Source organism: Micromys minutus (genome assembly GCF_963924665.1).
Source record: "Micromys minutus genome assembly, chromosome: 4".
NCBI lineage: Eukaryota > Metazoa > Chordata > Mammalia > Rodentia > Muridae > Micromys > Micromys minutus.
Window position 1 is genome coordinate 60,556,083 of NC_137973.1, and position 72,089 is coordinate 60,628,171.

The 72,089-nt window shown below is 40.7% G+C and overlaps 1 protein-coding gene across 1 annotated transcript; it reads right to left on the minus strand.

Moving 5' to 3' along the window:
• Positions 1-9,582: 9,582 nt before the first annotated feature.
• Positions 9,583-38,732, minus strand: FAM241A (family with sequence similarity 241 member A). Its single transcript, XM_080916413.1, has 2 exons — positions 38,485-38,732; positions 9,583-11,425 (listed from the first exon to the last, which is right to left on the minus strand). Exons 1-2 carry the CDS (start codon positions 38,626-38,628, stop codon positions 11,180-11,182), a joined length of 390 nt encoding a protein of 129 aa, XP_080772539.1. The 5' UTR covers positions 38,629-38,732; the 3' UTR covers positions 9,583-11,179.
• Between the last annotated feature and the right edge of the window lie 33,357 nt (positions 38,733-72,089).

Below are 72,089 nucleotides of genomic sequence, written 5' to 3' on the forward strand. Positions count from 1 at the left end.
ATGGGATTGGGGGAATGGTTTTAAAGAGAATGGACTTCAGAGGCTCATATATTTGAGTGCATAGTCATCAGTTAGTGGAACTGTTTGGGAAGGATTAGGAGGTGTGACCTTGTTAAAATAGGTGTGGTTTTGTTAAAAGAGAGTGAGCTTTAAGGTTTCAAAGGCCCATGCCAGGCCCAGTCTCCTGTGTCTGTTGCTAGAGATTCAGATGTAAATCTCTTGCTCAGCTATGCCTGTCTGCTTCCTACCATGATAATCATGGACTAACCTAAAACTGTAGGCAAGCCCTTCTCCCCCTGCCCAATTAAATGCTTTAGTCATAAGAATGTCCTTGGTCATGATGTTTCTTCACAGCAATAGAACAAGAGCTAAGACAGAATTCAATGGGAAACTACAACAGTGCAATCCTGGCAGGATGACAAACAGCACGGATCCTTCAAGAATGAAGGTATGGGTCCCTCCTCCAGGAAAAAAACCAAGATATGTCAAAGTGCTTGCTGAGGGTGGAAGAAATACAGTAACAGTAGTAGAGGAAGACAGTTATAAGTACCAGCTTGTCATGTAACCAGTTGCAAAAACAAGGATTATAATTGACATGAGTTTTTTGGTTATATTTTTGTTAAGATGCATTTGTGCAGATGTTTCTGTTTTATTTTCTCGATTTATCATGCAATATAGCATCAGTGAGAGAATACCAATAATTGTTATATTTATGGTTGAGATTCTAAAAGAATTTTCCTTCAGGGACAGTGCCACTCTTCTAAAATACATCATGTGTTTGCTGTAGTACACCAGATAGTTATATCAATTTAGGCATAATTATGACTTGGTAATTGTTTTCATTTGGAAACTAAGCATGATTTAAGGAGATACAATTATGTATCAAGTAGACAAGGGGTGGGGTTGTGATACACTTGGTTGTCAATTTGACTACACATGGAATTAACTAAAAATCCAAGTATTTGGGTACACCTGTGAGGGGTTTTTCTTAATTAAACTATTGACGTGAGAAGAGCCATCATTAACCCAGATAATTTGAGGTAGGTACATCTACCTTAAATATGGGTGACACCTATGGCAGCCTTTGAAAGGGCATTAAAGAAGGAGGCTTTGGTTCTTTGCCTGCTTGTCCTCCCTCTCACTGGCAAGTCTAGTGTTTCCCTGGCAGTAGACCCCACTTCTTCAGGATTCCTGCATGTACTGAAGAGCAGCTGAGACATCAGCCTCACAGACTGAACAACTGCTAGATTCTTGGACTTTCTGTTAGAATATAGGCAATGTTGGACTAGCCTAACCACAGCCTGTAAGCACTCTACTAAATCCACATACATATATGAACCCGGACTTATATATGGTGCTTCACATTTAAACTAAATACCTTCAGGATATGTACTTCTGAGCTTATTTCTATATGCATTTTTCTGTATCTACATTAAACTATAGGACAGTTGATGTCCTTTGCTTGATTCAAAGGCAACAATGGCAGCAGATGGTGTCTCATAGTAAATTCTATTTCAGTTTTGCTATGATTGTATGTTCAAATTACTCAAAAAACAACTTCTTAAATCTTTTCTTTAGGCCATCTCTAAAAATTAGACTGTAGTAAAATCATAGTTCTGGGATCAGGGCCCTGCACAGATATTACAAGACAAGACAAGCTGGTCACAGAATATATTAATGCTGCTCTCTGACTAGCGAAGGTGACAGGCCTTATGAAGTGTGGTTATACTCTGAGGACTCAGCAGTCCTTTGTTTCTGGTTTGAGTATTCTCGCAGTCACAGACAGAGACATGACTCATTTGTGAAGGATAGTGGTTTCAGGAGTTGATTTACTCGATTTCCAGAGATCAGAGAGCACTGCCAGTACCAGGAAATGGTGCCAGGAAAGCCCTAGAATTGTAAACAAGACTTAAAGTCTAGCGCGTCTCTCTCTCTCTCTCTCTCTCTCTCTCTCTCTCTCTCTCTCTCCTCCCCTTCCACTCCCCTCCCCCTCTTTCCTCCCATCCCCCCCTTTTCTTCCTCCTCCTCCCCTCTCCCTCCTCTGCTGCCCCCTCCCCACCCCAGGTATTTCTGTCATTTTTAAAGACTGTCTTTTGTAACCCTAAGGCATTTGCAGGGCAGGTTGATGGAAGATGAAAGCCCCGAGGGTCAGCAATATGGTATGGGAGAAAAAATGCAGTGTTTCCATTGCAGAAACAATTATGAGCAAATGGCCAGGCACAAAGCTCCCAAGAAATGTCTCCTACAGCTTAAAAATTAAACGCCTGAGGAGCACTTTACTTGGCCAAGCCCAGCTCTATCTGAACATCTCATAAATGTCCATACAAGCATAACCTGACATGGAAGAAAATGTAGGAGAACCAGTTCTGAAATGCAGTGACATGGAATCAAGCAACACTCAGGCTCAGCTGTTCACGGAAGCTCACGTGCATGAGCATCGCTGGTAGAAACTACTGTTCAGGCTCAGAGAAGTGTGTGTTCAGAAGAAAATGGAAGAGGTGGGCCAGACTGAAAATACTGATGGGCAGGGTCCAGATAGAACACTTTTAATGGCAGAGTAGGCTTGATAAAAAAAAAATCTCATTACATATGCAACATGCTTTCATAGACTAAAAAAAAGAAAAAAAGAAAAAAAGATTTACAAAAATAATACCATTTATCACATTGCTTGGCTTCTACTTGTCTACAGACTGTATCCATGGACATTGGTATGGGAGGGATTTTTTTTTTTTATTGTGAGAATACCATTTTGAGTGGGGAGTACACCCAGTGTAATCACACTTAACTGGTGAAACATCTCAGTTGCTAGTGAACTAGGTTTGTAACTTTACTTTGATGACAAAGTGTTACAGGTTCTCTTCTCTTTGTGATCCTGTAAACATACCATTATATTTTTGGCATATGCCACAGTAGAAGGTAGAAGTGTTTTCTGGATCGCTTTTGTTTTGTAAATGTTCAAATTCACAGCAGAATTGTGGGTACACTGCTGAGTGTGGTTTTCCATCTGGCTGTTAAGAAAAGGGGGCAACAGAAACTGTGTGGGACTGTGGTTACACGTTTCAAGCAAACAAAGCTAAAGAAGATGTGGCCACACAGGACACTGCATCCGTCTCATCAGCTCTGTGGGGTCCTCATTTTACTTCATGAAGGAATTAAATTATGAAGACTTGAAAACACTGTTTTTTGTAGAATTATATTTACTTTTCTCCCAGCAATAGAATAAGCTTTAATGGTTCTCAATGCACAAGCTTTAAAGTAAATGCCATCTCTCCAATACTAACAGTTATGTTTAATAATGGTAATACTGAAAGTTTGCTATATGTAAATCACTTAGTTTATATTAATTTTGCCACCTCAAGGTAGGGATTTGAAGTTAAAAGAGATAAAGATAGATTTTTTTCCCCACAAATCCTGCAGTTAGTAAGTTGCAGAGCCTACTCTTAAATTCAAATCTGCCATGAAGAAATCTTCTGATATGAAAGTTTGTTTGAACATAGTTCTAATACTTTCCTGTAAGCAAAGGGGAAAATTATGGCTAAACACTGTTATAGTTTTGGTATATAACTGGCTTTGGGCTATTGTCTTACTTGATCTTGGGATATGACTAAGATTCCTGGGATAAAAATAAGCTAAAAGTACTTGTAAATGCCCCACAATATTCTGGACTAAGCTTGGAGAAAGCTTTTTTGTGTGTGCCTGCTGAACTACCAAATCTGGATGCAAAGATCCCTTGTGCTAAAAATAAGTAGGAAAATCATGATTAAAGCCAAGTCACAAATCAGTTTCTATTGCAAGCTAGGGTGGTGGTGGTGCACAGGGCAGGGTTTCTTCATAGAAGAGTTTTTCTCTGCCATTGAACATCTTACTTCAAATATGCTCGGAAAATCTTTTTTTTTTATCCAGACTTCTTTGAGGATTGGAACAGAGCCAGAAAGCTCAAACCAGTGTTAGAAACATCTATAACTACTCTGAAAACTCCCAGCTAGAAGACAAGCTTGGAAGACAATTCGGCCCACCTGGAGGACTGGGTGGCTGAGATACTGATCTAAGCAGTTTATGTGCACAAAATGGATTTCCTAGTACCTACCTGTTCCCAATACTATTGAACATACTGTTTATAGTCCATGATAGCTTGATTGCAGTTCAATATCTGACTTCTTAGAGAAACTAGGTAACACAACCAAATCTCCCTCCAGCTACGTGACAAATGAGTGTACACTGGGAAGAACAGGTGGCCTCAAGCTCAGAGGTCTGCCTTCTTCTGCCTCCCGAGTGTGGAGTTTAAAGAGGAGCATGGCTACACCTAGCTGAGACCAGAGCTAGGGAGGACTCGGGTATGAAGGGTGAAGTAAGAAAAGAATGGGATCTAGGAAAGATGCTGTGTTGTGTGGCTCTGATCTTCCGCTTGAGACTGAAGACTTCACATGGATATATGCTTGCTAACAACCTGTAGTCCTTAGATATGTCTGAAGATGAATTTTGGCTAAAAAGCACTGCCTTCTACAGTGTGTAACAGTGCTGAAGAGCCCTGGTAGTTCTGGAGCACTCCAAACCTAGGCCTGTTCTGACTGCAAGCTTGACTCTGCTTGTTTCTTTTATAGCTTTCAGGTGCTCATCCCAGGGGCCTCCCTAGTGCTAATTTGTTCTGAGCCAACTTCCCAGGGAACTTGACCTACAGTAAATACCATAGCAGCCTTACTCTTATTGTTTATTTGCACACATTATCCCTGACAAATATGATTTACTAGTTTTTATTTTTATAATGGTGTGAAAATACTACCATTTAATATAAGACTATACTTCGAATTTTGATTTCGACCAGTTCCCAGGCTAGTGATATGCAGGAAGGCAGTCTCATAAAATGTGCCAATAATTCATAGGATCATAAGCATAAGTAATTAATACTCTCCTGTGCCATTTTGCTGTAATATTCCTACAGATTAAGGGTATGAAATGTATTTCTGACCCGTGGAAGATATTTTCAGTACATATTGGAATTATCAGAACATAACCACAGTTTTGAAGCCTCTGTATATGGAATGCACATGCAGGATTTTATTGAAAGCAAATCAAGCTGGCTTCACACCTAATGCTTTACTCTCGGCATGGAAAATTATCATTATGATTTTTTATGCAAGACTAATTTATGGTTCAACTTTCGTACTAAGATCAAGGGAGTATTGTACCATTTTCTTCTTAGCCTTTGTTTTTAAGTTGCATTTATAAACATATTCTTATGCGTTAGAGCAGAAAATATATTAGCTAATAGACTGTGTCATCATTATTTTTAACTACATACCTAAAACCAAGAATGCTCATGAATAAAAGTGACTAACCAGAGAAGGGCTTTCAGTAGATGATATATATTCTCAAGTAAGGGTAGCATTTTTACATATTACTCTATAGAAGAATACTTTAAATTTTCTTAAGTCAACTTATGGTATTAGTAAATTTGTGTATATAGACTTTTCATTTCTTCATCAAAAAATCATGTTAAAATGCATGCTCATAACGTGTGTGTGTGGGGGGGAGGATTCACACTCATTTGTTAAGTCACTCTGCTCTCTAAGGTTCTGGGAAATTTGAAAGAAAATTTACATCTAGTAAAGATTAAACTAAGAAATGAACAAAGATAGCTCAGATTTACTAAGCACACAAATGCCTGTTCTGGATCTGAGATCATTCCAGAATCTTCATTTACACAATGGCCAAAGCAACAGAAAGAATACACCAACTTGGAGGTAAAGGGTGAGCTTGACCTTGGTGTTCCTACTTCTCAACATAAAGGACGCTGCACACATAGATGGTGGGTTTGGTTTTCTGCTGCAGCTACAAGGATGAGTAGACAAATTCTACTCTGCCTGAGGTGTGCTGTTGCTGCGGCAATCCCCAAACTCGATCAGTTACCTATGGAGAAGCACATGGTGCAGGGAGGCAGAAGAGATGCTGAGAATGAAGGGCTGGAGAACAAAGCTTGTTATTGAACATTTGGGCTACTGGGCTAAATGGAGCAATGAACTTGTTCTGCAGTTTAAACTATCAAGATCAGATATTTGAAAATTCTCGCTTTAAAGTTGTTTTTGAAAAAAAATTAAAATTTAGCAGGTAAGACTTGATTGAAAAATATTAGTAGAATGGCAGTTTAGTACCATCAGTAAAGACAACTATTATAAAATATTCTTCCTGAAGAAATAGTCACTAAACCAAACATGGTATCAAAAATACATTTTCCCTAAAGATGTGAATGCATGGTAGCAATGCTATATGTGTACACACACAGCCACAGCAGTCAAGTGAGTAAATACTGTTTGCACACATGCCACCATTTTCTTTATGCACAATTAGAAGCTTTGGAACCAAAGAGTTCTGATGTGTGTTAGTATTCCTTCTAGCCTCCTCCCAACAGTTAACCTGGCAATAAGCCAGGTAGGCCTGGCTTCCTATAAAAGGGCTGTTTGCCCCCTCCTCTCTTTCTTACTCTCTCTTTTCTCTCCTAGACCCCTTTCTCCCTCTCTTTCCTACCCCTCCATCTCTCCATGTGTTCTGGGCTGGCTCTCCTCTTCTCCTTCACCCCTTCCCCCTCCTCCTCCCCCTCTTCCTCCTCCTCCCCTTCCTCCTCCTCCTCCTCCTCCTCTTCCTCCTACTCCTCCTCTTCCTCCTCCTCCTCCTCCTCCTCCTCCTCCTCCTCCTCCTCCTCCTCCTCCTCCTCCTCCTCCTCCTCCTCCTCCTCCTCCTCCTCCTCCTCCTCTTCTTCTTCTTCTTCTTCTTCTTCTTCTTCTTCTTCTTCTTCTTCTTCTTCTCCTTCTTCTCTCCCTCTCTCTCTCCTCCCTTCTCAACTCCCCTTCCCATATTCTAAATAAACTCCATACTACACTATACCCATAGTTTGACTTGAACCTCAGGGGGAAGGGATGCCTCAGCATGGGGCCCCTGAAGCACCCCCATACCTGGCTCTACAAAACAGTCTGATTGCTTTTGTATAAAACACAACAATGTTCAACCAACTGTAGGTCTTTATCCTTTGTTTTCCTTCTCAGTGCCCAGGAAGGAACCCAGGGCTTTGACCATGCACAGCAAACATATTGCCACAGAGAAACAAGCCACTATCCCTGAGCTTCTTTGTTAATGGAGGATGTGAATAAGTGAGGTTGATTTACTCACTTGACAATTCTTTAGAGGACCTATTATAAGCCAGCTCTTCTGGTGGGCACTGGTAATGGAACTACAGACACATTTGACATGGTCTCTGTTCACGTGAAGCCTACTATCTAATGGAAGAAACCAACATAGGCTGTATTCAATGAGCACTGTTGATGGATTTACTTTAAAAAGGGAACCAAGCACACTGCACACCCCAAGCTGTATTGAAAGGGGAAGTTTGATGTTTAAGTTGAGTATTCCATGTAGTTGTTGGCTGGTATGGTTGGGGTAGGCGTTGGGGCTAAAGAAGGTAAGGCACATAACCAAGTGCTAGAAGAAAGTGTGTCTCTTTCAGAAAAGGGACAAAAGCATTCAGTGTAGCTGAGTCTGGAGAGGGTAGTGGTATAGAAAGGTGAGGCGGAAGACTGGGGCACGAGAGGAGACATAACTATATGGAGTATCGGCTTTGCCATAACAGCGACAAGAAGCCATTCTAAAGATCAAAGTCATATTTTAGAAATTTTACCTAACTACAGAATGGGCAATGAAGGTGGGGAGACCAATTAGGATTCTCACAGGGGAGAATTTTAGCAGGTGAAGATGGCTTCGTAGACTGTGAGTGAGGCTGGGGAAGAAAAGACAGAGAAAGATTAAAGATATCATTAGAAACAAAACAGGTTGGACTCAGTGATTAGTTATCCATGGGCAGCACGGGAAAGACAGGAGCTAAAAATTGTCTTTACAATTCTTACTCAGGAGTTAGGGAGAGGGTTGTGCCAGTGCTGAAGGGAGGGGAATGCAAAGAGAAGACTTCAGAGAAAGGTGAGATCTACTTTGGATGTGCTATATTTGAGGAATTTTGTAGGCAAGCAAGCAGTTAAACTGAGGGATCTTTTAGCCTGCCCAGTGCTCTCAACTGGAGACAGATGGAGCTGTTAGTATGCAAATATCAACAAGTAGATGTGTGGACTGATACAAAACCAGGCTGCTGGTCTGACCCCTGGTGAACTTCCAAACTTTTATTTACAGTACACTAAATCCACCAATACTGCCAAAGCCTGTGTATTCTTCTTGAATTTGTGTGTTGTGCCTGGCCAAGCATTTATTAGAATTTTAACAGGTTTAAAAGTATAAATTGATTTTTTTCTTTTGCTTTCTTTTTAAGGCCAAAAACTAATAATTAAAGTAGTTTCAATGATCTGTAATGAACAAACATTTGTGAAACAACCTAAATAGAAGCTATAAGCCAAAGAAAATCTGTATTTCTCAATGCCTAGATTTGACTATTTTTAAGATTATAAATTTCAACTGGTCTTAGGCCAAAGACTGTGGTTCTCTCTTCCTGATCTCTTGGCTTGTCCTTTGTGAATTTGCAGCTCACTGGCAACCCAGAAAGATTTTCTCTCATAAAAATGTTCAGTCAGACACATACTTCAAAGACAACCGTGGTCCAGCCTCCACATGGAAAAGATGCAGAAGTGGTTCTGGGTGGGTATGTGAAGGCATGCAGCAGGTGCCTCTCTGGTTTCATAACACGTGTTGTCTTCTTTTCTTTGAAGATTGTGGTAGCCATGGAAATGTGGCCTCCAGGGTGGCTGATTGGGAATATGCTGATTTAAAAAAAAAAAAAAAAGCAAAAAACTGGCTCTTTAGGAAAAAAATAGTCCTTTTTTGTAGTTGGTGCCAATTTTTATGATGTAAATATTCTCACCACAGCCAACTTAATCTATCAATTTGATGTTACTGAAGGCAGAAAAACAGAGTATAGGCTCTTGTGAGCCAGTTCATGTGGCTCCTGTGGACAAATGCAGTCTGTTCTCATAAGAATGGCAGCTTAACACAAGAAAAGGAGCCGTACAGAATACTGTTCAGTTCAAAGAGAATGGATCTACTTATGTGTGGTCAACTGGGTTTTAGTTCCTGACTTTCTCTGAACACAAGGCTGGCAATACCAGTGCTGTGCCCACCGGCAGTCTGATGACCTAAGCACTGTAACATTTTTTTTTTTTTTTTTTTTTGCTTATAAGGAATCTTTTTACTTACATTTAAAACTGAAATAATTCTGAATCATTTCAAATCTATTTTTATACCATAAACCAAAAAAGTATGTTGCACTTCAAGATTAACAGTATAAAATGCATTCTAATGTATTAAGAGAAAATATTTTATATCAAGTATTTTTTTCTACTTTAAGCAAAAACTTTGATGGCATATTATATTAATACATAATGTATGTGGAGGTAAAAATATCAAATACACCCTTTTTTCCCTATAATATATACCCATTGACACCAGTGTGCACATGCATAGTGTTGTGGGTGTATTATATAATACACACTAGACTTCTTTTAAAGCACTTATGACAAGAAGCACGGTAGAACTGCTATTATGTTCACTGCATCTTTTATTTAGCATTCCAGAAGGAAGCTGGCTTTCCCGGCAGCGGTAGGGAAGAACGTAGTCATTCGCAGTTTGTGCACATATGCAAAACTTCATGGATTCTGTTGGAACCTTACAATCCTACTGTATTCAAAGTGGGCCTTTTCCAAACACCTGACACCGATACTCAGCTTGAAAAGGTGATGTGAAAAGTATCATAAATACAATTTTAAAAATGATATAGTACAAATTTTGGTTTTTGAAAAGCCCAAATTTAAAAGCCTATGTTTACATACAATATATAGATGCACAATAAAGTCTGTGCTCCTGACTTCTTATTCTTTTTGCAGGATTAGTGATTTCAGAATGCCAAGTTCAGTGTTCTCACAATTTTTTTGCTTCAGAATTTCTTGCAGAATAACGGTTAAAATTCCATGAGTAAGAACTTTACAAAGTGGCCTAGTAAACACACTTTAAATTAACTAAGCAGGACTTTTAGTTACTACCCAGTCAAACAAAAGTGCCTCGCCACCTTACTTTTATATTTCAATTTCCTTGTTCAAATAGGTAACTCTTAGACAGAAGCATAAGATTTCAGGTTCCTTAACAAAACCAAAAATATCAAAGTCATTTTTCATTTTCAAAATGTATTTAAAGAAATGCTTGTTTCCGTATAATAAAACCCCACACTAGACATTAGAAACACGGCTAGCCAACTGGCTTTAATCCTACAATATTACAAGTGGCTATTGAGTTCTAAATTTAAACATGTTATTTTATTTTGTCCTTTTGTACTCTTCAATACAGAGATCAAAAAAAATTATTTGATTTTTTTTTTAAAGATAGAAATCGCTCTTTTGGGAAGAAAACTCCATGCCATGACAGAAAAGCACTGTTTTACAACTCAGAGTAATTGTTAGAAAAGAACTATAAAATTAGGAACTTTTACGAAAAAAATGCACTGAAAATGTCTCTAGAAAAACCATGCAAGCGGCGAGGGACCAGATGCCAGGCTCCCAGCCGTAGAAAGTCCCAAAAAGAAGTTAGCACCAGAATCATCTCTAACTTCACAATCTCATGAAGACCTGAGTATAACATATAAAAACTTACATCTAGCCCCACAGCGTTACCAACAATAATAAATATATTATTTTCAGTGTTAAGAACCAGCGTCATCACTCCCACAGCAGTGTTCTGGACTACACAGAGACAACTATATCCCCAAATGGGATTTTTCTACGGAGTTGCAGGTAGAACAGTTTTCCAGTTCAAACTTATTCTTAGCTACATTCCTCACTTTCCTTTCACCGTGTTTCCATTGGAACTTCACAAGGACTACACTATCTCCGTGCAACTCCATGCCAGGCTATCTACCCTGTCACTGTTTTGTGATGTTCAGATTTGGTGTGGGAAGCAGTGTCTAAAAGTAGGTACAGATCACAGGAGTGAAAAAAGTTTGAATAGGCTACTATATAGTCAAAAATATATATTCATCCTTGTTATAACAAAGAGTTGAGTTTGAAAGAACACCCATTTATAATTTAAATTACAAAATAGCCAGGACACAACATGAAATATGTCAAACTATTTTGGCTTTCAAACAGCCAAAGTATATATATAGCTCTATCAGTTACATACGTGGCTCCAAATGTCCAATGTTTTACTGCTGTACATAAATAATGACAAGGCAAAGAACAGCTACTAGTCCAAGGGCTTGCAGGCCCAGGAACCATAGCATAAGCCAAAAGAAAAGGACTACTACTGGTTCCACAATTCGTTCTCCAAAATACATCCGTGTGAAGCCCATGTTGAGGAGGTTTTTGTTCAGTTCACCAAAAAGTGTTCCCATCTTTTTGTAGTCATCTCCAATGGGTTCGCCAGAGTGGTTTTGTGGTTCTTCAACATCCTTAAAAAAAAAAGACAAACCAAGATATGGACATAAGAAACATGTAAATACTTGTAACAACAATGATCTCACAACATCTTCTCCAAATAACTGGGCACACACTCTGGTAATCATTTAGTAAACACTAATGACAATGTCCACAGCTCATGAGTACATAATCTACATGGAAGAGGTAGTCTGCAGGAGCAAGTGAGGCCTTGATTCTGAGAAGGCTACCCTGACATACCCCATGGACTGATCTAACAGAACCTATAACGGAGAGTTGGTGAGATCCTGTGTTCCTGATTGGAAGATGGAGGGAGGAACCATGAGCAGTGAATAGAGGCAGCCTGTGACACAGGAGAAAAGGGACAGAACTAGAATCTCTGAAAGGATCGTATCTTTGTGCACTAGAGTCCTGATCTCCAAGAATATAAGATAATAAATTTGTGTCACAGAACAAATTCCCATTGTTCAGACAATGGGAATGTTCCTTTGGATTGACATATTGTTTATTCCTTTCAAGAATAGAGAAAGCACTTACTGGTTTCTTGTAGGCTTAGCTCTGACTAAATCCCCAATTAGATCATTGATTTGTAAGATGTAGGTACAGATCATTCACCTCCATTCACTCTCCAGATTCCTCGAATTGCACCAAGGTACCTATGTAAAAGCCACATGATGTTTTCCTTTCTCTCCTCTGAGAGCCTGGTTGCAGAGCCCCCTTTCTGCTGCTCTCCTGCTTCATGAAGCAGGCTTCCTGGTCACTCGGTGAACATGGTCTATGAATTTAAAGTTTTAACAGTTCAAGCTCAGCTGGCTGGAGGATGAGTAGTTACTGTTCTCAGCCACTGCTGTTCTGATCTCTGTTTTAAGCCTCTGTTAGCTATGCAGACTTATGTGGGGGCTCTTGCATAGCTTCCTGTCAAAACAGTACTGAGACTGTAAATGTTTCCTGTTACTCTCATCAGGAAAACAAAGTTTTGAAATAGGATTACTTTTTTTGAAGAGCAAAAGTCTATTGAGAAGTCAGAGCTCCAGAAAATCCCCATGTATACCCAACCGTATATTCCAAGAGCATTGTTATTGCCCAATCTTTCTACAATTCAGAACATTATGCTAGTTCTTAGTGTTTCCAATCCACTTCTGTGGTTGTAATATTTATTTCTTCAAAGGTTTATTTGTTGAGGGCATGGTCTTTAGTATGGTACCAGGAGGTAAAGCTTTAATAGGTAGAACTTAATGGGAATTTGTTTTAAAAATCAATTATTAATTCTGTCAAAAGAACTGTTAGGAAAAGCTTGGTCCTTGTTTCAACCAAGCTTTGCTTGGATCCCTTCTATCCTGTAGCTGTTGCTCCTGAAACTGCCTTCTTCTACCTTCAGGTAAGCCAGCCACGGTGGAACATTAATTAACCTACCTCTATCAGTTCATTTGGATTTTTAGGATCTAAAATCATTAGCTAAGTAAAAGATGTTTTCTTTTCATCCTGTCACTGGTATTTCATGATGGCAATGAAAACCTGAATAATAGAATAATCCTTTGAAATTTTGCAAACATTTCTGGCTCTTATTAGGTTCTAACAATATAAAGACCAGAGAGATACCACACGGATTTAAAGAGAAGGCAATTTGCTTGGATTAATCTTACGTTTATCAGCTCTTCATTCTTTTCTATGTTCCATGATACCCAATACTACATTAGAACGTGTGAGATGTCCTTGTCTGATATGGAGCCATTTCCCTCCACAGCAGCGTCTGAGGATTTGATTTAGTTGCAGTTGTCTTGTGTCCTCATCTTGACTTCTTTACTGTTCGAGAATGTTGATAGTGGTTTTGGTTTATTTTTAAAGTTTTTTTTTTTTAACTTTAGAATCAATTGTTATCTACATACTTGTTGTACTTTGGGTTTTGAGTAGTGCTTGAAAGTTTCTAAAGTTTGGTTGTTTTCCTTTTACCTATATTTTGTGGGTTTAATTTGAACAAAGCACCCAGATCAGATAAAAGAGGTATTTATCTTAATATCCTTGTAAAATGAATTAAGTTTATGAATGTGCCTGGAGTCTTCAGAAGAGGTAGGTGTTGGAGCACTTAACTCCAGCCAGGAGTTAGTTAACCGTGAGTCTAGGTGCAGCGACAGCCAGGATCCTGTGGGAGCCACCTTGAGTTGCCACTGAGATAGCAAGGTAGAACAAATAAATTTGGACAAGCTGTAGTTATTGCAGCCTGATTCTATTAATATGTTATATTACATTATATTGTATATTAGATATAAATATTACATATGTAAATACATATAAGTAGAATATATTACAAATTCAATATTTTCAAACCAATATAAATATATATATATTTTCAAATTAGAGAAAATAAGTCCAATGAACAAATGCGAACATATAAGCCAGATTTAAAGATTACTAAATTTTGCCACCTCACTATGGTACTGTTCAGTGTGGCCAACTAAGAAAGGGTTACTAGGAAAATGCCCTCCAAAAATGTGTATTCGAAAGTACAGTTCTATGAAAACATCAGATTCCTACAACGCGCCGAATAGGGTTCAAACAATTCAGGGATGACACGTGCAAGCATGGGGAGGAAATGGGCTGTGCTAAACTAGCAAGGTCTAGTGGCCCCAGGGCTGAGCTCTCTCTATCTGCAGAGTTTTGTGGTCCTTCTGTTTCTGATGTTGTTACCGCCAGGGTCACTATGACGTCAATAGCACTAATGGAGCACCTGCTATGTACAGGGCACAGCACTACCTTGATTAACTTCCATCACAACCTCTAGTCAGGAAGCTGCCAGTGCTGGTTACACTCAGCTGCGGCAGCTCTGTGGGGCCACACCCTCATCCCCTTGCACAGCTAGCTTCTAGTCAATGATGAATACCTCAGTTTTCAGATACATTTTATATATTTCATCTCTGAAAATCAAAGGGTATGGTAATATTTTGTTTTACAGAAGAACATTTAACTCATTAACTGAGAAAACTGAACATCAGTATGATTCTTACTTTTTACTTATCTTTCCTCTCAGTTTATCAATCATCTTTTCTCATCAATCAGGAACATTGTACAAACTTATTTTCATCGTGTGCAAAAATGTAAATGAGGTAAAGCTAACTGTAGACTTGTATAGTTCCATAGCGTATAGTGACTGGAATCCACGTTAAAATGTCAAAAAAGTAGAGGAGAAAGAAAGAAAAGAGACCCTAAGCCTTCCATCAAGTATGAAGAAAATCTACCTGGCAGGACTGGAATAAGAAAATCTACTTCACACACTAACAGTAAACTGAAGCAGAAATGCAGATGGAGCTTTCCCTGATCTCACATTAATCATCTGTGTTTCTGTCAGACTTTCTTTGTGTGTAAGACTCCACTGCCCATTTGTCAAATAGACAGCTCCTTTTAGGGTTACACAGGACTACTAGAGAATGTTCTCAGCAAGGCACCGACAGCCCTTGTTTGTTCATGATTGAAGACATACACAGAAGAAATATAAGAGCAACCCAAATGATTCAAAACCCTTTAAAACTTTCTCTATTGATATGTGTGAATGTGTGTGATTGTGTGTGTGTGTGTGTGTGTGTGTGTGTGTGTGTGTCCGTGATATTTGTATGGTCATACATGGTACACGATTGGTCATCAGAGAGTGGTGGTCCTTTCACCTTTTTCAGTTCTGGGGACTAAACTTATGTCACCAGGCTTGCGTAACAGGCAGAGAGCTTTACTGTTTGAGCCATCTTGCTGTCCTCAAAATCTTTAATGATAACAAGTTAAAGGTTAGTCTTTAAATAAGATTTTTGAGAAAAATCCTTGAAATAATGGCATCACTTTCATACTTTAGAAAGCACGAATAAAAGGGTCAGGTTCCACAAACCTAATAAAAAGAAGGCACTTTTTAAAATACTACATACAAATATGCAGACAAACCATTGTGTAAATATCAGAGGATACAAATGGCTACAGCAGTAAACACTAAGACTGGATTTATCTTTGGTAAGACAAACCCCTAGAGGTCATAATGGGGAAGTCGAATTTACTGCAGTACCCATGCCAGGATGCTGTACATGAAATAAAAGAGAAATACATTTGAACAGTGCAGTAGCTTGTGAATTGAGCTTTACTAGTTTCAAGGTGAAGTTTTCCAGCTTCACTTGCATGCCAGTCCACTGGCCTCTGATCTCTCTCAGCCAGTCTCTTTACTTACCTGGTAATGTCTAATCAATCAGTTGTTAGTTTCACTGAGCTCTTTTGTATGTGGTGAGTTGTTTTTCTCTAATTGCTTTCAGGGATTTCTAACTTTCAGCACTTTATCCAACACATTTATCTCCTCATGCTTATCATAAGTAGATTTGCCTAATAATGTATATATCTTACATTTTTTTTCATCAAGTTGTAGAAATTTTATTTCAAATATTATATCTTCTGAAGAGGAAAATTTTGGTCTCTAATTCTTTGGACACTCAGTTGTGTCATGTGATGTTCTGTTCTGGAAGCTGTCTCATGAGAGGATGTTTTGCTGAAGCAGACACATGGGAGGATGTTTTGCTGAGAACACACACACGTGGTGTTTTTCTGGAAGCTGCCTGGAAAAAGCCTGTGATGTTTGTTGAATGGATGCTTGAGAGAACACGTATAAATATAACCCAACAGACAGTGGCACTGGTTCACCTTATCACTCTTTGCTGGTCGTCATTGGGCTTTGCAGATGCTGGTCTTCGCTGATGACACTAGCCATACCTTTCTTTGCTGGTAATTGCTTGTTGTGACTTCATGAAGAAATGCACCAAAAAACTTCTGGTGGTGTTCTAGCGGCTACTTGCTGCTTCCGCAGACTCAGGCCAATTAGCAGAGCCTCATGGTTTTTTCTGGATTGACCTGCCATTGCTGATTCATGAATAGTGTTTGCCAGTAGATTGAGCTGCTGCTACTGATTCTTATGAACTGAACTGGTGATATCCTGATTACACAGATTGGATTTTCTCCAAAGAACTATTTCTAAACAGGTCAACATCCCTCTTTGCTCTATTAACCTTTCCTGTCTACTACGCGTGGGCTTCATTTTATTTTATTTCACACTACAGCTTCCTGACTGATCTTGAGATTTTATAGTTGTAGTTTATTTATGTCCAGATACTGTATTTTCAACGCTAGAATTTGCATAAGAAAAGCTTATTAAGTTCTTTGGTTCCTCTTCCTTCTTGCTTTCTTTTTCTTCCTCCTCTTCTTTTTGTATGTTACATTCTAACCTCAGTTTATCCTCCCTCCTCTTCTCCTAGTCCCTCCCTGAACTTCCCCTTTTCCCCAGATCCACTCCTCCATTTCCATTCATAAAAGAACAGACCTCCCCCCAGATATCAATCAAACATGGCATAACAAAGTTAACAACAAAACTAGAAACATCCTCTCATATTAAAGCTGGACAAGGCAACCCATTAGATAGAAAAAGGTGCCCAAAGCAGACAAAGAGTCAGAGACAGGCTCTGCTCCCACTGCTAGTGTCCCACAAGATCACCAAGATACATGACCATAACGTATGTGTAGAGGATCTAACTTAGATCCATACAGGCTCCCCAATAATCACTTCTCCATTCTCTAAGTATGATTTTCTTCAATGACTTTTTTTTTTTTTTTTTTGAGACAGGGACTTACTTTGTAGACCAGGATGACCCCAAGCGCATAAGAGATTTGCCTGCTTTTGCCTCCTGAATGCTGGGGTTAAAGGTGTGTGTGTGTCCAGCTTGTTGTAGTTTTAAAAAAGTACCATAAAACTACATTGATTCCTTTATGTGCCCCTTTTATGAATTATACTCCCTTTGCCAGTGGAGACTGGCTGAAGAGATACAGGCCTGGTCCCACTGGCCACACCTATACAGAAAAGAGCTCTGCAAAGGTTCTGGGAGTAAAGGGGAAGAGAGACATTGGAGAACACCTTTCCAGGTGGAATTCTAGTTCTATATCAGACACTGGAGATTCTAATGAAGCACCATGATGGGGAACAATGATGGAGTGTGTATTGGCTGGTTTTGTGTCAACTTGACACAAGCTGGAGTTATCACAGAGAAATGAGACTCAGTTGAAAAATGTCTCCATGAGATCCAGCTGTAAGGCATTTTCTCAACTAGTGATCAAGGGGGAAGGGCCCAGCCCATTGTGGGTGGTGCCATCTCTGGGCTAGGAGACCTGGGTTCTATAAGAAAGCAGGCTGAGATAGCCAGGGGAAGCAAGCCAGTAAGTCACATCCCTCCATGGCCTCTGCATCAGCTCCTGCTTCCTGACCTGCTTGAGTTCCAGTGCTGTCTTTCTTTGGTGATGAACCCCAATGTGGATATGTAAGCTGAATAAACCCTTTCCTCTCCAACTTGCTTCTTGGTTGATGATGTTTTGTGCAGGAATAAAAAACCTGACTAAGACAGAGTGTGGTGTCACTCAAATGCTAAAACACTGTTTTTATGAAGGTACAGTAGATTTTCTTGAATAAATGTTTCTGCATTTGCTATCTCCCTTCAAAATGACTCCAGACACTTTAAGCTATTGTTGTATTTAGTGTTTTACCAGTCGGCAATTGCCTGGCAGAGGAGATTTGGTAAATTCCTTATTCCAGAAGACTGACACTGACTATCTTTGGGTAGCAGTTATGTCTGTGGGCAAACTGAAGGGCAAGTTTTTTAAGGCTGAGCCAGAGGATTTTAGATGGCTGAAAATTAAGTGCTCTGAAATCAGTCTGGAATTTTAAGCAATCTGAGACTGTTTATTGTTTTTAATATCCTAGGATGATCAAATTTTGGGGATAAATATTTGACTTTTGAGAATCCATGTAGTCAGATAACTTAGTTCTTCTACTTAAAAAATGGTCTTCAAAGGTTCCTCTTTTCTCCTTATTATTTCTCACATATGCTATTCTTCTTATTACTTAAATTATTTTATGCATATGAGTACTCAGTCTTCATGCATGCCAGGAGAGGGCACTGGATCCCATTATAGATGGTTGTAAGTCACCAAGTGGTTGCTTGAGTTGAACTCAGAACCTCTGGAAGAGCAGTCATCGCTCCAGCCCCCTCTCACATACACTATTAAATTGCCAACTTGACCATTTCTGCTCTGCAGATTCTATGTTCATTAGTCAGTAATTAATTCAGCTTTCATTACATCCAAGGAAAGTTAGTAGTTATCAGATCTCCAGACAGTTCTATTTTTCCCTTAGTTGTGTCTAATAGGTTAAATTTTACACAAAATTTGTTTCTTAAAACATTTTAGCATAATTAAAATATCTTATATCAAATATATGCATACATACATATATTTTTACACATATAGATGTAGATACAATGTACAGATTTGTAAGAGCTCCAGAGAAGCTCTCAAAAATTCAGAGGTGTCAGAATTAAACTAAGAATGTTCTGTGTCAAAATGATCGCTTCTGTTCCTACCAGACAAAAATAAACATATAAATAGACAAGTAAGAACAAGGCTACTTTCAGCTGCCACTTACATTCTTACTGCTTTCAAAAATGCGTTTGCCCAATAAAATCAATTCAACAAAATTTTCCTGGTGTCAATAATGTATTAAATAAATGACTATACTTTTAACTCCAAGAAGCTAGCAATCCTGTATAGAAGTTAGTATTAAGTAATAATATTTTTTGACCAAAATTTGATATTTTAAAAATTACAAAATGCTTTTGTAGTTTGGCTTAACTTTAATATAAATCAATTTTGAAAGGAGCTGGCAAAATCTTAATATTAAAATATTTAGTTTTATATCTTCAACGATGAGGTGTTTAACTGTCTTTGTATTATAACATAAGCTATTCTGTGGTTGAAAAAATAAAAACAACACAAAGAAACAGAAACCCCTAACTGAAGGTCTTTACAACAACTTGCAATTTCACCGTGTCAGACAGTATGGGACCACAAGCTTCTTTTGAAAAACCTATGGTATCATACCTATCCCTTCTGCAGGGCTGATCAATTTATTTGTGGAATAGAAAACAACTTAATCTTGTTTATGAAAAATCAAATTCTCCATGGCCTTGTTCCTTTATTGAGTTGGACAACATATCTTTCTTTTGGAGGAGAAAAAAAACCCTTGATAAACAAACAAACAAACAAAACACCTTTACTTCAATATGAAATAACTTGTAAGGATTAATTTCTTCCATTTTATTTTTCTTTATCTCAAAAATGAAATACAGTGCTAACCCTGAAAACCAACAAATAAATGAAGCTTTAACTAATTTTATAATGGTCATTTATAAAAGTAAAATTTATTAACTAGCTCATGCTAACAGGTCAAAGTTTTAATTATACTGATATTCAAAGTATAAAGAAACTGAAGAGAAGAGACTACATAACTTAGTCACAATCACCTTATAGCTGGTGGAGGGAAGATGCATTTGGCAGTGTGGCTCTTATAACCACATTCCTAAGGCTCTGTGCTAATTGGCATAAGCTTAATTACTATAAAACCAACTGTGTGATGTTCATATTCTATTGGCCTCAATATATTAGTTTTTTACAGCAGTTTAAATAGTTGCAAGTATACATTCATACATTTTATTTAGTAAAAATAGTAATTTAAATTTGTCTTTGTATGAGGCTGGCTATCATATTGTATCTACATTCAACTGTGATACTTATGACTTGTCAGGATTTAAATTTTTCTTAAAAACCAAGCAAACAAAAAAAAAAAAAAAAAAAAAAAAAAAAAAAAAAAAAAAAAAAAACAAAATCCAAACCATTCTCTAACCTTAATCCTATCCTTATCTGTCAGAAGAAAAAAATAGCAAGAGAAGCTGACAAAGAGTCCAAGCATGAAAACAGAAGTGTTGGCACAGGTCTGCAGTCCCAGCTACTCAGGACGCTGAGACAGGAGGATCTCATGTTCTAAGGTCTTTGGGGGCAAGTTAATGAGACATGTCTCAAAATAATAAAGCAAGAAGCAGTGGTAGGGTTCCCCTAAGTACCCTAAGCTCAACCCTAACTGCCACAAAAATAATCAACAAAAAAGACTAGAAACATAAGAGACATCAGAAGCTGGTAATATTCCAGTTTCCTAACTATATATAGTAAAAAGAGAAATGTATTTCAGTCAAGCAGAACTAACTAGTATTTCTCCCCCACCAAACATTTCTTGACTTTGTAGTAATATACTTAATGGCTCAGAGCAAAGAACTTCTGTAGAGTGAGCTCCAGGGATCATGGTGAGGCTGCCTACAGACATCATAGTTTTTTTTTTTTTTTTGTTGTTGTTTTGTTTTTGTTTTTTAATCCATTGAAGTTACACAGAGATTAAAAGAGAGAGACAGAGAGACACAGAGAGACACAGAGAGAGAGACACACACACACACACAGAGAGAGAGAGAGAGAGAGAGAGAGAGAGAGAGAGAGAGAGAGAGAGAGAGAGAGAAAAATGAGAAAAAGAAATTGGGAGTTACTTGTTAAGGTCTTTGTTGCTAAGGTCTTCTCTTTTTCCACTCAATCCACTCCATTATTCCACTCAACCTCTCAAAAGAAAGGTTGCTTTGAAAAATTTCTTGTCACCTTCTTGGTTTTATACATAAGAGGACACATAACTATCTTTATTTACTAAGGAGTTATGAATTTTGAAAGTCTCTGAATTACTTGTACATTTGGTTCTCTGGGCTTATAGTTTGCAACCTAGAACCTACCATTCATAATTTACCATTACAGTTATGAATTTAGACTCCTGTCCTTCCTCATTCTTCTCCAAGGGCTTCCAATCTCCCTGTTCTGTGTTGTTGGTAAACACTGTGCCAGATGCCTCATTATAAGATCATGTCTCATGGTTCCTAGTACTTTTCCCACATTCCTGAATCCTTCCAGTCACCTCTCATTAACTGTATCCAATTCCTCATAGGAACTGACCCAAACCTTTTTCACTCGTATATTCTTCATCCTAAACATATTTTTGTTAAGATTCAATTCAGTGTCCTGTCTTCCTCTGCACATACTTATGCTTTGTTTTAGTCTATGTGTCTGTATGCGGAAGTGAGCATGAGTGTACAGCATGAGTATGGGGTCAGAAGATAGCTTCAAGTTCCCCTCACTGCCCTGTTTAAGACAGGGTCTCTGGTGTTAGTCACTGCTGCATACACCAGGCTAACTGACCCCCAAGCTGGACATTCTCCTGTCTCAGCTGCCCATCTCCCAGGAGGGTCATGCTAAGACAACAGCTGCACCTGCTACTGTAGCTTTTTAGAATGTGGGTTGTGAGGTATATAACCAAATACAGGTTATCAGATTTGCACACCAAGTTCTTTGGCCACCGAGACATATATTTTATATCATAACATTTTTTATTCCTGTAGTAAAAGGGAAAAATAAAAGATTTTGATTTAAACTAATTCTGATGACTCTTAGGTAAGTTATACCTTCCTTTAGAGTATGGACAGAGCATTTTACCTAGATGAAGGCTAACTCCTAAAAGCACTATTGCTGCTGTTGGGCTGTCTGAACATAATATACTGAAACATGTTTTAAAATTTATGATTTGCAAATACTCTTCTGTTGAGGTTTAGAATAGAGTTTTCCAGTTTGTACCTAGGCCAAGAAAATACAGTTTACAGATGTTTATAAGCTCTGTTGCTCACATTTTAGATTATGCTGGGTAATTTATAAGAAATATTCAAATATAAATGGCCATTGCTAGAATTAAGTTCCTTTAAAATTCATTTCTTTTCTAAGGCCTATAATACAATTTGTTTAGTCAAAGTTAATAGTACTTATAAATCTGACAATTTTTCAAAACTTACACAAATACTATTCATACAGTGATGTTTGGAGCTGCTCATTACATCCTATATAATAAAGGCTTCTTGGTATGAAATGATCTTTCTGTCAAGTCCAGTGACTTGTTTGATTTCCTTGCTTTGCTGTTCAATAACCACTGTGCAATTCTTAGGTAAAATGTCTCAGTTATCAATCATTCGACTAAGTGGGAGAAAAGGTTTTAATAGTTTCCTATTATTTATAGCACTAAAGGATCTGCAGGGATCTACCCTTGTAGATAAAGAAATATACAATGTGTGAATGAAGGGTTTGTGCATGAATGAGATGGAAGGTTAGAGTTGCCTCTGTGGGAGCCGATGAAGCAGAGTCAAAATATAAAAAAAAATACACTATACCCAAAGACAGAAATAAAGAAAGAGCATGGGAAGCCCACAAAGGGAACGAAAACATCAGAAATGTTGGCTTTACTTTTCGCTCCCTTTTACATTTATCTAATTTTCATTTTTGGCACTTACACCATTGAGATGCCTTGGTTTCTCTTCCCGTCAATGTCACCCTACTCTTTTCTTCCTTTCAGTTATTTAGCCTTGTTTCTCTGCCTCTTCCTTTTCCATGTCACCTTCCTTTCTCTCATTTATTCACTTCCAAGAGTCATATAGTCACTGGTGATAAATTTTAAGTGTTTCTTCTTTTTGCATGGGCAGATGTTGCTGACACTGCTGTTTACTATATCCTTGTGGGCAGTCCTGGGGACTGAGACTGCTCAGTTATCTGCTCAGCAAGATCCCATGCCAAAACACCAGAAGGGATAACCAAACAAGGAAAAGTTCAAATTGAAACACAGGAATTCAAGAAATATGATAAAAAAGACTCCTAGAAAACCTCAGGTACTGAACTCAAAGATACTGAAATAAGCAAACTGCTTAATGAAAATTTCAGTAGTTTTCTGGTAAAAATGCTCAGTGATCTGAAGGAGGGCACAAAGAAGCAAACATATTTTGCTCAACACCCGGAGAGGAAAGCAAGCAACACAGAAGAAGAATGCAACAAAGGAAAAAATAAGCAATATGGATGAAAAAGTTACCAAAACAAAAGAAGAATTCAGCATAGAAATTGAGATCATAGAAAGAAAACAACAAACCTATTCTCCCAGAAACTAAACAAAACCCACCAAATAGAAATGTTGAAAAAGAAGCAAGTGAATCAAATAAAAGCACATGGAATGGCATTAGCAACACACTTGGCCAAGCAAAGGAAAGAACAGATAGAGGAAAGACTCAGAAATAGAGGACAGTAGGGGGAAAATAAGTCTAAATGAAGTAGTTAAAAATTCTGGGCAAATGGATGGAACTAGAAAATATCATCTTGAGTGTACTGGCTGGTTTTGTGTCAACTTGACACAAGCTGGAGTTACCACACAGAAAGGAGCCTCAGTTGAGAAAATGCCTCCCTGAGATCCAGCTGTAAGGCATTTTCTCAACTAGTAATCAACAGGGGGGGGGGGGCCCAGCCCACTGTTGCTAATTCCATCCCTAGGCTGGTAGATCTGGGTTATATAATAAAGCAAGCTGAGCAAGTCAGGGGGAGCAAGCCAGTAAGCAACATCCCTCTATGGCCTCTGCATCAGCTCCTGCTTCCTGATCTGCTTGAGTTCCAGTCCTGACTTCCTTTGATGATAAACAGCAATGTGGAAGTGTAAGCTAAATAGTTCCTCCCTAACTTGCTTCTTGGGTCATGATGTTTTGTGCAGGAATAGAAACCCTGACTAAGACACTGAGTGAGGTAACCCAATCACACAAAAAACCAAAAAACAAACAAACAAAAAAAACCCCCAAAAAACCCCCCAAAAACCAAACAAACAAAAACCAAACAAACACACACACACACACACACACACACACACGGTATGGACTCACTGACAAGTGGATATTAGCCCAAAAGCTCTGATTACCCAAGATTCAATTCACATACCACATGCAGCTCAAGAAGAAAGAAAACCAAAGTGTAGATGCTTTAGTCCTTAAGAGGGGGAACAAAAATATCCACAGGAGGAAATAAGGAAATAAAGTTTGAAGCAGAGACTGAAGGAAAGGCCATCCAGAGACTGCCCCACCTGGAGGTCCAGCCCATATACAGCCACCAAAACCAGATTATATTGCTAATCCCAGGAAGTACATGCTGACAGGAGCCTGATATATCTGTCTCCTGAGAGACTCTGTAAGATTATAACAAATAGAGGCAGATGCTCACAGCCAACCATTGAACTGAGAACAGGGTCCCCAGTGGAAGAGTTAGAGAAAGGTTTGAAGGAGCTGAAGGAGTTTATAACCCCATAAGAATAACAACACCAACCAACCAGAGCTCCCAGGGACTAAACCACTATCCAAAGAGTACAAATGGACGAACCCATGGCTCCAGTTGCATATATAGCAGAGGATAACCTTGTTGAAGGAAGAGAAGTCCTTCATCCTGCCAAGGCTCAATGCCCCAGTGTAGGGAAATGTCAGGGCAGAGAGGTGGGAGGGGATGGGTGGAACCTTCAAAGAAACAGGGGGAGAAGAGATGGGAAAGGGCATTTATGGAGGGGAAACAAGGAAAGGGGATAACATTTAAAATGTAAATAAAATATATCCAATAAAGAATTTTTAAAAAGGGAAAAAATTCTGGGACATGATCAAATGTAAGCATACATAAGAAGGAAGGAAGATAAACACTGAAGATACAGTGAATCTACTTAGCAGAAAATTCCCCAGATATAAAGAAAAACACAGCATTCAAATATAAGAAACATGTAGAACCCCAAAGAGTTATGACAAATTTAGAATTTCTCCATCCCATGATACAGTTTAAGGTATCAAAAATAAAAGTCTAGGTCTGGAGAGATGGCTCTGTGGTAAAAAGTACTTGCTGTTTTTCCAGGGGACCCCTGTTCAGTTCCGAGAGTCCACATGAAGGTGGTTCCCAATTGCTTTTTACCCAGTGTTGGGACAAGCAAAGGAAACTTATTTTAAGTATTACTATTTCATTTCAACTTCATTTAATCATAGTGAGAAATTAAATTTAAGGTCTTAGGCCCTAGGAAGGCTGGGGACTTCCCAATACCTGAACAGCTTCTATTACAAAGAAACAGTTGTCTGAGTCCAGACATCTCAAGGACAACTTCTCTATCTTGCTGGCAAGGTCAAACTACATTCATCTCCCAAGGCCTAGGACCAACCTACCCTAACCTGATTGGTGAAAACCCCCTTGCTCAACCCTTATGGCAAAATAAGGTTGGACAATGCTATGACCCCTCCCCCACTTTGTGGTCTCAGCCTTTAAATCTATTGCAATTTCTCTTTAGGGTCACAGTTCAACTCCCAAGTCTGTTCTGCAGCCCTGATAAATCAGTATCTGCTTAACTGCAATAAAATTTTGTCATCTGCATTGACCCAGTGCTGTGTTATGTTGGATTTAAGTTTAAATGGCTCCCCAACACCAGCTCAAAGTATCCGATGCCCTTTTCTTGCCTCCACAGGACAACCTCCCACTCCCAGACACTCACAAATACACACACACACACACACACACACACACACACACACACACACAAACACTGGGGATATGGGTGGCACATGCTTTAAATCCTAGCACTCCTGAGGCAGGAGCAGGTAGCTCTCTGAGTTCTAGGCCAGCCTGGTCTATAGAGTTAGTTCCAGCACAGCCAAGGCTACATAGTGAAACCTTGTCTCAAACAACAATAACAACAACAACAACAACAAAATGAATCTTTAAAAAATCCAAGACACATTTTAAAACCTGTATGGCAAAACAAGTCACACACAAAGGCAGAAACACCCGAATAGTATCAGATGTCTTGGCAATTCTAAAAGCCAGAAAAACCTGGAATTGTTATATTTTAAGCCCAGAAAGTAAATTACTACTAACCAAGATTGCTATTTCCAGCAAGGCTATCCTTGAAAATGGAAGACAAAAACATATTAAGGTAAACAAAGGGAAGACAACTTTTGATTAGAAGCCAGCACTGAAAAAAAAAAAATACTTAAAGGAGCAGCACACAAGAAAAGGAAGGCACTCTCTTGTAAGAATGTTAAAGAATGAGAAGCAAGCCATGAAGTGAATGGAAAGCCCACACATGCTGGTATTGATAGCTCTTGGTAATTGTTATGGTAGATTATCAACCCAAAAGTCCTAAGAAAAGCTAAAGGAGGCTACCACATATTAGTAAGGTGAACAATTCTGAACAATCCTCAAGAATATATGACATTTATAAATAAACATATACTCCTAATGTTGGGGTTTCCAATTTCATAAAACAAACAAGGAAGGAATAAAATAGGTATAAAGCCAAATGGAGCTAGATATAAAAGCAAGGGTGAGTCCCACATGCCATTCTCACCTCCAGTTAGGTCACTAAAACTAAAAAACAACAAGGAAATATCAGCTGGATTACAACAAATCAAATGGAACTAACAGATATTTTCAGAATATTTCAACCAACAGATGTCGAATATACATTTTTCTCAGTGGCTACAGATGACCCTTCAAAACAGAACAAAGTCTAGGTCAAAAGCCAAGCTCTAACAAATGTGAGATAAGTAAAATAATTTCTTGTACCTTATCAGGTCACAGAGGAACAAAGGTAGAAATCGAGAGCACTGACAGGCTGGAAAGCTGCCCCAGGAAAAGGCTTGCAGGACAAGCATGAGGACTGAAGTGTGGCCTCTGGCACCCACCCAGAAAGCCAGGTGTGCTTGACAGACTTGTGACTGACACACACACACACACACACACACACACACACACACACACAGAGAGAGAGAGAGAGAGAGAGAGAGAGAGAGAGAGAGATAACAGATTCGGGGATTCGGGGGTGGGGGTGAGGGTGAGGACACAAACTGTACAAATCCTTAGACACAAAACACTCTTGGATCAAAGGGTCATCAAAGAAATGAAGAAGGCAATTTAAAATTTCATAGAATCAATTGAAAATAAAAGAACCACTTACCAGAAGTTTTATTGTGAAATAAAGGCAATTCTAAGTGGTAAGTTTAGAGCCAGTACCAGGCTGTTTCTGCTATGATAGCACTAAATAAAATTTGATAAGGGGGAAAAGTCTTTGCTGATTACACATGAGATGAGACTAACAACAAGAACATATAAAGAACTGCAGAAGTTAAATACCTAACCCAACTATCCGTCAACAGATGGGGCAATAAATTAAAAAAAAAAAAAAAAACTTGAAAAAGTGGTTAGCATCCTTACCAATTAGGAAAATGAAAAGTAAAACTGACATTTATAGGAAATAGCTAAACTGGATTTAAAAAAACCCACTATGTTAAGAGAAATATGTCAGACTCAAAAAAGACACTGTTCTCTTTTATATAAGGAATTTAGATTTAAAACTTTGTGTGTTCATATGTGTATATATGTAGAACTCAAGAATAGAAAATAGGGCTCTCTGCTCCTCCCTCCCTGTTCTACAGACAGCCACATCTTCTCATGCAGTCCCAGCCTCGTCCCTTAGATGAGATGGTGAAGGTTGGTGTGAACAGATTTGGCCATATTGGGTGCCTGGTTATCAGGGCTGCCTTCTGCTCTGCATCTAGCAAAGTGGAGACTGTTACCATCAATCTTCTTCACTGACCTCAACTACATGGTCTACATGCTCCAGCATGACTCTACCCATGGCAAATTCAATGGCACAGTCAAGGCTGAGAATGGGAAGCTTATCATCAATGGGAAGCCCATCACCATCTTCCAGGAGCGAGATCCTGCTAACATCAAATGGGGTGATGCTGGTGCTGAGTATGTTGTGGAGTCTACTGGCGTCTTCACCACCCTGGAGAAGGTCAGGGCCCACTTGAAGTGTGTGGCCAAAAGGGTTATTATCTCTGCCCCTTCGGCCGATGCCCCTATGTTTGTGATGGGTGTGAACCATGAGAAATATGACAACTCTCTCAAGATTGTCAGCAATGCATCCTGCACCACCAACTGCTTATACCCCCGGCTAAGGTCACTCTTTGGCACTGTGGAAGGGCTTATGACTACAGTTCATGCCATCACTGCCACTCAGAAGACTGTGGATGGCCCCTCTGGAAAGCTGTGGCATGATGGCCGTGAGGCAGCCCAGAACATCATCCCTGCACCCACTGGTGCTGCCAAGGCTGTGGACACGATCATCCCAGAGCTGAATGGGAAGCTCACTGGCATGGCCTTCCATGCTCCTACCCCCAATGTATCTGTTGTGGATCTGACATGCTACCTGGAGAAGTATGCCAAGTATGATGCCATCAAGAAGGTGGTGAAGCAGGCAGCCAAGGGCCCACTAAAAGGTATCCTGGGCTACACTGAGGACCAGGCTGTCTCCTGCGACTTCAACAGCAACTCCCACTCTTCCACCTTTGATGCCGGAGCTGGCATTGCTGTCAATGAAAACTTTATGAAGCTCATTTCCTGGCATGACAATGAATATGGCTACAGCAACAGTGTGGTGGACCTCATGGCCTACATGGCCGCTAAGGAGTAAGAAACCCTGGACCACCCACCTCCCAGCAAGGACACTGAGAGCAATAGAGAGGCCCTCAGTTGCTGAGGAGTCCCTGTCCCAACTCGGCCTCCAACACTGAGCATCTCCCTCACAATTTCCATCCCAGACCCCCATAATAATAGGAGGAGCCTAAGGAGCCCTCCCTACTCTCTTGAATACCATCAATAAAGTTCCGCTGCACCCTCCCAAAACAAGAATAGAAAATAGATCACGGTGGGAGAAAGAAGAAATCTTAAAGGGATAGGAAGAAACTAGCTGCAGGGGTAGAGGACAGTGGGAGTCAATGGACGAGAGAACAAAAAATCAAGTGCAATGATATGTATGTGTGAGTAGGCCATATGAAACTCTACTTTGTATGTTAATCTTAGTAATTAATAGAATAATCAAAAAGAAAAGAGTATATGTTTATCACATTTCTTATGGAAAAACATTTTGAAAAATAGCACATATACATAAAGTCAACTGGACTTATCAGAATCTAATAATTGTTCTAGGTGAATGATGGTGTTGTAAAAAAGAAGTTTTCTGCTCAGAATCACAGTTTGCAGTTATATTCCAAACTAAAACATTTTTCCATGGCAAGTTTTGCACCTGCATTTCTATACAGGTTGTGTTATGCCCTGCTTGTGATATGGAAGGGTAGGGAGAGACCCCCATATTTAAACAGTCTACTCTCTCTCCTAATCATAAGAATTGCAGTGCTGGGCACCACTTCTGAGCTCATGCACCTCTTCAGGTTTCTAGACTGGTTTGCTCAGCTTCAGTCCACTTCCTTGCAGATACCCCAAAACCCCCAAATTGAACATGTTCAGTGCCAAGCTCAACCATTTGTTTCCTTCTACAGCATACCCTGCCTTAGTGGCGGCACTATCTGAAAACTCTGCTGGTCTTTCCAGACATCTTCCCCTTTCATCCTTTCCCACATTTGCCAAGTCACTTCCTTCTGAGATCATACGTTAGAACTCACGGAATTTACCAGCTGCCAATCTTACTTTAAACTTTCTCTTGGTAGAGATTTCATTTTGAGAAAGGCTCTTCTTTAGCCCAGGTGGTGTCAGGTTTGCTATATGGCTGAGGATGATCTTGAACCCCTCGAATCCTTCTGCCTCTACCACCTCCCAAGTACTGGGATTACAGCTATGCACCACGACACTAAGTTAAAATGCTTAGTTTTTAACTCATATTATGGCCAAGAGAAAATTATTATTTAAATTTTAATCTCTTCAGAAAAAAAGTTTTTATAATTTAAATTTGATTCATGTCACTTGATTTTTACTGTCCTTCTTTGCTTATTAGTTATTTGTTCAATAAACTTGTTCACTATTCTTATCTCAGACACTTGTTTATCACTAAGTGCTATAATTAAGTGGTGTGCTATTGGTCTCTTGAATTTAACACACACACTGTAGGATTTCCCAAGAATCAGTCAGCCAGGACTAAAGGCAGAGACATTCTGACAAAAAATCCAAACTCATTCCAACAAAAAGTACCACAGTCTTTTTTTTTTAAATGTTGTGTGTGTGTGTTAATGTGCTTTAGTCAAAATAGCATATCTTCTTTCTCATCTGCATCCCTTCTCAACAAGGAATCATTCCTCTAAATCTTCTACTGCCAGAGTTATAACCAGACATTAAAAACAGAACAAATTTTTAACAAATGCACATGAGGAACATATAACTCAAGAAATGTACTTAGAGTAGATTCATTATTTTATGTCTACTTATTTACACTTAATGTGTACACCACATGGTTGCAGGTGCTCACTGAGGCCACAGGTAGTTGTGAGCCACCCATGTAGTGACTGAACCAAAGGTAGGAAGAAGGGGAAGGGAGAGAAACTGACTAACACAAGTCCAGGGACCAGGGAGATGACTCAAAATGCAAGTAAAGGTGCTCATCACACAAACCAGTAATGTGTGCACAGTCTCAAAACCTACACAAATCTGGACGGATAAAACTGACTCCACATAGTTGTCGAATCTTCACTATTGTGTGTACCCCTGCAAATACATATCGATGATCATATAGTTAAAAAACACTCGTGATTTACTTACCCTTTGTTCTTTCCAGAAGGATTTAAACTTGCTACAGTAGAAATAAGTGACTAAAACAGTGATGTAATAGAGAGAAGCAAGCGGCTGGGTTACAACCTGGACTGAGGAGCGCTAGCACAGTTACTAAGAGACAACCTCGTATTTGGCTCTACCCTTCCACCAACTCAAAGCAAAGCAGAGCTGAGCAGGATCAACCACCACCTCAGTGGACTTCTGTGTGTGCTCAGAAGTCCTAGACAGCAATACCCCCCACACCCACCCCTAGCCACCTGCACTTTTATTTTCTCATAGCACCCATAATCCACTGAGTGACTAGTTCCTTGATGCATGATCTCCTCTCACCCCATGCATAGTACCAGATTAATCAGAGGAGAAATTTGAACATATTTTTATTTGTATGCCAGCCTAAACCAGGGCCTGGAAAATAGGTGACTCTACTCCAAGTCTTTGACTGAACAGATAGAAAGCTATCAAGGAAACAAAGGCAAGCAAACACAAAAACAAACAAAGCAGAAAACTTCCTATAATACGATCATTATAATATTTTCTAAACATTGTTCAGTATGATATAAGTGGATAGGACAAGCCTACTTTAAGGATATGGCCTGGTTGTTAGAGCAGCCAAAGTTTCAACAACAGTAGTCAAATATAGAGTGCCTAAAGACTGACTCTCCAAGATTTCAGAAACATCCAGAAATATCAGTTACTATGCCACATTCGTTACATTGTAAAATGCACTGTAATATAACTAATCAATACAATAAGTAAAGGGGATGGAACTAAATGTAAAGTGTATTCATTTTATAATATACCTGACTGTAGACTTGAGTTTTGGAGGACTTGAGGTGTTTAGCTGAGAGACACACAGCCTGGCAGGCACATCATCGTCTCCTGCAACCTTCCTGTGATGCACTAGTGTATCTTAAAGTCTGGGCAGTAACAGCATCTACTCATATGGAATCAGATCAGCTTCTCACCAAAAGACTTGGTAGGAATGAACTGGTGATGGAAGAAACTAGCCAAAGTCAGTTTTCCTACAGTGTGACTTTCCTTCTCAAGTCTCACTTCATAGCAGTGTGAGAGTACTTTATGGTATATAAACAATTACCTCCAGAAAGTATAGAATGAGAAATGCTGAATCAGATTGAGGGAACTGGCAACATGCAAGACCTCAGATTTAAATTCTCTACCTCTGCAGACAGTCTGCACATACTTAGGTAGAAATATGAAGGGATTAAAAATAACTTTTACTAATTAGAAGAATAAAAATATTCCATATTTTTCCCTACAGGGGATTCCTGCAATTCCTTCTGATATTACAGAGAAATATATCAAAGAAAATATAACAGAAATTTAATTTCCTTAAGAATGTTTCAATAGTAGATATTAATGATTTTGTTCTTCTTTCTTCCTAAGTTCTAAATACTTCTGCTATTTTCCTTTTGATCAGAATTCTGATAAGCTGCAATTGTTGCTGTAGGAAAACAGGCACAAACAAGGCAGGTCATTTCCTCTTCCTGTGCCAAGATTAAGCACAGATGCCAATCATGTTAAATGAAAAAAAAAAAAAAAAAAAAAAGCAAAGCCCTTTAGATACAAGAGAAAATTAGATTATAGAATCAAAAAATATATTTTCTATCAAGTTCATTGAAAATCCCATTAATGTGTTCAAATTAGGCTAATTTTCAAATGTCTTATCAATTCCCTTACGCACATACCCATAACTAATGGGGTTTTGTAGATAAATGAAGATAAATGCTATTGAAGAGAGAAGACTGTGAGCCCAGAGTGGTCTAAACCTAAAGACAGGAGTCTAAGGTGCAAGGAAGGCACACAGATAAGGTTTCTACTTAAGCTCCCGGAACCAGCTTGACAGTCACAGTGTCTAGTTGGCCCTTTAACCTTGCTCTATCATCCTCCTAAGCAGGAAATTGAGAAAATGTCACATGGGATTATTTTTGCTACTGTCAAAAATTAGTGACACACAAAAGAGGAAAAATCAACTTAGGATCTTATTAAAAAAAAAAAAAAGAACAACAAAACAAAACAAAGCGAGACACGAACAAAAACACCCATAAGCGGGGCGGTGGTGGTGCAGGCCTTCAGTCTCAGCACTCAGGAAGCAGAGGCAGGTGGATCTGAGTTTGAGGCCAGCCTGGGCTACAAAGTGAGTTCCAGGACAGTCAAGATTCTACCGAGAAACAAACAAACAAAACAAATTTAAGTTGGTGAGGTGTTTTTTTCTTAGAGAATTATAAAACAATTTTAGCTTAGAGAATAATATTTACTAAAATGAAATCCTATGATGTGACTAGTCAAGGCGAATAAAATTGCACCAGAGGGAAGGGTGAAGAAGAGAGCATGAAGTAGAAATAGGGAGCTAATACTTATTGAAGGCCAACTGTGTGCTAGGCATTTTATGTAAAGTCTATCTCACTTAAGAGGTGAACAACACTCCATCTATTACAAATGAGGAAACTGGTCATCAGGTTCAAGTTGATCAAGCAATAACTCCAGGCTTCAAACTTAGGATGATTACACTCTAAATCCTGTGCTGTTTCCTAATGATGTCAACAAAGAACATGGGGAAAAGAGTGTGAACAGAAAGGTGGGGTGAATGGGAGGGAAGAGAAGTGCCGTGGGAGAATGAGCCCAACAGGAAACTGCAGAAAAGAAAGTGGAGGAGAGAAAAAGCAAGTTAGTCACATTGGAAGAGACACCGATATATGGGCTTAATTGGGATTATCTGATGGAATATACTCTTCAAGACAAGAAATAAACTATTTTTACCTCCTTTTTTGGGGGGACACAGACTAGCAGGGTAATCACCCACAGTACTGAATCTCCTTCCCTGTGAGTTTTTGGGTAGAGTTTGGCATGGCTGACATCTTAAGGCAGATAATACTTTGCTGTGGTATTGGTTCTTTTCCATCACCTTGACCAAAGTCTTTAAGGTAAACACCTTAAAGGAGCAAGGGTTCATTTCAGCTCACTGATTCAGACTTAGGGTGCAGAGGGCATGGGAAGAGAACAGTTTACATCAGGTAGCCAGACATGAAAAAGAGGCATCCAGGAAGAAATTCTCCTCACCTCCCAACATTGTCACATTATGAGTCCATCTAGGTGAGAGCTTTATGATGTGCCTCTAACCTTTTGTGACCTTGAAGACTCCCCCTAGGTGCATTTTATTAGTCTTCTAGGCATTCTTCTGTAAACAGTCTCACTCACTACAGTCTAAACTGACCTTGAACTCACTGGGTAACCCAGGCTATCATGACAAGTGTGTGCCACAGAACCTAGTTTATTCACTTTCTTAATCCAGTAATGCTGCCAATCATAATTAATCATCTCAAGGGGAGTGTTTTCTACATTATAGACTGCTTAGTAGTATTCCTAGAGATGTGCGCTTTATACCTGGCAGCACCAACTAACTACCCCACATAGCAACAACCAGAGGTGTTAACACTGTCACACTGATCCTAACGCAAGACTGTCTTCAGTTGAGAACTACTTTCTGATCACCTAAACTCAGTAATGACACAGTATTTTTGCCAGCTTCTTTTAAAAGATGAGAAGCAATGTGGGTATAGACAAAGACCTAATTTTGAGCTATGGAATCTAAGGGAACACGGCAGAGCGATCAGAGACTGGTCACCATGATGGTGACTCTGTATATAAGTCAAGAGGACTAGCTTTGGTGTTTTGGTTCTCCTCTACTCTAGTATTCCTTACCTTTTCAGCTTATGTTGCCTTTCAAGAGTTCAAATATACACTTCAGGGAAAAACTGTTAAATGACTTCCTTACATGCATCTATTACTGATGCTATCCTGAAGGCAATTGCAGTGAATGCTATGGGTTGGTGCGCTTGCTTGTATTTCCTCTATTTCCTTTCCAAACTGTTCTGTGGTCATGGCACAGCACCACCTGATTCTGCTAAGAGATGCCAAGTGTCAGAACCCTACTGAAAATTAGCTGCATCAAAATTTTTTGTTAGCTGAGAGTGCCATAGGTCACCCTCTCCCTGGTCTCTCGGTTATTCGTGGGTGTGAAAAACCTTAAAGTCTACTTGTCACATTTCTTTTCAGTTCTGGTTTGACAATTGGCTCCCACAGTTAACACTTGCATGCTAGCTAATGCACTAGGGACCTCTCTAAGAATACTTTTCATACATTATTAACTCCTGTGATCCACCCTCCTAGGAAACTGATATAATTATAATTCTCATTATACAAATGAAGAAACTAAAGCCCACAGAGGAGGGTTAATTAACTCACCTAAAGCTTTAGTTCTAAGTACAGACCCATGGGTTCTGCATCCAGAATCCATACAGCAAATCCTATTTACCCCATTATTTTCTGAAGCACCTTTGAAAAACTTTGATACACACTGTCATAGAAGTCCAGCTTCTTATTTAATTACATTTCTAAGCAACTATCATTCTTTGTAAAATTCTAGGTATTGCAACAGGTGAGAATCAGAAAGGAAGCATGGTTATTTTAAAGGGAGCAGGGGCAGCTCTGTGAGTTCCAGGATAGCCTATTTGACATACTGAGTTCCATGCCAGCCAGAGCTGCACAGTGACACTGTCTCAAAAAGCAAAACAACAAAAAGTGGGACACTTTATGAATGCACTCTTTGGGATGCTTCAAGTCACTTCCAGGAGCTTGACTCTCTGACCTACTTTTTCCACTTCTAGGAATCTATTTCATCATAGAAGTGTGATGGTTACTAGCACATATTTTTATACAGTATTATTTACGAAAGAAAGTTTGAAGTTACTCAAGTGTGCACTGTTAAGAGAATAGACTATTAAAAAAAAAGAGAAGAGACTATTAGGAAGCTCTAAAACTCATTCTTTCATGGGGTTTTTCTAATATGGGGAAATAATGCTAACTTTCTGGTTCTTTTTTATTTATTCCCCTCACATGCATTACATCCCAGTTTCCTCTCCCTCCTCTCTTCCCAGTTCCTCCCCCCCCACTTTGTGCTCCCCCAGATCCACTCCACTCCTCTTTTCCCTTCAGAAGAGAGTAGGCCTCCCAGGGATAAATCAGACAGAAAACTTTGCTGAAGCACGTGATATATTTGTATACTTACGCCAAAATGCGAGGATACAGTAACCCCAAAGTGCTTGACTTCAAGGTATTACTTGGAATAATTCCTTACAAGTATTCATTTTCTTCACATGTACTTTTAAATGTCTGAAGTACATAGTACTTATATAATCATAAAAACCTTAAAAATAATAGAAATAGTTCTAAAGTCAGTTTGGGGGTCATGGGATTGCCCCATGCTTTCTGTAAATACATCTCAGGTTATCATGAATTATAATCTTTGTTGTATATAAGCAAATGCCTCTGACATTGCAGACATGGAAGAAAACCCAGAGAGGCTTAGCCTTCCAGCTGTCCAGCAGGACACTAGTCTTCCATAAAACCACCAGGCAGTCACGGTCACCTGAACACTTGAACCAAACAAAACTACCAATATCTGTGGAACAGCTATCTAAGTCCAGACTCTGGTTCCCTGGACAGCAGCATACACTACTCCCTCTTGCTGAGCTCTCTTAGAGGCTTGCCTTGTACTTCTAATCGGACAGTTTCTTTTTCTCAAGGCTTCCTTTGTAAGGATTCTTGATTTTAACAAGACCTCTTTTGTCAATCATCCTGCCTGGAAAAAGATTCAGGCTGAAATGCTAACTTAGCATTTCCTCCAATGGAGTATCAGCTAAGAACAAGCTGTACAGTGTGATGCTGACAATATATTAGTTATTAATAAAGCATCCATATCTACAGCAGTGTTTCAGTGTCAAAGGGGGAAGTGAAACGAAGGTGCCTTCTGATCAGGTGTTTTAGCAACAAGGCAAAGAGAAGTTTTGTACCAATGCTTACACAAGTCTTCCAGGCTGAAGGAATGGGCCTTCCAGACAAAAGAAAGGCAGATTATGTGGAGACTGTAGGCTGGGAAGTAACTCAACCTGCTTCTCATCAGAAAAAGGAAACAGAAACAGAACAGGATTGGACACGTAAGATTAGGAACTGACAAAAAGCTGATTCTGGAACACACCACATGGGCCCCACCCAAGAGAAAGCATTTCAGAAGCCTGTGGCCTTCAGTTCCTTTTCAGTGTCCAGAAGGCTGAGGCGCTGGAAAAAACAACTGAACACACTAAGTAGAAAGACACAGGAAAACGACCACTGCCTCGTTTCAACCTCACCAGTTTTGGTTCCATTCCGTGTAAATTTTAAATAACAGCAGTTTTCCAGAATTATTCCATTTCTAATTTGGAGTTATGGTATCCTTAAAACCAACCCAAAAAGATGGACAAGAAAATATCTCCATGATGAAAAATTAAAATGACTCCATGGAATATTTTACAGTTGTTAATTCTAACTCTCTTTAAAATGTTATATGTACAAAAATAGCTCCATCTATGTGACACTGCGTAATTCTAAAATTTCATTTGCAGGTTCCTGATAAGAAGTTCCCATGTGCTGATACAGTACATCTCAGGTTGTTTTTCCATGGTTATGAGAACTTAAGAGTATACAGGTAAGTTATGTAGCAAAAATACAACACAAACAACATATCTAAGGAGTACAGGAAAATAAAGGTTCATAGCACAATGAAGGAAGCGGTACGTGATAGGGTATCTAGTCTCAAGAATATATATTTAATTTTTGTTTCATCCCTTTTCTTAGTTCTATTAACAATTTCAATAAGACTGAAGTTCTCGGTGCTGTCCACATCATTGTACATTGGTAAGGTCCAGAGATGCTTAAGGGAAGGATTTCACATATGCCATTCCAGCCATTTATACATCTACTTTTTGGAAAGGGAGTTTTAGTTGCTGGCTGTGTTTCCCAGTTGAGCAAGTGTAAGAGGAAATGAAGCCCTTATGTACTGAGTCAAGCATGGTACAGTTAAGTAAGAACACCACCCGGAAAGGAACCAGCAAGACCTCCTAACTACCAATTATTCGATGATGCTTCAGTCACTAGCTCCTATATTGTCACATAGATGAACAACTACTGTCCACATGGTGATCAAACCCAAGGCCACATTAGCGTTGTTTTATTTCTTAAGCAATGTGTTGAGATGTTTTATTAGTGTAGTTATTAATGTACTTAGTGATATTAGAGGACAAGTTACAGGTATTATTAAGTGATTATTCCAGAAGTCTAAGCTTACTTATGTAATTTCCAAAGGGGATTTTGAGTAGCTAATTACTGTACTGCCTGTAAAAAAAAGAAATCGTCCTACGTAAAATTCAGTTTTTACATTCAACTGCTAGTATAATCTTGCAGGTATCTGATGTTATAATTTCCCTTGATATTTATTCTCATTGGTATCAAATTCAGGGAACTTTTTAAAAAAGTACCTAGTTTCTCTATTATGTCTGTTACTAAAGCTTCCTTCGCTTTGGTGCCCACAGAAAGCAATTTCTTTTTCTTTTTCCACTTCTAAAATGAAGTTTAGTTCTGCTCGGTGGTGCTGTGAAACTTGCTCTGGGGGAGTCCCGGTGTCACCCAGGCACCCGACCCTCTGTGCCGGCCGGCCGCCCACACCGTCCAGGTCGCGTGCAGTCAGAATCCGAGCGCGCCCACGAAGCACAAGTTGCCGGGTGTTTTGAGGTGAGGCTCCGGAGGGCATTTCCACGGAGCCCGGCCCCGCCCGTCAACCGCTCGCCGCGTGCCCAGCCGCCACCCCGCGGCCGGCGCTTACCTGCTCGCCCTGGTCCTGCGGCCGCCAGCGCCGCGGGCTCGCCCCGGGCTCCCGCTCCTCAGCCCGCCCTGCCGGCGCCGCCCGGTCCTCGTCGCACTCCCCGCCGCCGGCGCCGCCCCGCAGCAGCTTCCTGGCCGAGCACATCCCACCGCCGACTCCGGCCGCCCGCACGGCTGCCTCTTGCCACACCGGGACTCCCGACGCAGACGGGAACCCTAGAAGCGCGCCCGCCGGCCTGGGCGCCAGAAGTGCTGGAGCCGCCCGCCCCTCCTGTCAGCCGCTCGCCCCACCCCCAGCTCGGGGGGCGGAACTCCAGGGGCGGGGTCGATGGGAAGGGGCGGGGCCACGGCGGACCGCGGCCCAATGGAGGAGGGACCTGGTGGAGTGGGCAGGGTTCTGGGAGGGGCGGGGTCACGGAAAGGCGGAACCAAGGGGTGGTGTAGCATTTTCCCAGTAAGTGCATGAGACTATGAATGAGGCCACAGATTGCTGAGGGAGGTCATATGTGTCTGACAGCTATTAAAGTATATGACACTTTATGTGAAATCGTGTAACTATCTGCACACAACAGACAGATATCCTGAGGTGTGTGTGTACTTAAAAGAGAGAGAGAAAGAGGAGAGTCAGAGGTGAGGAACACTGTAACAGACTACATGTGGGAAATTATATATCAAAGTGTCCATAAGTGCATGAGGGAGATTGTATCTGACAGGTTATTAGTGTATGTGAGAACCTGTTTGTGATTGTGTCTGTGAATAACTATAAACAACACACTTAGATTTTGTGCTTAGTGTGTGTGTGTGAGAGAGAGACAGAGAGAGAGAGAGAGAGAGAGAGAGAGAGAGAGAGAGAGAGAGGAGAGAGAGAGAGAGAGAAGAAGAAGAAGAAGAAGAAGAAGAAGAAGAAGAAGAAGAAGAAGAAGAAGAAGAAGAAGAAGAAGAAGAAGAAGAAGAAGAAGAAGAAGAAGGAAGAAGGAGGAGGAGGAGGTATGTGTTGTGAGAAAGTGTGAGTAAGAAATATTGTAACAGACTGTAACCAAGTACATGCAGGAAATTATATGAAGGAGACCATTAGACACACGAGACTGTGTCTGACAGAGTATTATAAAAGCCTGTGTTTAATTGTGTGCCTGTGAGAGACTCTCAGCTGAGCTGCACACAACAGATTGTGGAAGACTGGGTATACCAGAGTTTATCGTGGCAGGATAGTATGGGAGACCATAGGTACTGAAAGTCTGTGTGAGGATATGGGTATAAAGAGGGCAACTGAGAACGAGAGGCTCCACGCGAGAGAGAGCTGTGTGCAAGAAGGTGTGAGCACGTATGTGAGGTTTTGTGAGTGTGAAAGACAACTGAAACACACAGTAAACCTCCATACAGACTGCGGGCACTGCTGTCCTGGGCATGATCTTGGCTGTTTGTGCTGAAACAGGAATGCAGGATCCCTGTCACTTGCTTCTCTTTACCTCCTCTCCCTAAGCATCTCTGAGTGACTGCCTATTTCTCTCTGCTTTCTAGTATGCGTTGCTTGTAGGAGCACTGGGGTCATTTGGGGGTCTATCTGCCATAGCGTGTGTTTCTAGAAATGTTTTTTTTTAAACTCTCGGTGACTGATAACAGAGACAAATCCATTTTATTTTTATTTTTTTCTTGCTAGCCCATCCATATAAGAGTAAACTGAGGGGTATGAAAGTAAAATACCAAATTTTTGTGTTTCCTTTTATCTGTGCATTGAGAAAAAGATTATGGGGTAGACTGTCAATGGAAATTATTTTATATTTATGACATAGATCTAGAGACAAGTAAGTCGTTTGGAAAATCATTTTTTTAAATTATTTTTTATTGGATATTCTCTGTATTTACAATTCACGTGTTATCCCCTTACCACCAATCCCATCTCCCCTTTCCCTCCCCATTGCCTCCATGAAGGTGCTCCCTCTCCCAACCTCCCTCTCCTACCTCAGCATTCCCCTACACTGAGACCCTTTGCAGGACCGAAGTCCACTCTTCTCACTGATGCCAGACAATGCTGTCCTCTGCTTCACATGCACCTGGAGCCATGGGTCTCTCCATTCAAATTCATTAGGTGGTGTCTTAGTCCCTGGGAGCTGTAGAGGGTTTGGCTAGTTAAAAATTTTGTTCTTCCCATGAAGGATTGCAGACCCTTTCAGCTCCTTCAGTCCTTTCTCTAGCTCCTTTAATGGTGTCCCCATGTTCAGTCTGATGGCTCAGCGGTTAAGAACACTACTCTTCCAGAGGTCCAGAGTTCAATCCTCAGCAACCACATGGTGGCTCACAACCCTCTGTAATGGGATCTGGTTATCCAGGTGAACATACAGAGTAGAGTACTCAGTTACATAAAGTAAATAAACAAATCTTTTAAAAAAGAAAAGACTAGAACCTAAAATGTCTTCAGGCCTAGCTAAGGACTTAAATAGGCAGGAATCCACAGGCTTATTTTAAATAGCGGTTTTGTTTGGATTAGTCAGGATCTTGACTATATCTTCTTGCTCACACCTAACACACACTCTTGTGTACTCGGGATCTCACACAGACATCATTTCTTACGCACAGTCTGTCTGTTACAGTGTGTGATGTAACCCAGTTTCTGTCTTACACAGCGTCTCACAAGTTCTCTTTAGTGGTTTCTGCCAAACGTGCACTCTCCCTAGGGACTAGAAAATATGCCTTTTCACAAACTAAAAAATAAAAAAATAAAAAAATCTGGCTTAATGTCTGTCTTAAAGGACTTTAAAATCTTAGATGACAGTAATAAGTGTTGTACGGACATAATGTGAAAGAGGAACACATCTAGTGGGAAAGGCTGTGAGGACCAGAGAGTGTAATGATATGTGGGTGTGGTAGTGGTGGTGGTGGTGGGTGTGTGAATGTGACCAAATACTCTCTCTTGTCCTCTCAGCTTTTCTCACTAGACACTTTCCTCTTTCCAAGCAGGGTGACATTGGCTTCTGATTATATACAGTCCCACTCTTTTTGTCTAATGGCAGCATTTCATTTTAGTTCTGAAATTTCCTTTTGACTATCGTTCCCTATAAATAATTTTTAAGAAAAACCAACTCTAGGATGAGAGAACAGTAAACTTCCCTGCCCACCCTGCAGACTTAAGACATATGTGCCTTTCCTTTGCATGCTTGCATTAACTCAGAGTCCAACAGCTACGCACTGGTCCCCTAGGCAGAAGGAAGGGAAGCTACTTGTATCTGCAAGAGCTCAAACAGCCTGAGATGCACACAGACAGGTTAGTGAAAATGTCCAGAGCTTAGCTTGTTCAGCACACGAGTTCTTTAGAACTTGCCGTTTGGTTTTCTCTTAACAGTCATTTCTTCTTCCCTGTCCTTCTGAAACACCAGCTGGTCTGCACTCAAGTCTCCCCTGCATCTACCTCCAAAGACCCAAGACTGCCAGTGTATGCTGCTGAGGCTGACAGAGGCTCCTTAATTCTTGTTGTATTTAGTGTTTCAGTAGGTCATTACTGAAGGCTAGGGGGCATTGGGCTAGGACAGATAGCCCTACTCTCAGGAAACTTCCCCATTAATAACCAACCACATTCTTGCATGTTTCTCTTGGGCAAAGTAAAACAAAATAAAAACTTTTAATAAGGCATGGGCAGAGTCCTATGCCAGTAGTGTTTTCTACCATACACATTTGGTTTGTTTTGTTTGATTTTGTGTGTGTGTGTGTGTGTGTGTGTGTGTGTGTGTGTATTTTCAAATGGTATGCTTTTGTTCCCAAGAACTTGTTTTTGTAGAATTGCTACAAATCTAATAATAGTATCTACACAAGACATTATTCAGATTTAATCTAAGATCATACACTTTCAAGTGCATTTTATGGGAAGAACAGGCTATTTTTACTCTCTGAGCCACTTGAGTAACATCTAAAGAAAGCTATCATCCGTTTGCCTGTGGGAAATATAAGATTGTTATTACCTAGGCAACTACAACATGTCAGGCAGACTGTATTTTTTTCTAGTATATTTGCCTGTTTCCCCAGGAATTAAGCGGCACAGTGTGCTTGTCTACAGTGTCTTATGTAGCACAGCATGACCTATGCCGTTCCTCTGACAACGTTACATCACACTGTTATCCCTTCTACCTTTCTCTGAATAGTCCTTCACCCGATTCATTCTCCCATTTTTCCAGCTCTTGTCTGCTTGACACAAACTACATACTCTTGAGAAGAGAAAATTACCATTGAATTTCTTGCATCAGATTGGCCCGTGTGTATGGCAACTCTATATGGCATTTCTCAATTTATGCTTGATGGATGACCTGGTCCACAGTGTGTGGTGTTATCTCTGGGCAGGTGGGCCTGAGATGTGTAAGAAAAGTAGCTGCAAGCCCTCATAAGCAAGCCAGAAAGCAGCAATCCTCAGGTCTCTGCTTTAGTTCCTGCCTTGAGTTCCTGCCTCGATTTCCCTCAGTGGTCAACTGTGACCTGAAGGTCAAATAAATACTGTCCTCTACAATTGCCCTTAGTCATTCTGTTTACCATAGCAACCGCAAGCAAATCAGAGGAGTGGTACAGGGTTGCAGATGAACAGTCTCAGACAGTCAGTCGCTTGAGATGACAGTTGGCCCTGCTCTTGGAATTCATTTACACATTCTCTTCTCTTTCTTTCCCCAGAAACCTTTCCTTCTTACCTTTGCTCAGTAACCTGCTGATTTCTTTCCAGGCAGTAGCAATGTTGTCATTGGGGGTGGGGCAAGCATGGGAAAGCTATCAAACTCATGAAGGGGAAGGGGGGAGAAGGAAAGAGGGAGATGAAGAGGGAGGGGAAAAGGAAAGAGGGAGAGGGAAGGAGGGAGGGAGAGAGAAAGGGAGAGAGAGGGAGAGAGAGGGAGAGAGAGAGAGAGAGAGAGAGAGAGAGAGAGAGAGAGAGAGAGAGAGAGAGAGAAGGAAGAAGAATAAAGAAAGAAAGAAAGAAAGAAAGAAAAAGAAAAAGGGGAAAGAAAAGGAAGCAGTTACAAACTACATCTGTCTGTATCCTTAAACTATAGATAATGCTTTACAGAAATAGCTGCACAAATAAACAGTATCCTAAGGACAGGACACCCTCAACTGTGAAGGCATCTATCACTAAGCCCAGATAGGAACCAATTCAAAAGGGTGTACCCTGGACAAAGGGAAGTTATTCAAAGGGAACAAAGTTGCCATTAGATAGGAGAAATACACTTTATGTTTGTAGTTAATAACACTCCATTTTGTACTCTAAATTACTGAATGCAGACTCTCAGGGACTAAATCGCCAACCAAAGAGTAAATGCAGACTCTCAGGGACTAAATCTCCAGCACATAGGGGACCCCATGTCTCCAGCTGCATATGTAGCAGAGGATGGCATTGTCTGCCTTCAGTAGGAAGAGAAGCCCTTGGTCCTGTGAAGGCTCATTTCCCCAGTGTAGGGGAATGCCAAGGTGGTGAGATGGGAGAGGGTGGGAAGAGGACCATCCTCACAGAAGCAGTCGGAGAGGAGATGGGAAAGAGGAGAACCAGAAAAGGGGATAACATTTGAAATGTAAATACATAAACTACTCAATTAAAAAAAAAAGAAAAGAAAAAGAGAGAAAATGTTCTAGCTATAAAAAGTGGTAAGCAATTGAGGCTCTGGATATATTGATTAATTTTGACATAATATTCTGTGATACCACATTTATGATATATATTTTCCTCGTGCGTGCACATAAGTATTGTTTGTCAGAAATGAAAGTTGAGTAATATTTTAAATGTTGTTTGTCTAAAGATGTCTAAGAAGAACTACAGTCTAAGATGAAGTTTTATGGGAACATTTTAAAATATAACGTAAGGTAGTCAGATGGAGGGCTCAAGACCAGCTGAGCCTGTACAGTGAGATTTGACCCTTCTCAGCTACCATAGATATTGAGAACATTTTCAGAAACAACAATGGAAAACCAAAGCAAATGAAGAAGAAAAGTCACTTCCGACTGAGAGTAGCAGAGCGAGTCTGTCATCCTGTACCCCAGGATCGAGGCAGAAGTCAGCAGTCAAGGACTTTAAGCTTTGCACAGATTAGGTATTAAAAATTTCAGATGTGGAAATTCCGAGGATAAATAGATCAAGTTCCAAACAAAATTTTAAGATGTGTTCTGTTTTTCCCCTTCAGAGAATGTGACTGTGGATGGTGCTTTCTTACAAAATTAATTTTAATGTTTTGATTTGAGAATCTAGTATTGTCAAAGATCTGTATCTGTTTTTCTTGTAAAGCAGGATTGCTATCACCCAAAGTCGAGTAGACTCAACGTCGCTGCTGAACGCTCTAAGACTGTTTGCTGAATAATTTAGTTCATGAATGTGCTTGGATCTTTTATTCATGCTAGTCTCAATAATTTAGAATCAGAGCTGGAAAGGAATTTAAGAGGCAGCTTTGAACACATCTCCAGGAAATGTTGAAGTCCTTCTGCGACACTCCTGACAGACAGGTGGTCACCCTTACTCTACTTGAAGACTTATGTGCTGGCTAGTTTTTGTCACTGTAACATAGACTAGAATCAACTGGGAAGAGGGAACCTTAATTTAAAAACTGCCATTATCACATTGGTCTGTGTGCATTTTTGTGGGGATTTTTTTTTTCACTTAGGGATTGATGTGGGCTGGGTAGGTCACGCCTACTGTGAGTGCCATCCCTGGACCTGGTCCTATATAAGAAAATCAGTTGAAGAAGCCATAAAGAGCAAGGTAGTAAGCTGTGTTCCTCCAGGGACTCTGCTTTGGTTCCTGCCTCCAGGTTCCTGCCTTAAATTCCTGCCCTGAATTCCCTCGTGATGGGATGCGATCTAGGAGCTATAAGACAAAATAAATTCTTTCTTCCCCTATGTTGGTTTTGGTCAGTGTCTTATTCCAGCAAGGTAGGCGAGCTGCCTGCTATAGCAAACCCATTATTACTTCACACCATCTGTTTAATTACTAGATAACTCAAAATGATAACAAGTTGTTTCACCCATTGACTTTAAAACTTTAATTTATGTTTATTTATTTGCTTGTTTATTGGGGTAGGTTCCTAAATACAGTCACAGAGGTCAGAGGACAGTTTTCAGGAGTTGCTTTTCTCCTTTCACCATCTGGGTTCTTGGTAATAAACTCAGGTCTTAAGGTTTGATGACAAGCTCCTTTACTTGCTGAGGCACCTGCCTGCAGCATCCACCTTCCAACTCTAATTTGTATCCAGATCTCCTCTGCCCACTGAGCCAAGTTAATTCCTGATGTAGAAGAGATCAAGTAAATTTTTCTCCCCTCAAGATAGTAGTTTGAAATTTTAAAAATACTTAGTTATTAATTTGTGTGTGTGTGTGTGTGTGTGTGTGAACATGCATTTTGTAGCATGTGTGTACAAGTCTAAGGGTAATTTGTGGAGTTGATTTTTTCTTTTCTTAATATAGCTTCCAAGGATTGAACTCCGGCTGTCAGGCATGCTGAGCCATCTTGCTGCCCCCTTTTGGGTTTCTTTAAAAAGTAGTTTTGTTGAGGTACACTGTGTGAAATTGTGTCTGTCCCCCCCCACCTAAGGCATTCTCTGATTATCTCTAATAAAGATCTAATGGGGAATTAACTGGGCATGAAGTGAAAGGCAGGACTTCTTGGGAGGGAGATAGGGATCCTGGGAGGAGAAGGAGGAGGAGGAGGAGGAGGAGGAGGAGGAGGAGGAAGAAGAAGAGAAGGAGGAAAAGCAGACATGAGAGGAGATGGATATGACTACAGTCCTGGAAGGTATGGCTAGCCATGTGGCTGGACGGGGTAGGTGGTCAGGTTAACTTAGATGAGCTGGTTGAGAGTCTGCCTAGCTAAGACCTAAGGCTTTAAAATATTAAAAGTTCTCTATATAGTTATTTGGGAAAAAGCTGGCTAAGGAATAATTTCCACTGCATTCATTACCAGCATTAATTAAATATACACAAAAATAATCATTTTGTTTTACATAGTTTTTATTTTCTCTGAATCTTTATTCTCTCGGTTGTTGCTCATAGGTAGATACTGGATTTGCCATTGCTATCTTCATCTTATTTTGCTTTCTTTTAGAGCAAAACATATTTATCACTACCAGGAAGCACGATGCACATGCTTTATTAAGAATGCTCCAACTGTTGAACTTTTATTTGACAATACTTGGTCTGTGATTTCAGTTTCAGAGAACCTGCTCCTGAGCCCAGCATGGAAAAATATGATATTGACTAAAAATTCAAATATATTTCACTCTTTATTTGAACGGCCGCTGTGGCTGGTTTGAAGAGTGGCATAAATCCCAACCCAGACCAGTTAGGACCAGTGAGATTCAACTCTAGACCCTTGGTTTATATAACAGGAAGAACATCTTATGCATGTGACTGATGTGTAATGATATGCTTAAGGCAGCAGGAAAACCATTACATAGCATCCAAGACTGGAGTCAACCCAAGAGAACGTACAGCTGACTAGTGAACTTTGTAAAGCAGCTGTTCCATAAGTTAGAGCTATCTCTGCATGCTTTTTCTTTTGAATCAGTTATCTTAGTCAGCAAATCTATCAGCATAGTGTCACCTCCTCTAAGTATCCCTCATGAGCCATGTAGGGTTGGCTTTTCGTCAAGTACTGAAAGAGCCATATTGATAAACTTCTGGATAAAGGAGGAAGAATAGTTCTTTGATAATCAGCCTATGGGAAGTTCGGACAGTTCGTTAAGAATATATACAGGCTGGAGAGATGGCTCAGTGGTTAAGAGCACTGACTGCTCTTTCAGAGGTCCTGAGTTCAAATCCCAGCAACCACATGGTGGCTCACAACCATCTGTAATGAGATTTGATGCCCTTTTCTGGTGTGTCTGAAGACAGCTACAGTGTACTTATATATAATAAATACATCTTAAAAAAAAAGAATATATGCTTCTGGCTTTCATTATCAGAAAAAGAACAGCAATAGATATTTCAAAAAGCGTCTTCTTGCTTTTATACTTTCTTGACTTCTGAATAGCCATGCTTCCAGATTCAGCCTGAGTGTTTTAGCTACTTTTCACCACATTTATTGCAATTAGTATTAAATTGTTCTCATTAGAGAGGTTAATTCTGAAAAGTGAGAGAATAGAAGCAATTTCCTCATGATACTTTTTCCTTTGTCACTAGTAGTTAAATCATCTAAAGTTGCATTTTTCCATCTGCCTCTGCTGCAAAAAATAGCCTTTAAAATATCTCATTGCGTATATAATTTGTCCTATTGTAATTATAAGTCAGTTAGAATTTTAAGACTGTCGTTTTTGTTCAGTCAATAGTACATCTCATGCCCGTTTACTCCTATATTAAAAGAAACCAACTATGCCTTCAAGGAAGTTGTAAGAATAACACAATGAATAACGATAGAGCTAAATCACATGGTCTAGTTAATGTTTTTATGTGTTTGCTTTCCTGGGTATGAGCTTCCTGGGCAACTCTGTCACTCTTAAGTGTGCACATGAGAAAATCATAGACTTCTAAGAAGAGTTCCTTTTCTGTTTTCAGCGAACATTGTAGAAGGATCTAGAAGAGTGGAGATACTATGGTATAAAGAGCTATAAATTGTAAGTCTTGATGTGTCTGAATTTCTGGCCCTCTAGGCTTCTACTTTCTTATTTACAGAGCTTAGAGCGTTCTTGACATCAGTCAGCATTAATAACAGTGGAACTAATAGCATGAGGGAAGACTTTTGTTTTGTTTTTAATCACAGAAATGAAATCTTAATTTATATAAAATGGGGTTGGACTTATGTTGAGTTATAAAGAACCCTGAAACACTGAAAAGGGGTTTATGAATTTTGTATTCTAACTGGGCAAGAAAGCAGACTGTAAATAGCACATGCCAATGTGGTTTCGTGGATGTAAGCCTAGATCCAGGAAGACAAGTGCATTTCATCTCATGTGCTGATTGTTGATATACGTGCATACTGTATAAGAAGGCTGTGCTGATTGATTGTTGATATACATGACATGCTATATAAGAAGACTGTGAGAACTAGGGAACGAAGACATGATGGCAGGAGACATATGAGTGGAGGTTTGTTGTTGCTATGGTCTCAGGTGCTCCCTGCAACTGACCTGTTGAAACTTGACAGGCAATACAATGACATCACAAGATAAGGCCTGTAAGAGATGAGGGCAACGCCCCCATGGATGGGCTTGAAATGTGCGGACAAGCTACTTCCCTCAAAAATTTACAGCTAAGACAGGTTAGACTCATAAAGGATGTCCCAGACAGCACAATCAGATATCTACAATATACTATTTAGCTTTAACTTGTTTCTTTGTGTGATGTAATTACCAGGGAAGACAATATAATTGAAGAGCAGACATATATCTCAACATTTATTCCTATAACCAGAGAAATGGCTGTATGATTAAGAGTACTTACTGCTCTTGCATAGGACCTGGGTTAAGATCCCAGCCCCTACAAGGTGGCTCCTAAACATAAGGAACCCCAGCTCCAGAGGATCTAACATTTCTTTCTGATCTCCATGGGCATGAAGCACAGCACACATGTGATACACAGACATACATGCAGGCAAAACACTCATACACATAGAATAAAACAAAAAAAAATCTAAAAAAGAATAAAAACATTTCTACAGGATTATCTACAGAATTTTTACAGGTTTTAAGCCCTCTGATAAGAGGTGCATTTGACATATGTTTTATTTTATAACTGCCTCTTTTGTCACACTATACTTGATGTATCTTCTGTTCTTCTGTCTTGTCTTGCTTTTCCATATCTCCAACTTTTAATAAGCTAGACCATAGTGAAGAACAAGGAACTAAGGCTTTCTAAGTGGCTCTAGAACCTCCTGAGTATTAATTAGTTCAACCACTTAGAAATGAGTGCTTCCTGGGTTCTCAGAGGGAGTCTGCTTATTCGTAAACTGCAAGTGCAACTGCTCAGGGATGCACAGAGATGCCAGGTGATGTTTGGCCTCTACATGCTGGGAACCATAGGAGGTGATTTATGTGAAGGAGCACAAAGACTATCAAGGAGCCTTTGTTTTTATTTTTAAAACTCTAATGGAGTTCATAAAGTATTTGGGCCTCGAAGGGTAAATCCCAACATGAGTCTCATTGGGACTTGCAAATGGACTGCTATGTGGTTCTAAAGCAGGGGTAGTACTCACACCTACAGCACAGGGCTGAAATGGCAAAGCTGGAAGGCTCTAGGGGAGGGGTTGCTTCAGGTAGGATATCATCCTGTGAGCAGCTGCGCTTGTGTTTCTCAAGCTAGCACTAAGTGGAGATTTTAAGGTACTTTAGGATAGTATCTCAACTGCAGTCCAGGAGCCACTTACTGTAGGGATGCACTTTGAAAGACTTTCAGTCCATCACTGAATAATACAACAACAGCAACCAGTGCTCTAATGTCCCATAGATTTTACAATTGGAAGTTCCCTTGGAGGTCACCTGGGCTTTAAATTGCATAGAGGACACTTAGAGAGGATAAGTGACTTAGTCCAGATGAGAGGGAGTAGGCCATCCCTGACAGACCTCTTCTCCTTACCTTCTTGCCTCTCACAGTGACTACTCTCCCTGGCCTGCCTTTCTAACAGATCTACTTGCCTAGAGTCCTTCCACGAGTTCTTAACTCAAACTTCTCCATCTGTTTCTTAAATCTCCATTCCAGGATGGGTGTGCTCTTGTATGCCTGTAATTCCAGCACTTGGGAGAGCAGGGTATGTATTTCAAATTCAGGCAAGCTTGGGAATCTGTAGTGAGAGCCTGTCTTCTAGAAGAAACAAACAAAACCACCACCAGCAGCAACAACAACACTGATGCCATCGCCATCTCCGCCACTGCCACTGTCACCGTCACCGCCATCGCTGTCTCCACCAAGCCACATGCCACTTACCAGAGAATCGTTTTGCAAATATGACAGTGATAATCGTGTTATGCCCATACTGTTTTACTGGCTGTAAGATAAACCTTGAAATACTGTTATCTTTTCCTCACCTCTACCATCAGGTCCAAATTCCCTGCCCATCATTCTCATTCCAACTTCGTTTGACCAGTAGGCCAGCATTTAGGAGTGTCTCAGATATTATCATCTCAAGAGTCCCAGGCCAAGTAAGAAGCTCTTACCCTGTTCCTGTTAAAGTGACCTCATCATATTCCGATTATGTGCTTATATCTCCCCTCTTGTTGAATGGGAGTTCTTTGGTAACTATGTTTTCCTCATCTTTGTCAGAGCATGAAGTGCTTACGTCAGAATGTTCACATGTCCATCCCCCAAATTCCTGTGTTGAAATGTATGTATTTGTAATATGTAATTACATATAAATAAACTGTAATATGTAATCTGTCTTTAAGGGAAGAAACACCAAAAATATTATTCTTATAAGAGAGATAGTAGAGAATTCCTTTGTTCCTTCTGTCACATGAAGAGACAGAAAGATGTCTGTCGCTGAGTTAAAACATTATAGAAGAATTTTAACCCAGCAACATGGCCGCTCTGAATGGATTACAGATACAACTTTAATTCTAGTAGAAAGGGGCAGTAGATCTCTGAGTTCCAAGCCAGCCTGGTACAGAAAAGCTTAGATCCAGGAGTGGAGGTGTAGGCCTTCAATGCCATCATTCAGGAGTCAGTTCTGTTCAGTCAGCAGTGGTTCGGCTCTGTTCAGTTCATGCAGCAAAAACAGCTGAAAGCATAGAATAAGAAGGAGCCAGAAGATCAAATTGCCAGAGTTAGCTTAAGGCCAAGCAGAGCAATTCAGTGAGAAGCTGAAAGAAGCCAGATTAAATCAGTCATTTTTGGAGAGGAGTTTGAGCCAGAACAGCTGAGTTGGAACAGTCAGCCAGAGTTCAGAATGATCTAGAAAAGCTGAGCTTATTCAGCAGTAAGTCTCAGAGGCTGAAAACATTGTAGGCCTAGATAAGATTGTGCGGAGGCTACAAGCTTCCAGGACTGGGTCTAGGTCAGCAGTTGGAGGCAGTAAGTTCTGAGATGACAATTACATCCATTTTTATTTTGTATGAATGGGTTTTGCCTACATGTCTGTGGACACCACATCCGTCTATGGGGTGTCCACAGAGTCCAGGACACCGACTTTAACTGGAGTCACAGATGGTTGTAAGCCACCTGAATCCAGGTCCTCTGGGACAGCAGCCAGTTCTCCTAAACCTCTGAGCTGTCTCTCCATCCCAAATTTCTATTATGTACAAGCTACTTAGTGAGTGACATTTGGTTAAGAGAGCCTGGATGGACTAAGACTGCATGCTCAATGTCCGGCCATGTTAGCCTTTCAGTAAGCAAGTGCTGCATGCGTGCAGCTCAGAGGACAGAACCCGAGCACAGCGGACCAGGCGAGTCTTGTGCCGTACGCTTGCTTCCTGGAGTGAACTATGGATCCAAATCAAATGAGAAGGGGTTTTTTTTTTTTTTTTTTTTTTTATGTTCTTTGTTTTCACAAAATTCTAAGCCATACCCTTTCAACAAATATATGCATTTTTATGTTTCTCACTTGATTCTAATGAGTGAATTGAAATGAGTTCTCAGGTTGGCATTTGTAAATCAGTGTCCACGGTTCCCTCTCTCTCTCTCTCTCTCTCTCTCTCTCTCTCTCTCTCTCTCTCTCTCTCTTTCTCTCTGACTCTCTCTTTCTCTCTGTGTGTCTCTCTATCTCTCTGTCTCTCTCACTTTCTCTCTGTCTCTCTCTTTCTCTCTCTCTGTGTCTCTCTGTCTCTCTCTCACTCACTTTCTATCTCTCACTTTCTCACTTTCTCTCTCTCTCTTTCTCTCTGACTCTCTCTTTCTCTCTCTGTGTCTCTCTATCTCTCTGTCTCTCTCTCACTTTCTCTCTGTCTCTCTCTTTCTCTCTCTCTGTGTCTCTCTGTCTCTCTCTCACTCACTTTCTATCTCTCTCTCACTTTCTCACTTTCTCTCTCTCTCTCTCTCTCTCTCTCTCTCACTCACTCACTCACTCACTTTCTCTCTGTCTCTCTCCACAGTTTCTCTGTGTAGCCCTGGCTGTTGTCCTGGAACTTAACTCTGTAGACCTGGTTGGCCTTGAGGTCAGAGATCACCTGCCTCTGGCTTCCCAGTGCTGGGCTGGAAGGTGTGAGCCACCACTGCCCATCTATTGCTTTCTTTCAGATGCTTTAAGAATCACGTCGAAGACGCCAAAGCAACGTGCAATAGACTTTAGAAAGATCTGCATCCAAGATGCTTAAACTCTCTCTGGAGAATAGTACATTATAATAACATTCATTAATGATTATGGGCAGATAAGGTTCAATTTCAGTTGATACTCCTCAATTATTTATGTTTTACTTCTCCACTTGCTCTGAAATAGGTTTTATTTGTCACATTGATTCTTCTCTTTGTAATTGTTTCTTAACATGTCATGCTCACTTTCCCATTTATACTTAAGGAACGCTCAGTATTTTCTACCCCATGTCTCCTCACATGATTCTCTTACTGCCTGGTGGCATCTATGCAAAGTAGCTGAAGGTTGCCCTTTACAAGCAAGATGGCCAGGGGTTTCTTCTGCCATCACCGGTGACTCTCTTGCTTTCTGTGGCTAGTCAGGGCTCCGAGGACAGATGCTGCTGTGGGTGGGAATTTGGCTGGCTTCACAGTTTTCCGTGGACATCACGTGCTGCTGCCCAGGCCTGGGCAGGAAGCCCGTTTCCACAGGCCGTCCCGGAGCAGGAAGACAGCCCCTGTGTAGGTGGTTTTGAAGACATCTCCTTCTGGCTTTCCTGTTCCCAGCTGGTTTGAAGTTTCCAGGTCCTAGTGCCGAGACAGCCCCAGATCGAGCACAATTACACTTCATGCGTTTGCAAGACGATTCCTGGGCAACCTTTGTTTCAATTAGATAGATTTTATGTGACAGTTGATTTTTAGTTTTGAGTTTGCTATTTGATCCAACTCTAATGATGTTCCAATGAATGTTTATGCTATTTTCATCCTTGTAGAGAGAAAATGAATATGTAATCTATATTAGTGCTTTTGTTAGATTCTAGATAAACAAAAAGACATGGTTTTTCTTTCCCAAGTTTTTTTATGAAGTTTGTTGTTTCCGAGTCAGCAAACACAGACTAATTAGCTACCATGGGCTATTTAGTGCTTTTACTTTCTGCCTTCATCTCCACCATCATCATGATTGTCATTATTGTTAAATTATGTTTGTGTGGGTAGCTAGCAATACATACTGATTTCAGATTAACTTGTTTCTAAGTGCTTAAGATCTAGTAAAAAAAAAATGAGGCACTTACCCAACTCAGAACACATGTTTTAGAGTTAAGAAAATGTCAAAGTGAGTTGAGGAAACATCTCTGGGGTTTTCGGAGACCCCTAATCTGAAGGAGAATTTCTATTCCGTCTTGACAGAGGCTTATATTTGCTGATTCCTATAAGAATAGAGGACAGAACAGATGAGTGCCCTATAGCTTATTTATTTTATTGACTAAGTACTCTATGGTCTTGAGAATGTAAATTGGCATAGACCCCAATTTTATAGAGTATTGAAGTGGCGTATAATGGCTATTTAATGAAATAGCTTATATCACATTTTGCTTGGTGTTTCCAAATGTACATCTGCAGAAAAATCTGCATTATAATCTTGGATGTTTTCTTACAATGTCAGGTTTCAATGTTGAAACCTTTATATGTTTTTAGAGTTATAAGACATATAAACTTTTTATGATTTAGGTTTAAGGGCATTAGCCATAAAGGCTTCTATGTCGTTCTCCAGGTATTATTTAGGGCTGGGGATGTAACTCAGAGTTAGAGGACTGCCTAGCAAGTCCTTGGGTTCAAGTCTTAGCCCCAAGAAAAAATAGTGTTTTGTTAATAAAAGGTGATGTCTCATGGAAATCCAGTATGTTACCATTGTGCCACAGAGTCAAAGTGGTGTCTTTTAAAGTATTAATATCGGTAGCCATTTCTTGATGCTGAAAACAATTGACGATTTAATGTTGTATTTTTACATACATGCTTAGATTTGTTTTAAGGGGGGTAGGGAGATAGCTCAGTTGATTTTGTGCCTGCTATAGAAACATGAGGACCTATATTTAATCCCTAGCACCCATCCATGCCAGGTAGAGAAGCCCAGTGCTGAGGAGGTAGACATGAAGATTCCTGGCTGGCTTAGCCACATTGTCAAATTTCAAGATCAATGAGAGACCATGTCTCAAAAAATAGGGTAAAGAGAGATTAAAAAAAGAACTTGACACTAACCTCTGGCCTCCTGTGCATCTGACCACACACACACACACACACACACACACACACACACCTATACACACATGCACAGCAAGACATATACACACATACAAATTGTTTGAAGTTTTATTTTAAAAACCTCGAAAGCAACCAGTTTTGAAAATGCACAGGGTAGTTTTAAGTTATGAAAAAAATTCTTCTAGCTGCCTTTCTACCTTTACATTTACAACTATTTTATATCCAAAGACATGGTCCTTTGTGAACTATTTCTTTTTAATAGAAGACTTGAGGTTTTAATTTTATTTATAAGAATTAAAAATAGTGTTTGCTTGCCTAAATCATGATGGTTACTAATCAATGTGCTGTTATAGAACTAATTGATTTGCAAGAGATATTTGATATGCTGTCTAGGGAATATGGTGTTTGGGGCTAGGCCAGCATTACAGGTAGAGGAACAGGAGAGTTCAAAGTAGGAGAGTTACTTGGTAAATGCACAGGCATTGATTAGGAAGAGCGCAACATCTACAGTCAGAGGGGGTTTTAACTCCAGGTCTGTCACTCACAAGCACTGTAACCTCTGTCAAACTGTAGTTTCTTATCTGGGTAATGGGACCCAGGTACCTGCTTCACGGAATTAATTATGAGAGATGATATGATGAACGTATCGTTAAACACATGCCTTGAAATCTCAGACTAACGGTTTATATTTTAGGTCATAAGTTTGATTACATGTTGTAAGAAATTCTGATCCATTAAGTTTATGTACTTTTACAAAAATATTGTGATTATTAGTCTTCTTGCCTCCCCATGCTAGAGGCTTAGAAAGTATCTTATTTAGAGGCACATGTGCTAAAATCTTTATCTTTCAGATCAGACTTATAGGACTCTGGAGTTTGAAATATACCTTAAGAAAGCATCTATTCCCCAGTAGGATGCTGAGTCATGCAGAATAGATCTTACTATAAATTGAAGTCTATACAAGAGACGAATATTCAAATGTCATTTCTATGGTGGCAGGGGTGAGACCTGCTTGAAAAGCAGAGAGATAGTTTTGGACTAAAAAGGCTCAGTGTCTTTTAAAAATGAACAGAGTGGGGTGGGAGTGGGGTGGCGAAGCTTCTAAGATCACTCAGTAGGTAAAGCTGCTTGCTGCCAAGGTTGACAACCTGAGATGGATCCCTGGGACTCCCCCTGCCCCTCCCCCACACACAGAGACACGGTATGGGGCATGGCACATGTGTGTAAGCACATGCACAGAATAAGTAGAATCTTTAAAATTTTAATGAACTCTCAAATTAGTAGTATTTTCTTTCTAGGCTGTCTTGCAGCAACTGTCTGATAAATTATGAACTCTCCTTGTATTAAAAGCAAAACAAAACAAAACAACAAAATTGTGGTTAGCAAGACTTATTGGATGCTCATCTCCTGATGTAATATGCTATAAATGGGAAGACCTGCTAGCTTGCTAAAATAACTGGCATGTTGTCTGGGAAATATATCCATATTTCCCTTTCTTTCTGTTTTTTTTTTTTTTTGTGATTTGTTTGTTTGTTTTGAGAAAAAGTCCTTTTCTCTTTCTGGTGCTGAGGATTGAACCCAGGGCCCTGTGCATGCTAGGCAAGCCCTCTACAGTCCCATAAATCCATATTTTCTCACAGATTCGCTAAGTCTTATTGACATCATAAAATACAAGAAATGATTGACTGCTCATGGTCCCTGTAACTCCATGATATTTGGTAAATCTGTGATAGACAGAATGAGTAAATAATCTTCTAATCAAGAGGATTACCTTAACAGAAGTTTGTTAAGAGAAAATGACTTCGTTGAACAATAAATATTTACAAAATCTCTCGAAGTCAAGGTATTTGAGCCTCCTTACAGGACAGGAAGGTAGCTCTAAACGGTGAGTTTCCCAAACTCCCTGAAATCTTGGATTCAAAATCCCTGGATTAGAAATCTTGCCAACGTCATCCGAGGAAGCCACCACTTCAGTGAACTATACAAACCAGCGTGTCAGTGAGCTATGGGAATCACTGTATAAAGCATTGTCCAAGTACAAAACTTTGCGCTCAGTTTTAGGAGAATTCAGAGAACAGGAGACAGACATTTAAGTTACCAATCAATACATAATAGGTTCAGGGGGAGCTTGGACCCACAGAGGAAAGGCACAACAGGCTCTGCCCTTGTGGGGAGTGCCTTGGGAAACACGCAGACTTGATTCACTTAAGAGTTTTTCTTACTCATGATCTTTCCTTCCGGCTTTTAATCAACAACTTATTTCTTCTCTATTATCCCTCAGGTTTTCCCCCCACTAAGTGGCAAGGGGAAAAAGATTTCTTAAAATGACTAACAGAAGAACACATGGTCTGCCTACTGTCCGTGGACTCCCCTGGCTAGTCTAAATATAGACTATAGTCTAAATACAGACCACAGAGTTCCCACTGTGTTTAAAGGCAGCACACTGACCAGCCAAGGGAAGCTTTTGCATTATTCTGTGCTGTTACTTTAAAGAGAAATGGCGAGAGCTTTTTTTTTTTTTTGAAATAATAACCAGTAGGAGAAAAGACACCCGCAATTGCTCAATTTTAAGTAATTGCCTAACTAGGGAGCAGAGTCCCCGGAGAGGGCTGACGGAAATAGCTTGCGATTATTTTAGCTGCCAGTATTTTAACTATATACAGAGAAAATTGACATCTATGTAAAGGACAAGTATACACAGCGTTAGGGTTTTCAGGGGGGTCAAACAGGTAAAGAGTTCATTCTAACAATGTCAGACACTCAAATGGAAGGATAGCTTATACACACATCGTTGGAATCATGTTCTTTAAAAAGCTTTATGAAAAGGAGGCACAGGCTTTCTCAGAAGGGAGAGAAATGCACTCTCATTTGATATTGATAATTTATTAGATAATTAAGATAATCACTCAAATTATTCTTTCTTTAATCCTGATTGGTCTTTGGGAATTTTGTTGGAAAGCTAATTTGGGGGTGGGCAAATGATCAAAACATGGAGGGGTTGATCTTACTTCCCAGCTCACTTGTTCTATACACTGGAATCTCTAGTAGAGGCAGCCTGAGCCTCCTCTGCCCTGCTGGGATTTATTTCACCCTCTAGCCTCTACATGATCTCATAGTTCCCACGATCTGTCAAGGTTCACGACAACCAATAACCATAATTAGAAATTTTAATAAGAACATGTCAGACTTGAGGTCAGAGGTCATCACATTTCATTTTTCTGATTTTTTTTTTTTTAAATGTAATGCCTTGGAAAGGAAATGGGAAATGGCAGTAATTGTCAAAGTCTTGGATCAAATTTTCCACCAACTGCTTTATCAGGCCATCCTTTAGCTGCTGAATGGCCTCCTTGAAAACGCGCAGCTTGATGACTTCTTAGTGTGCTCTGTGCACACTATTTCTTCCCATCGGACAGCACCTTCATTTCTCCTCTCCTCAAACCCACACCTGTCATTTCTACTCCCCTACCAAGTCCCCAATTACCAGTCATTTCTTGGGACTTTATGGGTTTGCCTGTTTGGGGAATGTATATGAATGGAATCATACAATAGTTAGACTTCATGTATGGCTTCTTTCACTTACAGTAATGCTTATTCATGGTTTAGCACGTATCAGTACTTTTAGTTTAAGACTTTCCTTCAAGTCAAGCAGCCACCATCTTCGAGTGCTCTGCTGGGCTTGCTTGCAAAGATCACCATACCTGGGCGTGTTGAGTATTTTTCTTCCTTCCTATAAGACAAGAGAAGATGAGGAAGGTCATAGGACCCTCACCTGAATACTCATCCACTTATCCCTACCAGTTGTGTAGAATTTTTCCCTTATTGCATATGGTCTTGTGGGATGGGCAGGTATAGGTGAGGAAGGTTGAGGGGGAGGAGCTTCATCCATACAACCCTCATCCCTACTTGATGCTGGCCTTCCAATGTGGGTGCTTCAGCTCCTTACCCACTGCTCTCTACATAGGTTTAATAAACTCCCTGGCTCTCCTGGGTAAAATTTTGTGAAACCATACTTTAGGTTGCTCTTGGACCTTAGGAGTGGGGGTAGATGCTGTTTCTGTTAGCACAGGGAAGGGAGTTTTAGCAACAGTACTTTTTAAAAATAGTCTTATATGTCTAGTTGTTCCTAGTTAACTATGAGTGGTTGGTTTAAGGAGATTCCTTGGATGCACAAATCCTCAAACATTTAAGTTTCTTGGTGAGAGCTGGGTGTGGTGAGCTCCTATAATCCTAACTCTCAGGAGGCTAAGGCAAGAAGGGAACAAGTTTGGGACCAGCTTGGACTCTATAGTAAGACTGTCTCAAAAAACTAAAACAACAAGCAAAAATCTAACCAAATGAATAAATAAGTAGAAATGCCTTAACATTTGCTTATGTATAACCTGGGCGCCTCCTCCTTAAACAATTCCTTGAAATATCTAATTTTAGATCTCCAGTTGCTTGAGGCCATGGATGCAGAGTCATATTTCATAGCATTAATATATTTGGTTTCATTTCTTAGATTAATGGAGATTTGAGTCCTTTCTGGTTTTTGGCTATAGTGAATAATGTTGCTAATGCAACTACATTTAAGTAGTTTCTTTGCATACATATATTTTTATTCTTCTTGTTGTATAAACTTAGGAATGGGATTGATAGGTTATATGTTAAGGTTTGGGAAAGTTATCAGGCTCTTTTTCAAAGTAACTTAGCATTTTACGTTTTTCCAGTCTCCCTTAAGGATGCAAAATACTTCAAAAGTGCTCTACCTTTGATACACACCCAAGACCTGCCTAGTCTTAAGGCTGGAGTTTTGATTGGTCATTCGAGAAAGTTTCATGTGTTTTCTGGATACACATACTTTATCAGACACATAAGTATTTTCTCTTATTTGTTGGCTATCTTTTTACATTCTTTTTTTTTTTTTACTTTACATGTCCTTTATTTAGCTTATATAAAATACCATTTTAAAAGTATTTTTTAATTTTACATTTTAATTAGATACTCTGTATTTACATTTGAGATATTATCCATTTACCCCACCCCGCTCCCATCCCCCCATTGAAAGATTTTTGAAAGCCAAATAAAAGAGCATTTAAAGGATAGAAGTTTTAAATTTTTTATAATGTTCAATTGATCTATTTTTATTTTGTCCCTTGTATGTTTTATGTGATATCTAAGAAACCACTTCCTAATCCAAAGCCACAAAGACTTGTGGATCTCCTTTCTTCTAAGAATTCTGTAGTTAATTTTTGTTTGTTTTTGTTTTTGTGCTTCAATCTATTATCCATTAGAGACTTCTTTGTGTATGGTATGAGGTATGAGTCTAGAGTCATTCTTTTTGCATGTGACCATTGTATTGTCTCAGCTACTTACCGAGAAAAGATGCCCCTTTCCCCGTGGAACAACCTCAGCACATATGCTAGAAATCAATTCTGTATGAATTTAATAGTTTTTGTAGCCTTCTAGTCGTCTTTATGCCAGTACCACACTATTTTAGGCAGGTGCTGTACCACTGGCGCACTGTGATGGTTTAAATAAGGAATGTTCTTCACAGCTGTGGGTATTTGAACACTTGGTTCCCAGTTGTAGTGCTAGTTCAAGAGTTTTAGGAGTCATGACCTTTCTGGAGGAAGTGTGTCACAGGGGGTGGGTTTTAAGTGTTTAAAGTCTTGCCCCACTTCCTGTTGCTCTGTCTGCTTGTGTTTGTGGTTGAAAACGTGAACTCTCAGCTTCCTACTTCAGACACGATGCCTTTGCCTATTGCCGTGTCTGTCTACCATGTTGGACTCTTATCCCTCTGGAATAAACCTTTCTTCTATAAATTAGTTTTACTGACAGTGTTTTATCACAGAAACAGAAAAGTAACCAACACACTTGCATACCTAACCTGTGCCACTGTACCTGATTACTATGGAGTGACATTTATAGTAAGTTTTAAAATCAGGGAGTAGCAGCCTTTAAAGTGTCATTTTAAACATTAGCTTGGCTACTCTGAGTCATTTTCATATCGATTTTAGGACAGCTTGTTAATTTCTTAAATATCATGTAGAAGAAAATAGCTTGAAAATTCTCATTGTTCACAGAGGAATAGTTTATTACAATAACTAAGAACCACAGGAAACTCTATCTATCTATCTATCTATCTATCTATCTATCTATCTATCTATCTATCTATCTATTTAGAGACAGGGTTTTACTAGGTAGCCCTAGTTGTCCTGGTACTCTCTATGAGGATCACACAAAGCTTCTAACTCACATAGACCCCCTTCAGCTGCCTCCCAAGCGCTGGGATTAAAGGCACATGACACTACACCAAGCCCCACCATCTTTAATCATATAAAAGAAAAGCTACAAATATGTCAGTTATCAATTTATTGCTTCTTAACTCCGGATTCACTGTTGAGTGTGTTCTTGGGTGACTAATGGGTTCTAGTAACCATCTCCTTTCACGATGATCTCAAAGTGACACTTTCCCAGCCAAATCTGTTAAAAGAGTGTCTACTGCTGCTCCTGACAGCTGCTGCATGGTGTGTAAAAACCAGGGCTTGGAGGACATTTTGGGAGACTCTACTTCAGCCTCCTACCTAGAATATGTGGTCACTGGGTGATCTTCTAGTCCAAGCCCAGACTGGTAAAACGCTTCCTATAGACTCCCCATCATAGAACTTGGAGACCTGGAGGCTTCTTGCCCACATACGTTTGTGTCTGCATGAGGTTTGCCAGTGCAGGGCTCCACTGAAACATAATCTCTCTCCAGGCTCTGTGTCTTGCCAGTTCTCTGGGCTTCCACAGCCAGTGCTTGCCTGCCCGGCTGGCAGTTGATCAGCTGGCACTGGAACAGTGTCCTTAGACATTAGCACAACTGACTCCATGATGGATATACCATTCAGGCCATTAAACCCAGCAGCATGCAGACAGTACCACCTGCCAGAATGAAACAAAGACCTAATCCATCAAAGTTCACAGCTCTGCAAAAGTCTCTAAATGTACTAACTTTGCTCTATGATGTCTGTAGTTCCACTTCTGGGTAACTGTTCTTGTTAATTGAAGTATGTCAGCCCAGAACATGGTTTTTGTGCTTAAAAGCTCACTTGGTACTCCAAGAAAGGTTTGATGCTCCACTGGGATCCCAGACACCCAGTGTAGTCACTGGCTGGCTAACAAAGACTTTCTATTGGCTTAAACACATGTGTGAGCAGTCTTCTCTGGTGGACAGTCCACAAGAGCATCACCTGCCCTCTGTAGGGAAGCCCTTGGTTTTCCCAACGACCCCAGATCAGTCCTAGCCAGGACAAACTTCTGAACATTTCCATAATGAAACTACACCGTACCTTCTCCATTCACTTCTGAGGGTCTGCCATCAATCACCCTTCTAGCCTTGTTTGTCCTTGGCCACCTCTCTCGGGTTTAGCTCTCTTATACTTGTTAACCATTACTTTCTGTAAGAGTTTACTGATGCTTTATATACTTCTCTTGTTTCACCTACTTTGCAGCAGGACCTATGATAACCGAAGAAATATTACTTATAAGTCATAGTACAGGAGGTAATATGTTTAGAAAGCCCAGAGTAAGATGAAGATGGGGGCTCACAATCTATTTATTGAAGGGGTGAGGAATGATCCAATGAGCAATTTGATAGGAACACTGGAGGACTGAAAAGGATTGTCTTTGAAACTGCACACAGACTCTGCCTCTGCTGCACTTTCAGAGTAAAGGCATTTATTTACAAACCCCACTGAGCCTTGTGTCCTGTTACTAAGCTGGTGGGAGTTGAAGAAAAAGGCACTGAAGATAAAAGGAGAGATATTCAAGTATGAGTGGGTTCCTGACCCCCAGACCTAAGATTTAAAAATTTTCTTATCCCCTCAGAATTCCGTAACCCAATTGTCTAAAAGAAGAGCTTAGAAGCTAGAAATGAACACCTGCATCATATGTAGCGCTAAATTTCCCCTGCTAATGTTTTCTTTCCTTTTCTTTTTATTGGTTATTTTATTTATTTACATTCAAATGTTGTCCCCTTCCTGGTTTTTCCCTTTCAAATCCCCTATCCCATCCCCTCTCCCCTGCCTCTATGAGGGTGCTCCTTTACCTACCTACCCACCCACTCCTGTCTTACTGTCCTAGCATTCCTCTATGCTAGGGCACTGAGCCTCCACAGGACCAAGGAACTCCCCTCCCACTGATACCAGATAAGGCCATCCTCTGCTACATAGGCAGCTGGAGCCATGGGTGGCTCCATGTGTACCCTTTGGATGGTGGTTTAGTCCCTGGGAGCTCTGGGGGTCTGGTCAGTTGATGCTGTTGTTCTTCCTGTGGGGTTGCACACCTCTTTGGCTCCTTCAGTCAGAAGCTCCTTCTGCCACCAAGCTGTTTGTGGTGGCACACACCAGTAGGATTTCTTGAAGGATGCAGAGGCAGGAGGGCTCTGAGTTTGAGGCCCTCCACATGTTTTCAGCCTGTTCAGTAGTTGTAGGCTGCTCCAGAAGGATTCCTCCCCTTCCAAGTAGTAATCCCAGTAGTTCATTTTATTTCCTATAAGAATGCCAAGTACACATTATTTTTTATTTTCCATTTTCCTTGCCCAAGCTTGTTAATTTTCCATCATCTTATCACAGATATCTAATAAATAATTCTTATTTATGGAGCTATTCAAAGCATGGCCTTTGGAGCAGCAGGCATCACTTGGGACCGATTTAGAAAAGCAAATTCTTGGCCCTTGCCTTGGACTGGTGGTTTCTGAATCCCTGGTGTACCACCCTGAGTGTGGGTAATTCATCTGTTCTCCAGCAGATTCCTAGGCAAGCCAAAGTTTGGGGAGTAGGAGTTAAGATCTTACTGACTTCGTTTCATTTGAGACACACTAGAATTTACAAAGGATGCGAGCCTGTGAAATCAGTCTGACCAATTCTGATTAAGAGTTTGTGTCTCTATTCAAGCATCTAACCAACTGCTGATTGAGTTTGTTTAGTGGTAGGACCTCAGTCTCACAAGTCAACCTGTCTTATAGAAATAATTCGGATTTTTCTTCCCCTGTGCATTTAACCCAAACTGGCTTCAGTGCTCTTTTTACCCATAATTCCCAATCCTCTTCTGGAGGAGCATGAAGTGAAGTTGTTTCCCTTCAGGCTGTTCAGACAGTGAGATATATAAAGCAGATGTCTGCTCCAACAATTTTCTTAACAAAGTCCTCTGACTTTCTCCACCTGAAGATGTCTTTTGGCTCTACCAGTGTTAGGAGGTACTATGTCATTAAGGATCTGTTTAAAATGTGACCTCTAAGAGTCCATGGGGAAGTACTCCATGGATGGTCCCGTGGGTGCTGTCATGGGACTGCTCAATTTGGTCCTCAAAATAACCAGACGTGCTTAGACTTATGGAATTGTCTCCTAGCTCGGTTTTGTCACTCTGGATTTGGGAAGGAGACTCAGTTTCTCTGCATTTAACAGTGGGGTTCTGTGTGGCTCTTAAACCTGAGGAATTGCTAGTGTTTATGGAGCAAGCACAGCCATTATCACGTTTGAAAAAAAAAATTGTGTGGGGGGATGGAATTGTCAGAAAACGAGACCAAAGAAGCAGTAGAAAGCACTTTCTTTGTTATCTAATACCCTTGCTTGTCAGATGAGTCCTCAGACAGAACAGCTCACACTAGCCTGGGCTGGACTCCAAGGCAGGTGTCTCATATCCTAGGTGTCAGAGCTTCCCTCAGGGAGCCAGTGTGCAATGGTCAGAGGTAGTGTTCTGCAAGCAAGACCAGCCGAGCACAAGGTTAGAGTGAGGACAAGCAGCTCAAATCTGGGTCACACAGCTCTGCGAGTACAGCTTGCTAGTGAAAAGGGAGAGGGGAACCTGGATTTACAGCCACTAGCTACTGTTCCACAGACACACTGGGTAGCTTTCAAAGGGCAGGAGAAAAATGGGTGGGTAAAAGCCCAGGCACACAAAATTTCAACAGTGTCAAATAATAAAGAAAAATTAAATCGAGGGGTTGGAAAGATGCCTCTCCTAGTACTTGCACACCTGTCCTGTGCTTAAACTCAGGCACACACATGCTGTCAATCAATCAAAAAAAAAAGTTAAAGCAAAAGCCACACCCACCAAAAGTACAATTATACATTAAACCCAGTACAATGCTTTTGTTAGAGTAAAATGGTAAACTTAAGTTGGTTCAAGGAAAGGGGTTTTCTTACATTTTTAAAAAGTAAAGGAGTAGTACTTTCTTCAAGAGTGGCTTCCTCAGAGTTCTGGATCTTTCCCGGGATGCTCAGGCTTTGCCATGCTCTTCATGCTAGATTTAGCCTCAGGCTGACTTTTCTCATGGCCACCGAGAACTAATGGGTCCCCTCATTGGAAAGTGGGTGTTTAGCTTCTGCAGCTGCCCATTGAAAGACTTAAGCATCCTGTTGACTGGAGTACTTCTGGTCAATCAGTGCAGCTAGGGAGGGCATCTTACATGGTAAAAGCAGACAGGACAATCGGGTATTTGATATTTTAAATCCTTCTCAAGTGCCGTAGATGGAAGCACTGTGAGATCTGGTGAGATTTGTTGAGAGTTGAGAAACCTATGATTTCTAGCTCACTTCCTCTTCAGGCTTGAGATATGTGTCTGCTTTGCTCCTGCTGGCACATGACCCGAGATGTTTCTGGAAAGAGAGGTTCATTTACTCTCTCAAATCAAGAGGAATAAAGAAGTAATCGGTATGCACAGTTAACGGACTGTGGAGAACACAGGTGTGTTACTTCTGGGGATGAGAAGAGCCAGGCCACTTGGTCCACATGGAAGGGATTTCCCATCTTTACCATGGCACATTTGCTTGGCCTCCTAGAGTCTGGATAGGGGTGCCTGCTGTTGTAAAGTAGTGTCTTGTTTACTGCTCCCAGATTTTAACATTCATCCTTAGATGGGCTTCTTACTTATGCACTTTTGTAATACATTCGGTTAGGTTTTTAAAGCTGTATCTTTCTTTTTTCTTTCTTTCTTTCTTTTTTAATGTAAAGAACCAGCAACTTCCTTCTTGTTAATCTGCAAATTCCCCCAAAGTAGGTTTTTTATTTGTTTACTTTTACAATAAATTTCTGTTGAAAACTTCCCACCAGTTCACACATGGGTGTTTAGGACATTTGTGGTAGTGCTGTGGGCTAGGCATTCTAAAGTTTTTAGACAAATATTCAGCCGGCTGTGAAGTCATAATTTCTTTAAATGTGTCCATGGGGGAGTACTCACACTAGGACTAGAAACGGTATTAACAAGTATTCTACTACTGAGCGTCCACACATGTAGGCACACACATATGAATATATAATCTCTAAATTAAATAAACTCAAAATAATAAAAGATCTAAACACAACTTTTAAAAAATATAAAGATTAATCTAGAAGGTTAAATAGAGATGTGTAAGCAGGGCCGTTGGGAGGTAATCATAATAGATTTTGGTAGGTAGTGGCTTCATAAATGAGATTAGCATCTTTCCAAAGACCCCAGAGACCATCATTCTTTCTCCAGATGAGGACACAGTGAGAGAAGAGCTGCTTGTGAAACAGGAAGCAGTCCCTTGATGGTTACTGCATCTGTCAGCGCTTTGATCACCCACTTCCCCAGGACAGCGGAACAACTTTCTGTTGTCTATATAGTATTTTGTTACAGTAACCTAATTATACAAAGACAGAGGCAGAGGTTTTTAAAAGCAGTGTTCAGGCAGGTTGCATTGATTGTTAGGCAATGTCTTCCTCAGTGCTCTCTGCAGAACAGAACCAAACTCACAAATACATATAACAAAGAGGATGTATTCATTACTGTACACAACATGAGCTGAGTAGTTCAGCAGTGGCTGTCTGTACATAAGAGAGGCAGAGAAACTGGTACCTCCTTAGTCTGTAAAGCTGATGCCTTTAACAGTCCCAATGGGGGTGCTGAAGGTCTAGGGAATTCCAGGAAACACTGGTCCTTAGTCTGTGCTGGAAGCCACATTTCTTTGCTTGTGATGGTAGTTACAGCACTACAATAGGGCCAATGCACTCATCAGAAAGGTGCAAAGACAAGCAGGCAAAGAGCAACAGTCTGTCCCCCTCCCCCGTTTATATCTCAGCCATTGCCAGAGGTACTTCCCACTCTGAAGGAGTCTCCACCTCAGGCAATACTTCCAGGAAACGTGTTCACAGACTTGCCAGTAATGTACCTCTTAGTCAGTTCCAGATCCAATCAACATGATAACTGGGAATGATTAACCTAGTCAGCAAGGTCTCTGTAAAAACTAAAGTCTGTACGAAAGGGGAAAAGACCAAAACATATCTATGCATATGAAGCCGGATGCCACAAATTAACGGATGTACGAACTGTCCAATTGCTATGATGACTGTACAGACTAAGCAGGTTACAGGGAGGACTGAGAAGAGCAAGTTCCATAATGCATTGTGTTCCATGGACCAGAAGGTTGAGGCTAAACCTTTCTGAAGAATGAGAGAGGCTGCCCCCAGACCGGCACCAGTTAAGATCCAGCTGTTTATAACAGGCTTATTGAAAATAGAGGATATGTTTGGCCTTTAAGTCACTACCCTCGTATTACAGTAAGTTACCAGGTTTGGAGAGATGGCTCGTAGGTTACAGGTGAACACTGGCATTGAGTACAACCAAGTTTGGTTCCTAGCTGTTATGCTAGGCAATTCACAATTAATTACCTGTAACTCCAGTGTACAACATCTTCTTCTGACATCCTCGGACAACTGTACTCATGTACAAATACCTCCTCTCTATATCCATAATTTAAAATATCATCATAAAAGCTTTTATGCTTTCCTAGAATATAGTCTATTCTCTAGAGAATATGCCTTAATCCTACCTTCGGAATTTTGTCTTTTTTCACAGAAACTGTTTCATTCGTGGTTGAGCATTTTAAGGAAAGGCTGAGGACAAATACATCCTGAGTGGTCATAATGCAGCAGGCAGCGTTAGAGGCTGTGGGAAGCAGCAAAGCCCACAGCCTCACGCTGTATCCTGTGCTGGACTGGTGCTGACATGATGTAGCATGTTTGCAAACTCTGATTTTGCCTTGTCCCTGGAAAGCCACCAAGAAGAGTGACTTAGTCAAGGGCACTGTGGGGATCCCCAACTCTAGGGGAAAAGTGAGATGGTTGGGGCATCTCTTCTCCTTAGCCCTGGGGTTGTGCATTGAGGGTCGAGTGGGGGGGGGGTTGGAGTCTCTCTTCTGGAGGGCCCAGGGATACCTCCTGCTAGAAGTGGAACCTCAGAAGGACGAGGCTGGGCGAGTGTGCTCCAGGCTGTACCTTCTGCTCCCAACCCACCCCCTCCACTTTGCACACAGTAAGGATTTTGTTTTCAGGATAGTATGGGGTTCCTTTACCTAATCTTACACATACACTCAATCCAAAGGCTTGGCTATTTTTCTTTTCATAATATTTTCAAACGTGGCACGTTATAATTTCCTCATGGTGTTACCTTCCCTTCTCCAATTGTTCTCAGAACCAGGAAGTCATTCTTCCTGCAGTTGGAGTTCAGGCCTCTCTTCCCACTGCTTACCTTGGAATCAACAATTGGCTTGTGGCTATAACTGAGTATCTGTCGAGAACCTGCAGGAGGATGGGTTCCCTGCGCCTCACAGTCCAAGGAGACAGGACCTACTCAAGTGCCAGCAAGATGACAGGTGTCATAAAGCTGCCAGGAGTCCAGCTGGCCTCCTCAACTGCTCACACCCAGGCAGAACAGAAAGCAGAGAGCAGATGAAGTGACGCTGGGCTGAAAAATCCACAAAATCCATGCCCACAGACCCACCCCCACTTCCTGCACTGAGGCACCAAGTTCCACAGGCTCCTAAAACAGTGTCACCAGCTGGGCCTGAGAGTTGAGGCTCGAATCCATGGTGGCTAGTCCACATTCAAACAACAGTTCTAGTCTGAAAGTGCGCTGTTGCTGGCTAGTGCCCTTGCTCTCTGTGCTGGAGGGCCACAGACCAATCTGAAGAAGTGTGGAGTGACCTCCGTGCTCCTGTATAAGAAAACGACTTATGCCTTTCCTCTCCCACAAACACATTGTAGCCAGAATCTGCCTCGTTTCTTTAGAAGGTGCGAGCCAGAGATAAGAGAAGACAGTGAATTAATATCCTGAACATCTGTTATAGCTCCCATCTTCAGCTAGCAGATTACACAGGTAGAAGGGGGCAGGGCAGGGGAACAAGGTCTGTAGCTCAGTCTTGTTCTTCTGGTCAGGTGGTCAGCTGTGTCTTTAAGACGTGTGTTGTCTGTACTTTTACTTATCCTCCCCCCCCCATTGTGTCAGGTCTTGCCTTCCTTCCCGTTTGCCACAAGGCCTCTTAAACACCAGGCTAGCTGGCTCACACCTTCTGAGCTTCCACCTGTCTGCCTCCTATTTTGCAGTAGGATGCTGGGATCACAAATGCATGCCAAGGCATCCAGCTTTACAAGGGCTCCGGGGATCTGAATTTGGGGCCTTTGCTTGCATGGTAATTACTTTACCATGGAGCCATCTCCCCAGCCCGGTCCAAGCCTTTCTCATTATCATTCCTTATATTGTTAGTTCTGACTCTTCTAAAGTCCTCTGGGCTGGAGGAGGGGGAGTTGACTCTGAACCTATTATCGGCATGCACATGCTAAGACATGACAACATATCTGTATAGATTCTTTTCTTCAGTATGGACTGTAAGTCTGTCTTTGTAGCAGGAAAGCATTTTTATCTGTCCCTTCTGTTCCCTATTCCTGTGAGGAGTAGAGCCTAGGAGATGGATGAGCTAGAGGCCTGAGCATCGTGACAAAAGGCCAAGTTGTGAGAAAGACCTCAGGGCTTGCTAAGAGCAGGAATTTAAAACGACACTCTTAAAGATGTGTTTATTATATTAGTATGCATATAATGAAGGCTTTGAGAGAGGGGGTTGATGTGGAGCTGCTGAACCCAAGAGTTCTGAAATAAACATATTAGTATTTTTAATGTGAGACCAGAAGAATGGAACTGCGGAAGGCAAGACAAGACTCTGAGCTCCTGGGTTAAACTCTGTGGGCTGACAGCCGCAGGTGAGGTTCATTCGATAGATGCAGAACCAAGAGTGATCCTAGAGTGTCCTCAAAAATGGTTGGGATTTCATGGGCAAGGGTGGGAAAGCACTGAAACATTGTGTCTGTGTTAGTACAACCTGACATTTATATTGCTTTTAGGGCTCAGTGAAAGAATATCTGGTCAGACACCCTGGGACACCGTGGATACACTGCTTCTGCTGGCACTGGCAAGGTTATAAGCTGGACACAAGCAACCTTTTAGGGAAGAGAACTGATGTGCATGACCATGTTGAAAGCAACCTTGGGGTTTGTTGTCACTAATCTTCAGATGGTATTAAATGAAGGACGTCACATCCACAGTATGAAGGAGGTCAGACCCACAGTGTGAAGGAGGTCAGACCCACAGTATGCTTAGAGCAGCCGTGGCAGAAGCTTGGTAGCTGTTTGTATTCAGGCCTGGGACAAGGGACTGAGGTGCCTATTTTACATAATGAAGCCAACCTGGCCTCATGGTTATCCCAGCATCCCTCAGTCCCTACCTGGCGTTCCCTGCCCCCAACCCTGAACTTTCCAGTCCAAGGGCTGGGTTGTCCTTCTCCCGGAGACTCTTTCCTATATACTCCAGACATTTTTGCCCCCCTCCCACTCTCTCTCTGTGAGCATGCATGCATCCCCTTTTCTGCCCCCTCCCTTCCCCTTGACGACTCCCCCTGATTTCCTTCCTTGGGGCCAGTGAACTCACCCGCTTTCATGCAGCTTCCCAATGAACCTGTGTTTAATGTCATCTAATCTGGTTTGAATTGGCTCATTTCACTGGTGGGGAAGTAACCGATCACAAGCCACACTCACTGGGGCTGATTTCCAAGCTTGCCTACTGCTCTTGGCTAGCTCATATCCTGGATCAGTCTAGATTTCCAAATAATGAGCTCATTCTTTTATTTCTCAGTGTCAGTTGAGAAGTAGGTTTGTTTGTGTTCAATCCAAGGGATCATAGCCGTTCTAGGGACTCAACATGGAGAAGCAGGAGAAGTAGACGAAGAGCAAATGGTTGTGGGCAGGGCAGGAGAGCAATGTTTGTACAAGGACAAAGACACTTCAGAATTCCTGTGTTCAGCGGCTCCACAGTAATGTGACACAGAGGTCGTGGTACTGCTCTCAGCTCTGCAACGTTCCACACCCAGCCCAGGAGTTTATAGACATAAGAATGTACTAATCTGTTCTCTGCAAACATTCTTACCAATCTAACACCTTGATTGCCAGCAGCCGCAGCCACACCCAGAGCCAGAGCCACAGCTGCAAACCTTTTTCTCACTTCTCCCTTCCAAATCCTGAATGCATGTTGGGACGGAACTTAAGACACCCTCCCCTCCAAAACAAAACAAAACATAACAAAACAAAAGCTGTAGAAGCAAGAGTTTTGGAGAATGCCGTCCAAGTTGGTTTCTCACTCACATGAAAGGGATGGGAACTTACAAAGCCAAATGATTGATTGCACATGGAATATTTTTATACCCTAGCACCTTCCTCATTTCAGAAAATAGACAGGTTCATTTCTGGCCAAGGCAACCATCAGGGCGTGCCTTTCTGTGACTACGCAGAGACATTTGGCTCTATGGAGCCTCACGGGTCCCAGTGCCTCCTCTCAGGGGTAGTATTTCTTTCGTACTTAGTAATTCTGTCATAGCTGTCATATGCCACATTTGCTCAGATCTTGCTGACGCTTCTCGATGTTAACAGCATATCTGTCAGGCTGCTCTTCCGAGGGCAGAGTAGAAAACAGTTCTGAGTTAAGGCTCTCAGCACACCCAGACTTCCTTACATCCCCACGATATTCCCCACTCTCTGTTGTGGCCTCGGAATATGATTCTCTGGGTCCATTTCTGGTCCTTGATGGGTAAGAAGGGAGCAAGCCTGGACTTCTCACTGCTCCACAGCAGAGTCCTGGCCTTGATTTCAACTTGAGCTTCACCTCATCTTACTATGGACACTCCTGTGTTTGTTATGTAGGTGAGGCAGCAGGCATAAGATAAGGCAAGGCCTGTGATTGGGCAGTTAAAAGGAGAGGCAGGGGCTGTTTTTGAAAGGCAGAGAGATAGGAGAAGGAGAAGAAGCCTAGACGGAGGAGGAAGAAGATGATCCACTTCCGTGTGACTTTAAACAGCCACAGGTAGCTATGAATAACTTATAAGGGATGGATTATTATAGGACGATTTGTCTTATCTAGGTGGGCAGTTTGTATCAATGTCAAGTTTATTCTGTGGTGTTTTCCTTCACACCGTGACTCAACTGAGTTCAAGGGAAAGGGATGATGGTGGGACGCACCAATCTCGCCATGGAATTGGGATGTGCGGGGCTGGTGTGGCAGCCGCCCGCCACAGGAATTTAGTAAGTTGGGTGGAGAGGTTTTGA

Excerpts from the sequence above, each read along its gene's own strand:
- FAM241A (XM_080916413.1), bottom strand. The coding sequence starts at position 38,628 with ATGTGCTCGGCCAGGAAGCTGCTGCGGGGCGGCGCCGGCGGCGGGGAG. Across the intron at positions 11,426-38,484 it reads CGCAGGACCAGGGCGAGCAG|GATGTTGAAGAACCACAAAA; the intron begins GTAAGCGCCGGC and ends TTTTTTTTTAAG.